This window comes from Magnolia sinica, chromosome 1 (assembly GCF_029962835.1).
Source record: "Magnolia sinica isolate HGM2019 chromosome 1, MsV1, whole genome shotgun sequence".
In the NCBI taxonomy this organism is placed as follows: domain Eukaryota; kingdom Viridiplantae; phylum Streptophyta; class Magnoliopsida; order Magnoliales; family Magnoliaceae; genus Magnolia; species Magnolia sinica.
In genome coordinates, this window is record NC_080573.1 from 84,244,001 (window position 1) to 84,316,089 (window position 72,089).

The 72,089-nt window shown below is 40.5% G+C and overlaps 1 non-coding gene across 1 annotated transcript; it reads right to left on the reverse strand.

Annotated features, from left to right (window-relative positions):
• Positions 1-39,681: 39,681 nt before the first annotated feature.
• On the reverse strand, positions 39,682-39,788 carry LOC131221956 (small nucleolar RNA R71). The gene has a single exon (XR_009159688.1). It is a non-coding gene; the product is annotated as a small nucleolar RNA R71 (small nucleolar RNA).
• Between the last annotated feature and the right edge of the window lie 32,301 nt (positions 39,789-72,089).

Genomic DNA, 72,089 nt, shown 5'->3' on the forward strand with positions numbered 1-72,089 from the left:
GACGGTTCATGACCGTCCTTAATTAGGATGGTCCATGACCGTCCTTTTTTCGTCAGTAAAAATGACGGTTTTCTACCGTCCTTTAAGTAATACGACACGTCAAAATTTGACGGCCCTTGCGACGGTCCATAACCGTCCTTTTTGGTCATTTGAGACGGTTTTGGACCGTCCTTTTTTCGCAGTTTTGGCGTAGTGAATCCATCCAAACATAAACTACATTCATCCAAACATAAACTACATCCATCCAAACACAATCTTATCCACATTACATTCATCTACACATAAATACATATAAGTTTAACATCATAAATAAAAAAAAAGAAAAAAATTAGTAACAATTTTCTTTTTGTCTCTTTCATCTAATAAAAAAATATTCAACCAACAAAACATTATAATTCAGAATCATGAAGAATTGCATAAACTTCTTCCAAAAAAGTGAGCACATTTTAAAAATAAAATTGATCATCAAAATAAAACTAATGCAAGCAAATAATGAAAAAAAGTGTTTCAATTCAAGTTAAGAAAAGCAACAACAAAAATTAAAGCTTTGTAAAAAGGGGCATGTGTTAAAAGGGATACATTCTTATTTGTTGCCATGTGATTGGGCTACATTATTACAGCAATCGGGTTCGGGTTTGAGATCAGGTTTAGGTTTGAGTTTTCAAGTTTAGGTTTAGGTTTAGGTTAGGGAGTTAAGATTAGGATTAGGTGTAGGTCTAGGTTTAGCGATTTGAGAATGCATTTAGGTTTTAGGTTATAGGTTTAGGTTTAGGTTTAGGTTTTAGGTTTAGGTTAAGGTTAGGTTATAGGTTATAAGTTTAGGTTATAGGTTTTGGTTTAGGTTTAAGTTAAAGTTTAGGTTTAGGTTATAGGTTTAGGTTAAGGTTTAGGTTTAGGTTTTAGGTTATAGTATATAGGTTATACCTTTAGAGAATTGAGAATAAGTTAAGGTTTAGGTTTAGGAAATCGGGTTTGGGATCGGGTTTAGGTTTGGGTTTTCAAGTTTAGATTAGGGAGTTGAGATTAGGATTAGGTGTAGGTTTAGGTTTAAGGATTTGAGAATACATTTCGATTTTAGGTTTAGGTTTAGGTTTTAGGCTTAGGTTTAGGTTTAGGTTTTAGGCTTAGGTTTAGGTTATAGGTTTAGGTTTAAGTTATAAGAGTAGGTTATAGGTTTAGGTTTAGGTTAGGTTAGAGGTTAAGGTTTAGGGAATTGAGAATAGGTTAAGGTTTAGGTTTAGGAAATCGGGTTCGGGTTTGGGATCGGGTTTAGGCTTGGGTTTTCAAGTTTAAGTTTAGGTTTAGGTTAGGCAGTTGAGATTAGGATTAGGTGCAGGTTTAGGTTTAGGGATTTGAGAATACATTTAGGTTTTAGGTTTAGGTTTAGGTTTTAGGTTATAGGTTAAGGTTTAGGTTTTAGGATTAGGTTAAGGTTAGGTTATAGGTTATAGGCTAAGGTTTTAGGTTAAGGTTATAGGTTTAGGTTTAGGTTTAAGTTAAGGTTTAGGTTTAGGTTTAGGTTAAGGTTTAAGTTTAGGTTATAAGCTATAGGTTTAAGGAATTGAGAATAGGTTAAGGTTTAGGTTTAGGAAATCGGATTCGGGTTCGGGATCAGGTTTAGGTTTGGGTTTTTAAGTTTAGGTTTAGGTTTAGGTTAGGGAGTTGAGATTAAGATTAGGTGTAGGTTTAGGTTTAGGGGTTTGAGAATACATTTAGGTTTTAGGTTTATGTTTAGTTTAAGGTTTAGGTTATAAGTTATAGGTTTAGGGAAGAATAGGTTAAGTTTTAGGTTTAGGAAATCGGGTTCAGGTTCAGGATCTGGTTTATGTTTGGGTTTTCAAGTTTAGGTTTACGTTTAGGTTAGGGAGTTGAGATTAGGATTAGGTGTAGGTTTAGGTTTAGGGATTTGAGAATACATTTAGGTTTTAGGTTTAGGTTTAGGTTTTAGGTTTTAGGTTAAGGTTTACGTTTTAGGTTTAGGTTAAGGTTAGGTTATAGGTTATAAGTTTAGGTTATAGGTTATAGGTTAAGGTTATAAGTCATAGGTTTTGGTTTAGGTTAAGGTTTTAGGTTTAGGTTTAGGTTTAGGTTAAGGTTTAGGTTTAGATTATAAGCTATAGGTTTAGGGAATTCAGAATAGGTTAAGGTTTAGGTTTAGAAAATCGGGTTCGGGTTCGAGATCCGGTTTATGTTTGGGTTTTAAGTTATAGGTTTAGGTTATAGGTTATAAGTGTAGGTTTAGGTTTAGGTTTTAGGTTTAGGTTATAGGTTTATGTTATAGGTTATAAGTGTAGGTTTAGGTTTAGGTTTAGGTTTTAAGTTTAGGTTATAGGTTTAGGTTTAGGCTATAGGTTTTGGGATTTGAGAATAGGTGTAGGTTAAGGTTAGAAGTTTAGGTTAAGGTTACAAGTATAGGTTTAGGTTATATGTTATAGGTTATGGGTTTAGGTTTAGGTTATAAGTATAGGTTTTGGGATTTGAGAATAGGTTCAGGTTAAGGTTAGAAGTTTAGGTTAAGGTTATAAGTATAGGTTTAGGTTATAAGTATAGGTTATAAGTTTAGGTTTAGGTTAATGTTGTAGGTTATAGGTTTAGGTTACAAGTTTATGTTAATGTTGTAGGTTATAGGTTTAGGTTTATGTTTAGGTTTAGGGATTTGAGAATACATTTAGGTTTTAGGTTTAGGTTAAGGTTATAGGTTTAGGTTATAGGTTTAGGTTTAAGTTATAAGTTATAGCTTTAGGGAATTGAGAATAGTTTAAGGTTTAGGTTTAGGAAATCGGGTTCAGGTTCGAGTTCGAGATCGGGTTTAGGTTTGGGTCTAGGTTTTAGGTTTTAGGTTTTAGGTTTAGGTTATAGTTTAAGGTTTAGGTTTAGGTTTAGGTTAAGGTTATAGGTTTAGGTTTGGGTTTAGGTTATAGGTCATAGGTTTAGGGATTTGAGAATAGGTTTAGGTTATAGGTTTAGGTTTAGGTTTAAGTTATAGGTTTATGTTATATGTTAAGGTTAAGGTTATAGGTTTAGGTTTAGGTTAAGGTTATAGGTTTAGGTTTAGGTTAGGTTATAGGTTTTTGGTTAAGGTTTAGGTTATAGTTATAGGTTTTGGGATTTGAGAATAGGTTTAGGTTATAAGTATAGGTTTAGGTTAGGTTATAGGTTAAGGTTTAGGGAATTGAATTTAGGTTATAGGTTCAGGTTATAGGTTATAGGTTATAGGTTTAGGTTAAGGTTTTGGTTATAGGTTTTAGGATTTGAGAATAGGTTTAGGTTATAAGTATAAGTTTAGGTTAGGTTGTAGGTTAAAGTTTAGGGAATTGAGTTTAGGTTATAGGTTTAGGTTATAAGTTTAGGTTGTAGTTATAGGTTTTGGGATTTGAGAATAGGTTTAGGTTATAGGTTAAGGGTGTGATCCCTGCAAATACAGATATAAATACGGCCTGCTCCAATTGGCTAGGCCCTTCCAATGCTGTCCATAGGAAATGGACAACTTCATCATGGTCAAAACAGCGGTTCCCACCTTCCACGGAACCCGGCTCAACATTTAGATAGCTCTGACGCACATCCGGGTCTGCTCATTTATATAAAATGGATTATCAAGATCATTTAAATAAGATCAGGTCCAATTAACAATCTGACCTGGAAGATTCTGTTAGTATTGTTGACGGCACCTCCAACCTTGTTTAAATCCAGGTTACAATCTGTAGCCACTGATGTTATTTGTCTTTCTGTGAATTTATCATCCACTAGTTTCTGCAAATGAAAATAAGAGGATTGATCTTAACAGTATGGTCGTCATGTACATGGACAGAAAATGCTTGCAATGAATGTTTATGAGTACTAGGTGGCCTATTAATGAAAACAATGTCTACGTCCATAATACGCCTGTTTATGAGTACTAGGTGGCCTATTAATAAAAGAGCATTGCCTTTGGAATTCACGACTAACCTGGAACTGCCACCTGGAAACATCAAAACTATTCATCCCAAACATCTCTTTTCAGCATGTCATGAAGGAAGCTAATAGATTAGCAGATGGGCTAGCCCGCTCGGGCAACAAAAACCAGCTGGGTAAGGATTTTGTCCGTCTCTAGGACCTCCTGATGAAGATCAGAGGTGAAGTCTTTCTACACAAAGCATGCCTTGGTACTGTTAGAGAACCTTAATAAGGTTAACTAATTTCTTTCATATGATAGGCCCACCTAATGAGTGGATGGGCTGATTTTTGTACAAGGCTATTTTCAGGGTCGAGCTAATCTATTGGAAGGCTTGGATGTTACATGAACATGATAGGTTGAAAGTAGCTTAGTGGACAACGAATTATGGTCTAATTGATTGGACTTAAAACCTTCTTAGAGAAAATAAATGAATAAATAAATAAATAAAACTATAACATATTGATCACCACCAAACTTCATGACAAATTTGAAATTCCAAACACTTCAAATGGTATTCTTAAGAAGAATAATTAAATAGAATAAAGAAAGAAAAACAGAACTTACAGTAGTCGCAGACTCGCCAACTTCTCCAGTTCAAGTGGGAGTGAATTAATGAAGTTATTGTAGCTTATATTCCTGAAAATAAATGACTAATTATATTTAATTATTTATCAATAGCTCACCATTGTTATTATGGTTTGTCCTACCTAATAAGTGTATAGACTGATTTTTGTACAGGTCTATCCTCATGATGGAACCAACCTATTAAAAGGTTGGATGTCATGCAAATATATAGGTTGCAAGTATTTCATTGGGTGGATAGTAATGATGGTACAAGTGGCTGAACTTAAAAACTTCTCAAAAAGAAAAATATAAAATATAAAACCAGCACATATTAATTACTGCCAAATTCGGTGGCAAATTCGAAATTCCAAACACAACCTATGGCATTTTTTAAAAAAAGGTTAAGTTATTAAAATAAATAAATAATAAAGCCTATGACATTTTTGAAGAAGAATAACTAATTAGATTTGAAAAAAAAAAAAAAAAAACTTATAGTTGTTGCAGACTTTCTAAATTCCCCAGTTGAGGTGAGAGCGAACTAATGAAATTATTGAAGCTTATATCCCTAAAAAGAAATAAATAATTATACTTTGATATTCATCAATAGTCAAACATTGTTGTAATGGTATAGCCCACCTAATAAGAGGTTGGGGCTGATTCTTGTACAAGGGTATCCTCATGGCGAAGCCAACCAATTAGAAGGGTTGGTATCATCACAAACATGATAGGTTGGCAATAATTCAAGGGATGGATAATAACTTATGGTCCAACAAGTTTTGAACTTAAAACCTTCTAAAATAGATAAATAAATAAAACTATCCCATGTTAACCACTAACAAATTGGGTGGCAAATTCATAATTCCGAACACATCATATGGTATTTCTAAAGAAGAATACTTTAATAAATTTTTTAAAAATAAAAATAACTAGAACTTACAGTTGTTGCAGACTTGACAAATTCCCCACCTGTGGTGGGAGCCAATTAACAAAGTTATTGTGGCTTATATCCCTGAAAATAAATAAATAATTATATTTTGTTATTTATTAATGAATAAACATTGTAGCTAGTCTGACCCACCTAATGAGTAGATGGGACTAATTTTTTTGCAAGACTATCCTCATGGTGGACCCAACCTATTGGAAGGTTGGATGTCGCACAAACATGCTCAGTTGGAAGTAACTCACTAGGTGGAAAGTGAATAATGGTTCAACTAGTTGGACTAGAAACCTTGTTGAAAATAATAATTTTTAAAAAAAAATACCACATATTAATCACTGCCAAATACGGTGGCAAATTTGAAATTCCAAATACATCACAATTGGGTCAGCTATTTGGACGGTTTGGATTGTCATAAAACTATGACATGTGTACAACGGAAGAGTCAAGCAGAGCCTAAGATTCTATCACTATTTTTCCTACATAAATATATATTAAAGAAAAAAACCCAGATAAAAAATCTCACAATAAAAAACCAAAATTAGAATAAAAATCCAAATAAAAAATATTTAGAAAAGAAAATATCAAATAAAAAAGATAAAAAAAAAAGATTAAAAGAGAAAATTAAAGAGAACCCATTTCAGATAAGGAAATAAATGAAAAATCCATCATCTAAATTTAACTAAATAATAGAAATCAAGACAGCCCATCAATGAAAACAAGAGGTTTGTACTGAAAGCGTTGTTGATATTAAAAATAGTCAGTTGTAGTTAGGGTTCAAATTATCATTTGAACACCATACAATTTTTTTTTACAACACATTACCAATACCAGCATAATTCAATTCTATCCACTGTAAATCTCATGTTCTTGATAGCCTACACTTGAAGTTTGAGCAGTAACAGTAACAGTAGCAGTAACAACTCCACCAAAGATTTTCGAGTAATGCCCTTCTCTACATGTGCTATACCATAGGAATATAAATGAGAGGAATATAAATCTCAGGTGGACCATACCATAGAAAAACAATAGTGATTCGATATCCACCAGGCCGGGTGTACAAAATCCCCAATTTCAAAACCCCTAAATTCAAAATGTGATTAGGGTACCATAATCCCCAAATTCAAAGTGGGATTTGGGTACCCAAATCCCCAATTTTAAAAGCACCAAATTCGATTTGGGATTAGGGTATCAAAATTCCCAAATTCAAAATGGGATTAGGGACCACCTTCAAAATGGGTTAGGGTCTTTACCTTTCAAGCTTTGAGGAAGAGAACGAGTTCTTGTTTGAGTTGGAGCCCCGATCACGAGTCCATGCTGAAAATAGGGTTCCCGAGCTCTGAGGAGAGAGAGAGAGAGAGAGAGAGAGAGAGAGAGAGACAGAGACAGAGAGAGACAGAGACAGAGAGGCTGAGCGCGTGAGGGAGATCGAGAGAGGGTGAGGGAGATGGAGAGGCTGAGTGCGAGAGAGAGAGATGGAGAGAGAGATTGAGAGATGGGTTTTCACGGGGAGGTTTGCTGCGAGCGGGAGAAAAGGGCGGGCGGGTTTTTGATGGAAGGGCGGCCCATTGAATGAGTGTCAAAATTTCAACCGATTTGCAGAAAAATTCAATTTGCGTCAGCTGTGGGGCCCCTGGTCGATGTTGGCTTGGAAATCCAGTCCATCCATTGAATGCGTGTCGAAATTTCAACCGAATATGGATGGTTTTGGTTTTGTGTGGACGCGGCCCATTGAGTTTTTTAGACTGTCGTCCGAATTGCGTTTGAAGGGCTGAAAACCAATCTTCGCGATCTTGTACAATTCTGCCACCTAGGCATGGGTTGTTGCCGCCCCATGGGACACATGGATGTCCAGATCATGAAAAGTGATGATGGGTGGGGCCCACTGTCAAAACCCAGTAGTAAGCACGTCCATCACTGGACGTTTTTCGCCGAAAGGTAACAATTTGGATGCTTTCTTCAAAAAATAGGTGGGGCCCACTTCTAATGATATTCTCGGGGATCTACTTCATTCATCATTTTCTCAGTAATGTGTAAGCCCATGGGTCAAAGTATGAAGTAGATCTGAACTCTATGTGGGCCACACTATCCACCTGTGATGAGGCACTACCCACCGTTGAAGCAACCCTCTGTTATCCTTTACGTGCATGCATATGGAATTTTGTTTATTTACAAATTTGCCACTCTCCCTTTTAGAATAGTCTATCATTCGTTCCTCCCTACTGCACCGTCCAAAAGAAGTGAAATTTGACGAATATTCACTGTTTTTCGTGCTCTTTTCATCGGATCAGTTTGGTTCCCGATAGCCCAAGGATGTCCAAGATGCTTTCTTAATGGTTATTGTTTGATCTTGCCCATCGGGTCACTTATACACTCATCCAAGGGATGAATTTTGACATGTACGGGTAATTTATGGTCCTCAGGCCATATATGCAATTTCGAGCCAAACGGATGGTGGGAACCTTATGATCTTATGTACTGGATGACTTTCAGGCCTCTTTAACATGAACGGCTTGATTTCCTAGGATATCTGACGTGTAAATCCTTCGATCTTGGTCCCCTGGGGTCTGTCCCTTGCCTTTGGTGTCATCAGAGTGTTAAATACATGCTTTAAGCATCAATTTCAATCCTACGCTTGTGAATACACCTTGCATCACAAACACGATTAAATAGGGCATTAAACAGTATCATGTTTGTAAAAACAAGTAATAACTGGGGTTTAATATGCAATATTCGACCCTCAACAGGGGGCCATATAAAGTTTTGGATCAATTTGATATTTTTTCCCTTCATCTAGGCCTATATGACCTAATCAACAGATTGGATGTCAAATAAAAAGTACAATAGGCATTATGAGGGTTTTAATGGTGGATATCCAATCACTATTGGTTTCATGTGGTGTGTTCCACCTGAGATTTATATCCCTCACATTTTTGGCATCAAGCCCTAATATGATTTGTAAAAATGGATGGACGGCATGGATGAAACACATACATCATGGTGGGACCCATAGAGCACCGGCCAACATCCACCAAGTTTTGTGGGCCCCACTATGATGTATTTGTTATATCCACTCCGTCCATCCATTTTGAGATATCATTTGACGTCATAAGCCAAAGAATGAGGTAGATAAACATCTGTAGTGGACCCCACCACAGAAATCTTAGGTACACCACACCACATGAAATCAATATTAATTGGATATCCATCATTAAAATCCTCCTAAGGCTTACTGTACTATTTATTTGACATCCAATATGTTGATTAGGTCATACAGGGCCAGATGAAGGGAAAAAATAAAAATCAGCTTGATCCAAAACTTTTATGGCCCCAAAATGCTATGACATCCAATATTGTACTATTTATATTTTTTTAGATGTCTTCACATAGTTTTAGATGGTAATCAACACCTAAGTTTCGTATACGGATGATTTTTGAGATATCTCATAAGCTAAAGGGGAGACATCAAATGTACAGTGTTGATGTTCGACACACATCATGATGGGCCCATTTTACATGTCTAGTCCATTCACTCTATTTTACTAATCATTACCCTCAATTTGACTAGTTACTCGCCTCGATCGTACTACATATGAGAAAGATATTGGGCAAACAAGATTGATCAACAATTTGAGTGAATTTTGATTTAAACATCTGAAGTTATTTACTCTTCATGTTCAGACTGATCAGATTGTCCAAAAACATTTAAAGGTTGTTCATAATATCAAAAATATATAAATGAATAGAAAACACAAACATCAACTGGATCCAAAACTTCTATGGCCTCCAAGATATTTAAAATGGTAGAGGTTCAATCACACTATTTCCTGTGGTGTGGTTCACTTGAGCTTTGGATATGCTTCCTTTTGTTCTTTAGACCTCAAATTATCTGTTAACATGGATGAATGGAGTGGATAAAATAAATAAATAACGGTGAACCCCACAGAGTTTACTCTAGTAAAGGTAACGAGTAACTCACTTAAATGTAGTAGAGAAAGGTTTCCTTAAAACATTCATAATCATATATTGGGCCTGCCTAAATGTGATTCACATATCCAATCCACTCATTATGTGTGTCCTACTTGGATGAGGGGTCAAACCAAGTTTCAACCGCATCTAAAACTCATGTGGGCCCCACCAAGTGCTTTTATATTTTTTAGGATGTCTTCACATAGTTTTAAATGGTATAGCCCACTTGAGATTTGTTTACCGATGATTTTTGAGATATCTCATAACCTAAAGGGGATACATCAAATCCACGGTGTTGATGTTTGACACACATCATGATAAGGCCCACAAAACTTACTAACATCAATTCTTAGGTTCTCACGAGGTCAGTAAGTTAGGTCACAATTTTAACCAGAATATTTGGCCCATTTTACATGTTTGGTCCATTCACTCTATTTTACTGATCAATACTCTCAATTTGACTAGTTACTCGCCTCAATCAGGCTACATATGAGAAAGATATTGGGCATACAAGATTGATCAACAATTTTAGAGAAATTTGATTTAAACATCTAAAGTTATTTACTCTTCAATTTGAACTGATTAGATTGTCCAAAAACGATTAAAGGTTCAATTAGTGGATGTGCCTAATAATTTAGTAATTTTATTTTTCACAAATAAATTTAATATTTGTTTTTCAAAATGTATATTTTTTTTTTTACTCTTTTAACTAAATATCATTTTTATTATAAAATATTTCAAAAATATTTAAAATACAAATTTTGGATTTTTATTTTCAAAATCTCAAAAAATTTCTCATATTTTAATTTTTTCTCAAAACTTTCAAAATGCCGATTTTTTTCTTCAAAAGCATTATTTTGTTCTCAAAATTTTTCTTAAACATAGTTAAAATTTCTAAACTTTTCAATATTCTTTTTCATGTGATATTACAAATCATTTAAATATTAACTTTTAATTATATAAAAAAAAATTTCATTCATATGATATAAAAACTATATATATATATATATATATATATATATATATATATATATATATATATATATATATATATATATACACATTTTTACCGACAAAAATTTTAAAAAATTAAAACATTTTTACATTATTACCCGGCCCAAAAATGGGTTAGAGAAACATAGGGGCGGCAAGGATATACAACACATCATCAAAATCTCACTTTTGTTATCTAACTTTTCAATTTTTCTTATCAAAATACAAAAATTATTTTTCTTTTTTAAAATATATATATTTTTTACAATTTGTCAATTTTTTTCACAATCTTGTTTAATTTTTTAAATTTTCTTTTTCAAAATATCATTTTTTAAATCTCACTTTTGTTATATAACTTTTTAATTTTTCTTGTCAAAATACAAAATCTAGTTTTCTTTTTTAAAAAATATATTTTTTTACAATTTGTCAATTTTTTTCACAATTTTGTCTAATTTTTTAAATTTTCTTTTTCAAAATATCATTTTTTTTATCGAAATCTTTTTTTTTTCAAAATTATCAACATTATTCAAAGTTCTTAATTTTATTTTTTTTCAAAATCTAGATTTTTATAAAATCGCAGTTTTTTTTTCAAAATTTAAATTTTTCTTAAACATTATTAATTATTTTTCTAAGCTTCTCAACTTTTTTTTTTTTTTCGAAATTCATAATTTTTTTGAGCTTCTTAATTTTTAACCTAAGCATTTTAGAGACCGACAAAGACTGTCTCTATTAGAGACGGTTTAGGACTGTCTTTATTAGAGACTGTCAAAGACCGTCTCTATTAGGACGGTTTGACAGTCTCCAATAAAGACGGTCTTTGACAGAGCTATAAGACGACTAAGGACCGTCTCTAATAGAGACGGTCTTTGACAGTCTCAGATTACAAGTAAAAGATGATCAATGACCATCTCTAATGCAAACGGCCAATAACCATCTTAGATGACTGCATATAAGATGGTCAAAGACCGTCTCAGATGACTGCATATAAGACGGTTAAAGACCGTCTTAAATGATTTGTGGACGCTCAATATTTTAAGACTATTAAGGACGGTCAAGAGCCATTTAAAATTTTAGAGACGGTTTACGGCCGTCTTTAAACCAACCAAAGAATTTTAGAAACGGTCCACAACCATCTCAAAATCCGTCCTTTTTTTTCATTTTTCACGTAGTGTATTAGATTTTAGCATTAACATAAAGGATGGACGAATCCTCCCTCCACAGGTCACTTAGTTTTTGTTTTTAAAACTCATGAGTGAATACATGATGAAACTCCTAAATTCTGGGCCATAAAACAACCGCCCATAATCTCTTTATCAATCTCGGCATGAGTTCATTAGCATTCAGTTCGAATGGAGCCGCTTTTGGACACGGATTGGCTACTGACAGGTTGAGTACCGAGACTGCTAGTGAAGTAACATCACCAAGTTCTGTGGGCCCCACCATGATGTATATTTTGTATCCAAGCCGTCTATCCATCTGGAGAGATCATTTTAAGGTAAGATCCAAAGAATGAGTCACATCCAAAGCTCCAGTGGACCCCACCACATGTGTTTTCCCTTATTTAATTCCTTTGTTAACTTTTGAATAGGTTGAATTTAAAAAAACATCATGGTGGGCCTCGAGAAGGTTTCAACAGTGCACATCAATCTTCCCGTTGTTTTCTGTGGTGGGGTTCACTAAAGCTTTGGATCCGCTTCATTGTTTAGATCATGCCTTAAATTGATATCTCCAAATGGATGGACGTGGTGGATACAACACATACATCGTAGTGAGGTCCACAGAACTTTGTGACGTCACTTCACGAGCCAGTCTCACTAATCCACCTAGTATGTTCTGTATCCACGTAATCCATCTATTTGGAGAGATTATTTTAGGGCAAGATCCAAAAAAAATGAGTTAAATCCAAAGCTCCAGTGGACCCAGCACAGAAAACAGTGGGGAAAGTGACGCCCACCATTAAAAACTTAAAAAGGCCACAAAAGTTTTTAGATGAAGCTGATATTTGTGTTTTCCCTTCTTTGATGTCTTTTTAACTTTTGAACAGGTTGGATTTCAAATAAACATTATGGTAAGCATTAGGATAGTTTCAACGGTGGCAATCACTCTCCCCACTGTTTTATGTGCTGGGTCCACTATAGCTTTTTATCTGTCTCATTCTTTGGTTGATGCCTTAAAATGATATCTCAAAATGGAAGGAGGGTGTGGATACAACACATACATCAGGCCCCACAGAACTTGGTGACGTCCTACTCAACTTGCCAGCAGGCTACTCAATCTATTAGTAGCTAATCCGCGTCCGGTGTGACCGCGTATAAATTTTGAGACTTACCGCCGCTTGGACAAGGATTTCCTGCGAAAGTCTTTCGAAGTTCCTACACGGGAAACCTATGTGGGGCCCACTATTATATTTTTGATAAATCTACCTTGTTCATCCATTTTTTAGATCATTTTAGCACTTGAGACCAAAATTGAGAAGGATCCAAGAATAAAGTGGGCCGCACCAAATGAAAAGGTGGGTAGGGAAATTCATACCGTTGAAACCTCCCTAGGGACAATAGTGATGTTTACATGCCATCTATACCATTCATAATGTCATTACTACTAAGATGAACTGAAAACGAAAAAATATTATCCTGATTTAAAACTTCTTTAGCCCCATGAATATTTCAACTGTGGACGTTCAATTCTCATGTTTTTGGCCCACTTGAGTATTGGATCCGGATTATTTTTGGCCCCATGTCCTAAAATGATCTCAAAAAATGTATGGATGGTATGAATTTCTCACAAACATCACGGTGGGCCGCACCTATATTTCCAGCACAGGATGCGAAAGGCTTTCGCAGGAAATTCGTGTCCCCGAAGCTTTTGTTGGTGGGGACGCGGATTGCATACTACCCCCACCTGTCCCTAGCTCCGAACGGGCATTTCTGTGGGTGGGCCCACTATGATGTAGCCGCATGCATCTATCCCTTTTCTCAGTTTATTTTAAAGCATCGAAAGAAAAATGAAGCAGATCCAATGGTCAAATGGACCACACCATAGATGACTCTTGCATTTAATGCAACTGACATTTAATGCTCTATGCATTTTAATGTAATCAAGTTTATTATTTGGTGTGGTCTACTTAAGCGTTGGATCTGCCTCATTTTGTGCTCTCGCCTTAAAATAATCTGAGAAAAGGGATTGATGGCTTGGATGTACAGATACATCACAGTGGGCCCGCCCACAGAACTGCCCATTCGAAGCTAGGGATGGGCAGGTGTAGCACGCAATTGGCCATAAATCGAGGAAGCGGATTGGCTGGTGCAGGAATGTGTTGTTTGAAGATGAGTGTTGTACGGACGGTTCAAAGGATATCAAAGTTACATGGCCCCAAAAAGGATGTATTTATTCTATCCACACCATTCACCAATATTTCAATATCATTTTATACCATGAGCAAAAAATTAAATCATATCCGGAGCTTAATTGGACCACACTACAGATATCAGTTGGGAAAATGATTTTCACAATTAAAACATTCGTAGGCCCACTATAACATTTATTTTCCATCCAATCTATTCATAAGGTTAAAAGGACATGGATGAAAAGGAAAAACAAATTTCATATTGATCCAAAACTTCTGTGACTCCGGAAGGGTTTTAGTGGTAGATGTTCAATCCTTTACTGCTTTTTGTAGTGTAATCCACTTGATCATTGGATCTATCTTATTTTTCCTCTCAAGCCTTATGATGAGCTCTTCAAATAGATGGACAATTTGGATATAAAACATACCTCAAGATGGGACCACATAACCTGTAGATGTCAATACGCCGGCTATATACCTAGTGTGTGGTAGACGAGCAAATAGGCTTCCATAAATCCATGGTTAAGAAGAAAAGTACAGTACAAGTTGGGGGTTCCACCGAAGCGGATTGGCTTGTACGCGGCACCAGCTATATAACTTTAATATTGAAGTATTATATCCAAACCATCCAGTCATTTGGCGAGCTCATCCTAATGCTTGAACCGAAAAATAAAATAAATCTAAAGATCATTTGAACCACACTGCAAAACACAGGGGATTGAGCGTCTACCATTGAAACCCTCCTAGGTTCACAAAATTTTCGGATCAATATGAAATTTGCTCTCTCTTAGTCCATAAATATATTTATGATCCTATTAACACATTGCATGGAACATAAACGTTATGGTAAGCCTATGAATTTTTTAATGGTGAAAATCATTATCTATTTTTAGTATGGCCCATTTGAGATTAGATATGATTTATTTTTATATTTTTGTCTAATTCTCTAAAATGATCTAAAAAAATAGATGAACGGTGTGGATATAATAAATACATCAATGTGGGGCCTATGTAACTTTGATCTCCTTTAAACCGTTCGTACAACTCCGAGCTCGGAGAGCGTCCGCGCTCGTCTTCTGATGACACGTATCTACACCGGCTATATAGCTGGTGTGTGGTACACCAGAAAATCCGCTTCGGGTTCGACACCAGCTGTAAAGAGTCCGGACATAGATTGCGTCCTGCCCCGGCCTCTCTTTAGCCGAAGGGGTAATTTAGTCGGCGGGGCCATCGTGACGATGTATCTGTTTATCTACACCGTTCATCTAATGGTTCGGATCATTTCAAGGTACATGCAAAATAAAAATAAAAATGAAGCAAATCGAACGTTAAATTGGACAGATGACTTCTTGCCTTCAATGTAACTTGCATTTAATACTCCATGTATTTAATGCAAACGAAGCTTATTATTCAGGGAGGTACACTTGAGCGTTACATCTGCCTATTTTTGTGCATATACTTTAAATTACATGAGAGAAGGAATGGACAGCTAGAATAAGCAGATACATCACGGTGGTTCCGCCCATAGAACTGCCCGTTCGTGGCTTAGAGACGGGCGGGGGTAGGACGCAATCGGCGTCCACAAAGTCCAAAGAAGGGCGGCCATGATCTTCCAGTCGAGGAGATTTCTAAGGCATGGCGCATCTATTATGTGAGGCAACAGACGGACGATGAACCCCACTTCTAAGAACCAGATAGCAGAGTAATCCAAACCAAGTGGCCCTGTTTCTCAGTTATCTAGATTGTTCTGCATGGTATCCAATGAATATAGTCCATCAAAATCTTTCGGTCCGCAATTTTCCATCCGCTCACTGTTTGTCTTTCATTGAATGTAGCCTGTGACTACATTCACCGTATTGTCCATCCATTTACAGACCACAAATGGCGAGGGCTCGGTTGTCCAATCTTGGCATTTTATTTTATTTTTTTTGATAATCCCCATCCACAGAGGGACCCATCAGATGAACAGTCTGGATCACAAGGGCGCAGATTAGGTGAGGTCAGGTTACAGCTTGCTGGATGATGCCCCTGACGGTAGGACACACCTTGATGTATGTTGTATATCCACACCGTACATCCTTTATTACAGATCATTTTAGTGCATGAGTCCAAAAACGAAACAGATCCAAATAGGTGGGCCACACCATAGAAACAGTTGTCATTGACCATTAAAAACTTTTTTTGAGCCAAAATAGTTTTGGATCAAACTGATATCTGTCTCTTGCCTTCTTCGTGTGACATTATCAACATGTTGGATGGAAAATAAACATTACGGCGGGCCCACCTTGCACGTATATTGCAGAGGATCCGGATTCGTTTGGAAGTGTTGATCTACAGTGAAAACTCGAATGGCCTAAGGATTGTGCTAATCCAACCATTACGCGTGCCTCAATGTGAACCTGGAGGTTTTTGAACGGTTGTGAATTGGTTTTTAAGGTGTGGCCATCTAATGGTTGGTTAGGCCCATCATTAACGTGGGGCCCAATCTATAGGTTGGATGAAATGAACACAACTTGACAGTCCACACAGGTATAAGTAGGTGAATAAGTGAACAGGGCATTCATCCGAAAACCTCTAAATTCACAAGGTGGTGGGACATCTAACGATCAAGATGAGGCGACGATCTACATCCATCCAAACCAATTTTAAGTATTCACAGCCATGTACTCAATCAAAGACATCTACATCCATTGAAACCGTTTTAAGTTATGTGCCCAACTGTAGGCTCGATGAATTTAAGGTCCCATCCGTAAAAATCTTCCTTTCTAACTTGGACGTTTAAAATTTTTTCCATCTGACCGTCCATTTTCTCTCAACCAATCCGACAGTTATAATTATTGATTCAGTATGGGTTTTTTGGTTACGTCCCATCTACACAGTGAAATAACTGCGGACAGATTGGATTGAGGTACATGCATACCAATCATACATTATCTGTGTTCGTGTGTATAAGTTAGAGTACACTGCCACCATGTTAAATAACTGGAAAAAAAAAACTCAAATACTCTATAGTATGATGGATGATACGCATGCACATGGACATTACTTATAATAATGCACATAGAAATTATTAAAATGGTTCCCAGATAAAATGCATCATGGATAAAATTTTAAGATTATTGACATTTCGTGGAAGTTTTAATAATGAAAAAATAAATAAATAATCCAATGGTCCTCTTTTCACAATCAAGCATCCATGAATTAGGGTCTAAGATTGTGCAACCAGTACATCCTTGGTTGGTTTCCACAATGAACTCAGCCCAACTGAAGGCATCCCACTTAATATTTTGAGAGTTTATGCTGATAAATGCCGTATATAGCATGAGTATCAAATGATAACTCAGGTTGACAAGTACACCAATGTGGCAGGATTTGATTGGGTCATATTCTACTGTCATAGATGATTCAATGCAAAGCATGTTGAAGTTGTATTCAGAGATGATTCAATGCGGCAACCTAACACCATCACCATGGGGCAAGATTTGATTAGGATACAAGCCTCAGCTGAAAGATGAGCCTATACAAAGTGTTTGAAAGCTGTCCTTTATATTCTTAGCTACACCTGCCTATAACAGTGTTGTATGGCCCAATTGAATAATATCACATCCTAACACAGCTAGGTCATGTTGGGCTCACCACACAATCTGCACATGTGGCACCTGCCACTAGGAGTATCACCGTGGATGTGTATTAGTTAGTCAGGGCACACTAACATTAACATGGTACGGAATGATTGGTGGAGCCATATATTTCCAGAGATGAGAGCCCAGTGACTACTTAGTAGAAAACCTTAGAAGGGCATGTACCCATTTTTGGCAACATATGGCCCCACCAATCACATCTTACACCGTAGCCACACAAAACGCTAAAGGTGGTGTGGGCCTGACCACCTAATTCGCGTCCTATCTCTGTGTCAGGATGTGGACTAGGTTTTGTAAGGTTTACCAAGATGTATATGTGTTAGCCACTCGTTCAGTCATTTTGTAAGTTCATCCTAATTAAGGCATGAATAAAAATATGAAGTTAATATAAAGTATCACCGAAAACACTGTAGATTGCATGCCCGACTTGAGAATTTTCTTGGATTAGACAAGCTTTGATCAAGCTAGTATATTTATGTTCCCTTCATCCAAGTCACATGAACTTATAAACAAGCCAATGGCACATGAACTTGTAAACAAGTCAATGGCAAATATACATCATGGGGGATCCTAGAAAGTTTTCAACCGTGGGTGTTATACAGGGGCGCCTCAACATTTTTGGGGGCTTTAGGCAAGTCATAAAAATGAGGCTTTTTAATTTTAAAAATTAAAAAATAATAATAATAAATTCAAAATTAAACTATAAATTTGTTTCTTACTTTTTTAGATGCAAAATTACTAATTAAATTTTTGTATTCAAGTTAGAAAAATAAAGTTATAATTTAATTAGACATTAGTGTGTCACCGTACCATTAGAAAAATGAAGTTAGAATTTAATTTAGAAAAATAACGTTAAAATTTAATATTCTGAGAACTTAATTAACAATAAAGTAGGTAGTTGTGGTCCTAGGTTTTTTAAGAAGAATTTATTGAGAATGATGTTATTATTTTGAAAAGAGACGATAGAGTTAGATTGCTATTATTAATAGTGCTAGTTTTTAGGATTTGTTTTTTATTTTCAATTTCAAATTTGTAAACTAATTTTTAGATGTTTCATTTTGTAGGCCTTTCAATAAGTTTTATTTTAAAAATTCAGGTGTTTTTTTTCTTAATTTTAATTTTGCTATAATATAGGACCTTCATAATTAAGAAATTTTAATTTGGTTATAATATAGGGCCTTCATAATTAGGTGGCTTTAGGCGATTGCCTCTCTTGCCTACCCATTAGAGCCACCCCTGGTGTCATCTTCTTGTAATTTTTCGTGGTGCGGTTTACTTGGGCTTTAACTCCGACTTATATTTGGCCTCACTCCTTCAAAAGACAAGCAATAAATATGAACAATATGAATAAAGCCCAACTTGAGCATGTGGGACCGGTATGGATATTGTCGTGGTGGTGGTCCCACCCACCATCTATCCATTTTGAAAAATCATTATAGATGATGAGCCTAAAAATCCGTTTTAAGTGAGGAGCTCATAAATAAGGCAAACTGTATTCTTATATGGACCACATTACAAATTTTATTTTTTGGGGTTAGCTTGTTATTACACACCCCATTCTCAATGCCCACGGTACCAAGACCTCGGTGTTGAGACAAGGGTATCTTCACTCAATCTACCACTTGAGCTGCGGAACATGTATATATAGACCACATTACATAAAAGAATGGAGATTGAACGCTTATGACTAAAATTCCCGTGGCTACAACAGTTTTAGATAAGCTGGTATTTATGTCTTCCTTTAGTCTTAGTCCACGTGACCCTGTGAATAAGTGATGGCAAATAAACATCAGCGTTCAAATCTTAGAAAGGTTTCGACTGCTAGAGTTATTGTCACCACTGCTGCTTCCTGTGGTGTGCTCCGGTCAAGCCTTTCAAGTGCCTCCTTTATAGGTACATTCCGAAAATGATCTTTCAACATGGACGGACGGCGTGGATAAAACACACATCAAGCAGTGGTGGGTGATTGAACGTTTATCATTGAAACCTTCTTTTCGCGTCTTGATGCAAGGCCGTGTGACCTCGTGAACCTATTAGACGGAAAATAAATGTTATGGTGGGCCCTACAACTGTAACATTATCCCCCTGCTATTCGTGGTGTGGTCCACTCAAACTTTGGATATGACTAATTTTTGAGATCATCTTCTAAAATGATCTTCTAGATGAACAGCGTGGATATAATAAATACATCATCGGGTCCCATGTAACTTTGATCTTATTTGAACCGTTCGTACAACTGGGAGTTTCAGGAGCGTCAGCGCTCATCTTCGCATGACACGTACCAACATCAGCCAGGCCGGGTAGTACGGGCACATCAGCCAATCCGCTTCCCGAAAGGACCGTCCCTATCCAGCTAGGTCGTGGGGGGGTTAATACCCAATCCACGCCCCTCGAGGAGAGATGGAAGGTGTGATTCCCAACGCACATTCTTATAGTGGAACGTTTGTAAGAGATCTGGACCATCCATCAGGTGGGGTAAGAAATCAGAAATCAAAAGGTGCTTGCCAAAAAGATGAGCCGAGCACGCTTATTAGACGGGCCACAATTATTCAAGAAAAAACTAGCGGTCGAACAAGATGGACGATCGTAAGTACGAAACCGAAACGTGTGGCCCACTTGGTGAGTGGACATATTTACTTTTCTGCGGGGAATATTCAAGAAGGTCCCTTCGGGATGAGCGATCAGGATAAATCAAATATGTGGCAGGCCAGGCTGGTACGTGTGGTCCCGGTGCGCCGATTAGGTACCACCCCCGCCTGTTGGAGCTTGGAACAGGCGGGGACGCGGATTGGCTACTCCCCCTGCCACCGGCCAATGGCTGATGGTCGGTGCTCTGTGGGCCCAACATGATTTATATATTTCATCCATTCCGTCCATCTATTTTTCCAAATCATTTTATGACATGAGACCAAAACTGAGATATATATCAATATAAATTGGACCACATTATCCGAAACAGTGTTGAATGAGCATCGACCATTAAAAACCTTTTGAAGGCCACAAAAGTTTTGTATCAAGCGTATATTTGCTTTTTCGCTTCATCTGTGCCTGTATGACCTATTTAACAGATTGGATGTCAAATAAACAGTACAGTGGGCCTTAGGAGGATTTTAATGGTGGATATCCAATCACTATTGTTTTCCTGTGGTGTGGTCCACGGAGATTTATATCCCTCTCAATTTTGGTATCATGGCCTAAAAGGATCTTTAAAAATGGATGAATGGAATGGATGAAACACATACATCATGGTGGGGCCCATAGAGCACCGACCACAGCCACGGGCCTGATGGCAGGGGGAGTAGCCAATCCGTTCCCAACAGGCGGAGGCTCCTAGGGCCACTGAGGGGCCACCTTGATGCATGAATTCTATCACACCGTTCATCTATCTTTCCATGTAATTTCAGACTGAAATTCAAAAATAGCTAAAATCAAATGCTCATATGGACCACCCGGTGGGATTAAATCTTGAAAATTCTTCCCGACTACGTAAGTTTTGCATCAAGATGATATATATATATATATATATATATATATATATATATATATATATATATATATATATATATGACCGTATCAACAAGCTACACGGTGGAGCCTAAAAAGGTTTCAACGGTGGCCGTCTTTATCACTGCTTGCTGTGCTGTGGTATACTTGAGTCTTAGATCTACCTTATTTTTGGTTCAGTACTCTAAAATGAAATAGAAAAATGGATGAACGGTGTGGATAAAAGTCTTACATCACGGTGGTCCCTCAGAGGCTTGCCTCGGAGCCTCCGACTGTCCCGAGCTCCGAACAGGCGGGGTATTACCTAATCCGCGCCCGTGGTCCGGATAGCCTCAGGTTACGTGAACACGAGAGCAGAGGTACAAGGACCAGAAACGGCGTGCCGACCGTCAAGATCTGCATAAAGATGCGGTTTCCCGTCTGTCGGTATGGGAAATCGGCTCTCTTTTGTTTTCTACCGTTTCGGCTCTTGTGCCTCCCGATACGACACGGCACGTCGCGGCGCTCGAGTCTGCCAAATATCTCCGCTAGTTGTCATTTTTTAAAATCTCTAAGGATTTTAAAATGTCGCCATTTTATTACGATAAAATAGCTATATTAACTCTAAATTACTAAAAGCATTTAGGAATAATTTAAAATAAATATACTTGTTTTTAGTGAGATTTTCCAGATATTATCCTAAAAATTACTCAAAATTTAAGAAACTCTCAGGAAATTGCACTATGTACGCATCGTTACTTTTCCAGGGAAATAAAAGTACCGTCCGGCTAGAATGTCAGCAATATCTCATCCTCGTGAGAATTACCGGCAGAGAAATACTCTGATATGTGATAGATGATACGCGGGCAATTAGGTTACTCAGAGATTGCATGTGGGGGTATAAATTGTTGATGCAAAAAAATCTTATGCATCCCTCTGCAGACCTATCACCTGCACAAGGGGAAACAAATGAGACCCTGGCTAGAGCCGGGGACCCTCCGATGCCAAAGTCAGGACCAGGATTACTCAAAAAGGGTCTCAGGAATAATATTTTTGCATACATTTCATCTCGGAGGTCTCCTGTATTTATAGGAAGGGGAGAATCCCATCGTGCCAGGATTCTCTTCCTGATATCTTGGAGATTCGTGTCAATCCGTTTCTAAACTCTAGCCGATCCCGAGATCTTCGGGATCGGGGATCAATTTACTAGATTTTCTACAAGGTATTTCACTTGATACCATTTCTACCCTGCTCGGATCGGTCCAAGCCAAATCTACTGATGAGTGAGTCTCAGCCTGCTATAAAGGGTATGACTACTTGCCTACTGTCGGATGAGATGACACTGATTCGTAATCAGTGTACTTTCTTTAATGCGATAGCCGACTCTATAACTGACCTAAAGATGGGTCGGTTTTATGATCGGTCGGGTGGCTTCTGAGTGTTGGGCCTTAGTCGGCCTTTTCGGATGTTGCTGTCTCATTTTCCAAGTCAACTTTATGCATCTCGTATGCTTTGCCTTATGGCTCTGGACTTTGTAAGTCTCAGTCAGGATTTACTTCCTACAACCCGAGTCAAGTCTCTCCTTTAGGCGTTTGGTCTACTTACCTCGGTCGGGCTTGTTGCCTCAGAATCCCGGGCGGTGTCAGTAGAGTTGGTCCATTCCATAGCCGAGTCTCTGAACTTATTCTATTTTTTTCCTAACAAAGGTAAAATTCAATATTCAGCTTCTTCTATGGCCCCAAAAAGTTTTCAATAGTAGACATCTAATTCCTACGGTTTCTTATGGTGTGGCCAATGTTTTAAAACACTAACCAGACTCTGATTTGGATGCAGGATATGCTGAGGCTTTCATGACGGTGCCGGACTTCTTCGACGAGGAGGAGGAGTTCTCCTACGTTTAGCAATCAGGTGGGTCTAGGTAGACCTAGATTTGCGATCGCAGGGTTTACATGGACACTAGATTAGTTAAACATTTTATATTGTGACATTTTGTATATTTTGAAACAACCTACGCATATATTCAGCTCAGCTACATGATCATACTCTAGAGGTTATTAAATACGTACCTATACTTATATATTAAATTCAGTCTTCCGCTTACCCAATTATATTGACTTTGGAGTATGATATGCTGATTTAGTGTAATCCCATGCTGATTTAGTGTAATCCCACTCATGTTTAATGCACTAATATGGGCAATATTTAAACATCATTATCTATGTTGCATAAGTGATGCGTTGGAACTCGGGAGTTGAGCTATGCTCGACCCCTGATTTTTGGGGCGTTACAAGCATTCTATCTTTACAGGTCCCTCTCGCGGAGGGGCATCATTGGCGATTGCCCTTGGCAGGCCCAATTCTCCTGGGGAGGAAACAGAGGAAGAGGACGAAGAGACCGACGGAGTCAATGAGTCGGTCCCTACCAGGAGATCGACAACTGCAGCTGAGTTGGCGGCCGAGGGAGGGGAGGCTGAAGATGAGCAGAGGGGTCCCATTCTGTAACGCCCTGAAAATCGGGGGTCGAGCAGGAGCCCAACTCCTGAGTTCTAACACATCACTTATACAACATAGAAAATGATGATTAAATGTTGTCTGTATTAGTGCCTTAAACATGAGTGAGATTATACAAAACAACATATCATACTTCAGAGACAGTTAAATTTCGCAAGCAGAAGACTATGATAATTATATAAAACGTATAAACTGTTGTAAGTCTCCATAGTGTGAACATATTACCTGGTTAAATACACATACATGTATACTCCCAAAATGGACAAAATGAATATATATGGATGCTCCAAAATGTAAAATGACAAGTCTAATAGCATCTAGACAGCATCATTGCAATCCCGTCGATCAGAACACGGTCTACATAGACCCGCCTGATAGCTGTATATAGGAGAACTCCTCATCATCGTAAAAGACCGGCTCTACCTCAAAAGCATCGCCATCATCTGCATCTATAATAGGATTTGGTTGGTGTTTAAAACACTGTCCCAGAACGTGGGAGTGAGTGATCAATTCAGTGGAGTCATAAAGCAAAGGTTAACATGCTATCAATTCAATCAAGCAATAATAATAAAGAAATACAACACTCATGTCCTAAATACTCTTGTTAATGTAAGGATGATTCACGTCCCAAACCCGAAAATCAGATTCACAGAAATTCCGATCGTCGAATTCGGTGCTGACAGCCTCCGTAGTACCCCATTCTCAACTCTTAGCGTCCATACGCCAGATTCCAATTCTGGGATTCTACAAGAAGAATTTTTTTATTTTTATTTTTATTTTTATACATTTAACTCGCAATAAGCATAACCACAAGATTACCCAATTCACAAAGGCAACATCATCATCACATATTCACTAATATAACCATTTGAGTACAATGCTGAAAAAGGAAATACATAAATCGAAAATCAAGCTCCAGAGGCCCAAATGTCCGTAATTCGCGAATAAAATGCAATTATCGGTGGAATAAGCCATAAGTTGAAGGGTTGGGTAATGTGTAAGGTAATCCAAGGTATTCCAATACAAGGGAATTTCATCCAAACCCGTAATCCTAAATTTGGAAGTCGGAATAAGTGAAAACTCCAAGATCTAAATTATCTCGGAAACAAAAATCCGGCTTATCGGGAAAAGGAAACAACGTAATAAACCTTGAAACCAACCCGAAATGGAAAGTTGAATAATTGAAATGCAATAATATATGCAAACCCGGGTCATAAAATCCAAATATCAAATTAAGTTCAATTTGGGATAATTCCTTAGGGGTTCCTATTCACCGACTTAAACCCCTATAAAGCGCACAACCCGGGTAAGTGGGAATTATAATTGCCAATATCGGGGAATTCCCAAGCCGGTAAATTAAATAGACTTACCCCCTATGGGGTAATCACAAACCCTTCCCAAACCCGCCCAACCTAAAGGGGTATCGGCCCTCAATGGTAAATTCCTCGGTCTCAGGTTGGGCGTCTCCCGGCCACGGGGGTTTAAAATTTTCACCCACCAACTATGGGGTAATGAAGAACCAAATATTTTGGAATCCCCTTTCCAAATCCACATATCGGGAAGCAGGCCAATTCCTGGGATAATCATAAGGGTCTATTCATACCCAGGTCACCCTAATCCACGCAAACCGGGTAAGTGGAAGAATTAACCTCCGCCTTTATCGGGACCCATTTTCCATGGTCAAATTAACATAGCAATATCCAAATCACACCCTTCCCAATAACCAAAAATGGGAGAGCCGGGGCCATTATTCATGGTTAGTTGGGTCCCCCAACTTTAAATTTTCAAAACATCGCCCATCAAACCAAAATTTTGGAACCCATTTCCCCAGGAATGGTGGTCCCCATGGCCTCACAAACTAAGGGAAAACATACAACCACCATGGGTCCCTCCAATAGCGTTAATAAAACCCCGAAGGGGGCCTTTAACATGGGCCTAAATACATACAATGGGCTCCATCTCAAACCAAATGCATACAATGGGCCTTATCAGAGACCTCAATATTATAATTGGTTAAAAACTCGAATAACACAACAATGGGCCCAACTTACCCCGGAAGGTTCCCATATCACCTAAGGAAACTTAAACAATGGGCCCTCCAATTAAAATCCCCACGGAAGGGCCTTTCAATTGGGCCAACTCACACAATGGGATCATCCGATTAAATGATCCAAATGGTCACACAATCATATTCATAATTCAAAAATGGCAAATTTACTCCAAATGGGCCTAACTACGGACAATCCCGGGATAATCAAAATCGGTCGTTAAAATCGGCCCGACAATCGGAATCGGTCGTAATCAAAATTGGAAATCGGTCACGACAATCGGAAGTAATCGGTCCCAACAATCGGATCGATCGATAATCAAAATGAGCAAATCGGTCACGTAATTGAATTGGTTCGGATAATCAAAATTGGTAAATCAGTCACGTCAATCGGGATCGGTAATCGGTCACGACAACCGGGATCGATCGATAATCAAAATCGACAAATCGGTCACGACATTCGGATCGATCGATAATCAGAATCGACAAATCAGTTACGGCAATCGGAGTCGGTAATCGGTTACGACAATCGGATAGATCGATAATTAGAATCGGCAAATCGGTCACGACAATTGAATCGGTCAATAATCAAAATCGACAAATCGGTCACGTCAATCGGGATCGGTAATCGGTCATGACAATCGGGATCGATCGATAATCAAAATCGACAATCGGTCACAACATTCGGATCGATCGATAATCAGAATCGGTAAATCGATCATGGCAATCGGAGTCGGTAATCGGTCACGACAATCGGGATCGATCGATAATCAGAATCGGCAAATCGGTCACAACAATCGGAGTCTGTAATCGGTCACGACAATCGTGATCGATCGATAATCAGAGTCGGTAAATTGGTCATGACAATCGGGATCGGCCAAATAAAGCATAAGGGAAGGTCATAATGTGGACATTAAACCATTATTGCCCAACAATGTGACCATTTAACCGACAGTGCCCCCAAGGAATGACCCACATAAGGGATTCATACACAACTTAACGGGCCATACATACATCGCACTGGGCCTCAACTATGGGCCTTGAATACATCACAATGGGCCTTGCCAAATGGGCCGGAAATATATCACAATGGGCCTCGTATACATCAAGTGGGCTGCATCAATGGGCCGCACCAACGGGCTTCATAAACCTCAAGTGGGCCGTATTAATGGGCCGCACCAATGGGCCTCATAAACATCAAGTGGGCTGCATTAATGGACCTAATTACATCATATTGGGTGGGCCCTGCACGGCCAGCAAGGGGGCTTCCACCTTCCAAATAGGCCCACCAAATAAATAGCATGGATGCATAACACCTATATCCTAGTGTCCCACGAGGCTGGGTACGGTGCAGCTGAAATAGATAGACGGCGTGGCTAAAATACATGCATCAAGGTGGGCCATATGTCCATCAAAATGGACAGACGGTGGGGATATACCCATACATCATGGTGGTCCTCACTGCACTATCCAGAATGGATGGTGTGGAGACACAATACATACATCAAGGTGGGTCCCACCAGCACATGGTGGGGTCCACGTCCAATGGATGGACGGTCTGAATATACACATGCCTCATGATTGGCCCACAGAACTTGCTGATGGAATACAGATGGATGGCGTGGATAGAAAGTACATCAGAGGTGGGTCCCACAAAAACTTGCTGACGTCCAAGGGGCAGCAGCTATACAGCAGGTGTGTATGGTCAGGCCACCATCCAGATGGACGGCCTGGATGGACAGCGTGAATAAAGCACATACATCACAGGGATTCCACCGTCCTGGCTCATGGATGGTGTGAATATAAAATACATGTAATCAAGGTGGGACCCACGTTCCGGGATAGACCATGTGGATATAATAAATACATCAAGGTGTGGCCCACCGTCCACTGCTGGACGGTGCAGATACACCAGGTACATCAAGGTGTGGCCCATCAGAGCTTACTGACTTCAATCATACCAGCTGCATGCTGGTGTGAGGTACGGCAGCCAACCTGCTTCCAATCAACAGGCGGGTCCCACGTGGGGGCCAGTAGCGTGGATAAAACACTTAGATCACGGTGGATCCCACGTCCTCAGATGGACGGTGGGATACAACACGTGCAGAATGGTGGGTCCTCACCTTGGATGGACGGTGTGGATAAGACCCATATGTCATGTGTGGTGGGTCCCACATAGATTGCTGACGTGTAAGGTACACTAGTCAATCCGTTCAGCCAGATGAGTCCCACTACGCGGCCCACCGGCTATACATATTCCATCCAAACCGTTCGTCAGGTGGGTCCCACACACGTGGCCCACCTGCAATGCATTATACTGTATAATATAATATCATATATTATATAATCAAATATAATATAATATAATATTTTATATATATACACACACACACACACATTATACCTAAAAGGAGGGAGTGGCTGCCACCGTCCAGATTCACGGTGCAGATCACCTCTGATAAAGGTGGGTCCCACGGCTGTTAACGCAGTAGGTGAAGTACATATATCACGGTGGGTCCCACGTGGGGCCTACCATATAATATTATGTATATTATTATATTAATATTTACTATATATATTATAATACTAATATTTATTAATGTTAGGCCGGCAAGTGTCCAGCGTGCTAGATGCAAACCATGTGAGATCCCACTGTCTTTGATGGACGGTGAGGGCAGAATTCATACATCAGATAAGGTGGGGCCCACAAACCGACGGCCACCAGCCAATTCGTTGCTCAAGTGGGTCACACGTGGGCTAAATGGCTAATGATATACACAATACACTATTAGCCACCTCCAGTAGGGATCAAAACCAAGACCTCAGTGTTGATACGAGGTATCTTTCACTTAGCCTACCACTTGAGCTATGGACCAGGGTAGCCAGCGGGTGGGATTCCCACCGCCCCAATGGTGGATGGTGAGGGTCATCACGTGCAATATGGCGGGTCACACCATCCGCGGAGTAGGTATAACACATATTGGTGGGGCCACCATCATAAGGGAGAGAGAGAAAAATGTAAAGGGGAGGGACCCCGCCACTATTGGACCCTCCCAATACAATGCATACATCAAGTGGGTCCCACAACAAGTAGGCCATAAAAAAAATTGAAATCAACGGCGGATCACCTACCTTTGATCTTCTTGGACTCCTCCTTCCAATGATGCAATTTAGAGCTTCAAGGGGTGGATTTTAACAGTTGAGATCGGCTTTGAAGGGTCGGATTGAGTGGTAGGGAGTGGGCTACACAAAGCTTCTCTCATGGAGCCCTCTTACTTGGACGTTGGATGCTCCCTTGGTGCTTGGGAAGGAGTGAGAAAAAAAATGAGAGAGAGAAAATGGGTTGTTGTAAGGGAGATGGGATGGAGGGTATGGTTTCTTTTGACTTTTGGTAAAAGGGGATGGTTAGGCATGGGTATTGTTGACTTGGTGAAGAAAGGGGTATGGGTGAGTGATGGCTTGTGATGGAATGTACTTGATTTGTACATTGATTGATTGATGTGACGTGTCGTAGAGATTCTCTCAAAATTCGTAACGCGTGGCGTTTTCCTCGAACTGAACACGGGCCCATATCTCCTGGCTTGGGTCTTGCCTCGGGGCGCAAGATGCGGCATTGGAACCGCAGCGACGGCGCGGTCGCAATGATACAAGTTTCGAGTTGAGCCGACTCTGATATGCAGGACTCGACTTAGAATCACGCGCAAACATCGAATACAGGTTGAAGGTCGCTGAAATTTAACTGGGAGGACCGCAGAAGCCAACAGAACGATACGGTCTAGCATACGGGCCTTACAGATGATATGTGATAATGATGTATGCTCTCACCTGCACTCCCTCTTGCAACAACATCTCACGATTGCGGCATGCAACACTCCCGCTGTGCTCAACTCAAACGCCAAAGGCACATGTAATGCGGTGCATGTGCGTGATTAACCAAGTTCTTAATTAGAAATATTCATACAACAGGATTGGGAAGCTAAGGCACCTCCCTTTATATCATATACCCAAACATTGATCCATCTAGGGTCGTCAATCCTAGTAGTCACATACGATAGGCAGTTTTCAGGTTGCTACGGAGCGGCTCGTCACCACAGTGCAGGCCTGGTTTATATTCGAGGTCACTACGGAAAGGCTAGTCACCTTAGCGTATTCCCAGTGTATAATCGTGGTCATTATGGGCCCGCCACCTGATCGTAGGCCGACAGCTCGACTACAGTGTCCCATACACCACCATATTCGCCTCATAAGTTTGGGTTGCTCACTGGTCACTACGGGGAGGCTCGTCACCCTAGCGTAGGCCGACAGTTCGACCACGGTGTCCCATACACCGCCATGTCCAGCTCATGAGTCTTATCGGATCGAGGTATCAAGGTTAAACATGATCTTCACTGGTAAGTTAGTACCTTAGATTCAAGCAGTAGCGTCCATACATAGTGAACATATAATGGGTCAATCGGGTTACTTGACAAGCTCGATTAGTACGAGTGTACATTGAGTTAATCGACATGGAGTGCATAAGCACTTCATGTAGCCTAACCACTGTCAGCAAATCTACGTACGACTCGGATTCTCCAAATACATCTGATGTGGGGGAACGACCTCGAACACTAACTCGGGAATCTTTACCAATCGCCTGGACTATGTAGCAGACCCAAACATACTTAAACATAACAGGAAAGCATATGTGATAGGCATATTAGCAATAAACAATTAATTCAAACAAGGGAACCACTTGAGCATTTTTATAAAGTACAAATAAACATGCTTTCACACCTATACATTTCATACGTAAATCACATCAAATAATCTAAGCTACATGAATGGATTTATACACATAGCTAAGGTAGTTTGAGAATCTTATCTCCATACCCATATAAAATACAATTTACCAAATATTTACTCATTCAGACATTTTTACAAACACTTAGGCTACACACTACAACATATATGACGTATGTTGGTCATAACATGTATTAGGGCAAATCTTTTCACCAAGGAGTTGTCACCTATACAACAATCATATATCCACGATAGATAATCAAAGAAAGCACGAGTCTAAATTTCATACTCATTCAAACATTTCAACAAACACATGGAATGCATTATAAATCAACATAGTCTATATATAAGCATATGTACGGAAAACCTTGTATCTAAGCACATGTGATAGCAATCAAGCCAGTCATAAATCATTACTGACATTAAAAGCCTTGAAAACCATAACCTAAATATTTATAGTCCGCACCTTTCCCAGATAAACGAGTATCAAACTCAGTTTGTATGCCAAGTCTTTCTCTACGGCACGACGACCACCTATAGCATGAAATAGGTTAGCTATTTCATCACTTACACTATTTGAAACCCCAAAACAGATTAGGGTTAGGTTTTCTTACATAAGAACAGAATCAGAATCACCGGAATAATGATATAGAAGTGGTAGTTAAGCACGTGGAGTGGCGGAATTGAATCTCAGGAACAAACGCTAACTCTCTCTCTCACTTTCTGTGACGCCCTGAAATTCGGGGGTCGAGCATAACTCAGCTCCCGAGTTCGAAAACATCACTTATGCAACATATTGAATGATGGATGTATGTTGTCTGTATTAGTGCATAAAACATGGAATAGATTAAGCCAAATAGCAAATATAATTCAGGGATAAGTGAAGAATGCAAGCAGAAGACTTAATGAAATATATGTGTACATGTGCACATCCCTGAAATATATATACATACCAGGTCAAATTGCAAGTGTTGCTATCAAAATTACAAGTATTAAATTACATCATTTAATCCCAAAAGAAATCCCAACATCCCGCGCATCAGAACAAGGCTCACTAGAACCCGTCTGAAAACTGCATGAAGGAAAATGCAGCCTCATCATCCTCGATCTCCGGCTCTGCCTCAAAGGTTGCATCAACATCTGCAACATCAGCAACTAAGACAGAGTCTGGTGGGTGTTTAACACCGCCCTAGAACGTGGGAGTGAGTGATCAACTCAGTGGAACAATAAAGCACAGGTTAATATGTTATCAATTCAATCAAGCAGTAATGATAAAGCAGAGCAATCAAACATGTCCTAAGTACTCTTGTTAATGTAAGGATGTATGAAGAATGATGCGTGCCCTCACGCGTACACCCTCAGCGTCTTCATCTTACGTTACGCATGACATCGCCTCAAAGTGCGCCACGTCTACAAAGCACATGCAAATGCGATGCATGAACATGATTACCAAGTTGTTATTAGTCCTTTTCATACAGCAGGATTGGGAAGCTAAGGTACCTTCCTCATATCACCATCCAAACAGTGATCCATTCTAGGGTCGTCAGTCCTAGACAATCTCATACGATCATATGATTGTAGGTCGTTGCAAAGGGCTCGTCATTAATCAATGCACGCCTATCACACCTTCATTACTACACTAAGGCTCGTCACCTCAATGTGGTATCTAGGCATGCTCGAGGTCACTACAAAGGGCTCATCACCAATCAATGTAGGCCAATAACATGAATATAGTGTCCCATACCACCATAATCGGTTCACGAGTTTGGTTGCTCACTGGTCACTACAGGGAGGCTCGTCACCCCAGCGTAGGCCGACAGCTTAACCACGATGTCCCATACCACCATGTCCAGCTCATGAGTCTTAGTGGATCAAGGTACCATGGTTAATAGGATTTCATTGGTAAGTTCAGTACCCTAGATTCAAACAGTAGCATCCATACATGGTGAACATACATCGGACAATCGGGTTACTTGACGAACTCGACTAGCACGAGCGCACGTTAGGTTGAACGACATAGAGTACACAAACACTCCGCGTGGCCAAACCACTGCCGACAACTCTAATACGGCTCGAGTTCATCTAATCACGTCCTACGTGGCGAAAGCAACCTCAGCCACGAACTTAAGGCCGATTACCGATTTCCTAGACTATTCATAGTCCCACACATTCCACTATAACAGATATTGATATCAACAATTTAGAATAGTAATGGAACAACAACTCAAATCATATGGTATGTAAGCATCTGAAGAATATCAACTTAATATGGATTTAAGCATAAGTAAGACTTGAAATTAAACCACAAGGAATATGACTTGCATGAAGGAAATCATACACACTAGTGGGAGAGTTGAGAATCGCTTCTCAACGCCCTACTAGGTTGATATATCACACTTTAGATCATTCAGACATTTCTACAAACACTTAGAATACATGTTCAACATACATGACGTATGTTGAAATACACACCTTTGGGCAATTCCTTTTACCAAGGAGTTGTCACACATACAATTAGCACAAGTATACGATAAATAATCATGGCAAACACAGATACATATTTTATACATATACGGTACTTTATACATACACGTAGAATACACAAATCTCAATGTAACACTTGCATATCAGGAACGCAAAATAAATATAACATTTGGCATGTGAAATTTCATCCATAGCAAGAATAAACCATTCACTGGCATTGAAAGCCTTGAAAACCATAACCTATACAATTAAAGTCCGTACCTTAAACCAGAAAAGAACACCGAACTGATTTCAGACGATATGTCTTCGTCAACGGCGGCAGGATAACCTAAAGCAAGAATAGAAATGAGCTACAACAATACAAAGACTATTCTAAGCTCTAACACAGATTAGGGTTAGGTTAACTTACCTAAAGATGAACTCAGAATCGCCGGAATAACGATTCAAAAGTGAAGGTTTAAGGATGAAAAAGAACTGGAAAGAATCTAAGATGATTCACCAACTTCTCTCTCACTTTCTCTCTCTTTTCCTCTCTCTTTCTTAGCTAGGGTTAGGAAATTCGTATGGAAAAGAGAGCTAGGTTTTTAAGGTCTATAAATAGGCCTAACATTGATGGAAATAACCCCAAGGCCAAGGTATACTTAGGATATAACCAAAATAAGCCTCTCTCGATCCAACGGAACACTTCTGGTGGGCCTATTACCACGAAAGGTCGGACTTAAGCTCACTGACCATGGATATAGGTCAGGCTGAGTTTTCGTACCGATCAGATCTTCAGATCAGCCGTGGCGGACCACACTCAATTCAACGGTCACCGAATCTCGATCAGGTCCACAAGCATAAGGACATGCCTGGGCTACCTTCCCTGATCCGAGGGTGAAATTGGGTCAGAATCCAACGGTCAGATTACTTAAAATCATCGCGTAAGCGACACGTCTCAGATTTCATAAAATCTTAATTAATTTTCAACCGTTCTCACACTCTTCACTCCGAACTCAATCAAATCGACCTAGAACATCATCTGGACTTGATTTTTGAGGTGATGGTCAAGTCCAACATGGTGACCGCAATAGCCTAAGATCATCGCTATCGGACTTTCGACGCGCGGTCCAGGTCCGATCCAGAACTTCCAAAAATTCCCAAGAGCAACTGGCTTTAGCAATGGATCCCAGATTTCAGAGTAACCTAGCGCCAACTATTCTACAAATTTTGAGTCATGCAGATCAAATTTAAAGTGATTGATGCAAATTTCACAAGCAATCTAGTTTAGCGCTAATTACCCCAAAAAGCTTTTAAGGAAAATAAAGGTAGTACTCGGGTCTTGGCACAAAATTTTCAGGGTCATTACACTTTCTCTCTCTTTCCTTCTCTTTTCTCTGTTCTCTCTCTCTTAGGGTTTTCCAAATTCGTATGGAATGAGAGAGAGGGCCTAAGGGCCTTATATAGGCCTAGAACTGATGGGAATGGCCCCAGGGCCATGATATACTTGGGTTATAGCCAAATAGTGGCCGTTTCGGTCCAACGGAGCTGTTCTGGAGGCCCCTTTTCAATATGCAGTCAGACTTAAGCTCCGTGACATTGGATCTAGGTCAGGCTAAGTTTTCAATCCGATCAGATTTATGGATCGACCGTGGCGGACCAATTTCAGTTCAGCAGCCATCGTCGCTCGATTAGGGCCACGAGTACATGGACTTATGCTGGGAAATTTCCCTGATATGAGAGTGTATTTGGGTAAGATTCTAACAGTCTGAAAGCTTAAATTTGGCCTGCAAGAGAACAACCCAATTCACTTAAATTTGAGTTCATTTCCCAAAGGTATTCGCGTTTCTCTCACACTTCGCTCCGGGCTCAAGTCGTGCGCTTCTTGATACTATCTGGATTTGATTTCTGAGATGGTTCTCAAGTCCAGTAAGGCGGTCCTAACAGTATGGTTTTGTAGAAATCAGACTTTCGATGCGCGGTCCAGGTTCGAAACGGAGTTTCGGTGTACTCCCGAGAGTAACCGGGTTTAGGGATTGATCCTAAATTTCAGGGTAATGTAGCGTTAATGATTCTATAAGTTTTGGGTCCTGCAGTTCTTATTTAAAGTGGTTCAAGCTAATTTAATAGCTAATCTAGTTTAACACTTAGTTAATTTCATCTAATTTCTAAAGGAATTTGGTCCTTAGAGATTTCTGCCTAAGGTGGTACTCGAGTTTTTGTACGAATTTTTTCGAGACGTTACAATCTACCCCCCTTAAAGAAAAATTTTATCCTCAAAATTAGTACCTTTTTATACTCCTCGAGAATCTGAGGGTAATTCTTTCGGACCTTGGCTTCTGTTTTCCAAGTAACCTCCTCCTCAGTATGGTGCGTCCACAATACCTTCACAAGTGGAATCACCTTACTGCGCAACACCTGCTCCTTCCTATCCAGAATACACGTCGGTCGCAGAACATAAGTAGCATCTTCACTCAACTGCACCTGCTCCCATTTGATAATTTGGGAAGGGTCAGGAAAGTATTTTTTTTAACATAGACACATGAAATACGTTGTGCACGCTTATGAGTGGTGTGGGCAAAGCTAGGCGGTACGCTACCACCCCCACTCATTCCAGTATATGGAATAGGCCAATAAATCTCAGCGTGAACTTCCCCTTCTTGTCAAACCAAAGAACTCCCTTCATTGGAAAAACTTTCAGGAATACATGGTCCCTGACCTCGAACTCTAGTGGTCACCGCCTCGTATCGGCGTAACTCTTCTATCTGCTCTGCGCTGCAAGAAGTCGACGCTTAATAATGTCGATCTTCTCTGAGGTCGCCAGTACTAACTCGGGGCCAACTAAACTTCTCTCGCCAACCTCTGCCCAGCATTGCGGTGCTCTACACGGACGCCCATACAGTACCTCATAGGGGGCCATACCAATACTCGCATGGAAGCTATTGTTATAGGCAAACTCTGCATAAGGAAGACAATCATTCCAACTGTCCTTGAAATCTAGTACATAAGCTCGCAGCATATCTTCCAACACCTGATTCACCCATTTCGTCTGCTCGTCAGTCTGTGGGTGGAACGCAGTACTGAACTTTAACTTCACACCCATTGCTTCCTGGATACGGGTCCAGAAGATAGATGTGAATCATATGTCTCGGTCCTACACGATCTCCATAGGAACTCCATGCAGACGCACTATCTCCCTGATGTACAATTTGGCCAAGTCATCTGCCGAGTTCAAAACTCTAATAGGGAGGAAATGGGCCGATTTCATCAACCAGTCCACAATCACCCAAATGGAATCATGACCCTTCCTCGTCTTTGGTAGCTTAGAGATGAAATCCATAGAGATGAAGTCCCATTTTTATTCTACTATGGGCATGAGCTGAAGTAATCCACGAGGTCGGTGATGCCCTGCCTTGACCTGCTGGTATGTGAGACAACGAGACACATAATCTTCTATGTAGACCTTCATGTTGTGCCACCAGTACGACCTCTTCATATCTCGATACATCTTCGTACTGCTAGGATGCATCGCCATCCTCGAATTGTGAGCGGCTTCGAGAACTTCCTTTCTCAAGTCATGAAGATTTGGCACGCAAAGGCGGCCTCGATAACGTAGACCCCCATCTGAACTAACTCTCCATTCGGAGTCTTCTTCATCACTAGCTCACCTCCTCATCTTCACTAATCGTTTATCCTCCCCCTGAGCCACTATGATTCGGTCATCAATAAGTGGCTGTGCACAAACATGAGCGACGCTCTCGAACGACTCATCAATAGTAAGCTTCAGCTCGAAGTCTCGCATAAATTCCACCATGTTCCACTCGCCTATCATCAGCGGAGCCGCAAAGGCTATAGCCTTCTTGCGGCTCAACGCGTCTGTCACAAGGTTAGCCTTGCCAGGATGGTATAAGACCTCGAACTTGAAGTCCTTCGAGGTTTCCATCCATCGCCGCTGCTTCATATTCAGTCCCTCTGCGTGAATATTTACTTGAGGCTCTTGTGGTTGCAAAAGAGCTCAAACTCCTCTCCATAGAGGTAATGTCTCCAGAGCTTTAATGCAAAGATGACGGCCGCTAACTCTAGGTCGTGCATAGGGTAGTTTTCCTCGTGTTTCCTCAACTGTCGCGATGTATATGCAATAACTTTGTCCTTCTGCATCAGAACACAACCCAAACCCACTCGAGAGGCGTCGGCGTATATAGTATACTTGACCCCTTGCTCTGGTAATACTAGCACAGGGGCGGACGTCAACTTGTCTTTCAGCTCCTGAAAAGTTGCTTCTGCTTTCTCATTCCAGGTGAACTTAAGATCTTTCCGAGTCAGCTGAGACAACGGTCTGGCTATCTTGGAAAAATCTCAAATGAATCGTCGGTAGTAACCTGCTAGGCCCAGAAAACTCCTCACCTCAGTAACTAAACTGAGCTGCTCCCAGTCCTGAACTGCGGCTACCTTAGCAAGGTCCACAGCTATCCCTTCCTTGGACACCACATGTCCCAGGAACATTTAATTTTCTCTTTACAGTGCATAAGTCCTTGAGATATTGATCAGGGTCAAATATTGCATATCAGACCCCAGTAATTGCCTAAATTTACGTACATGATAAGGTTTAATGCCATATTTTAATCGTGTTTTTATTACAGGATGAAATCAGGAGTGTGTACTGAAAGATGATGTTAAGAACATGGATTTGGCGCTCCAAAATTACCAGAGCACGGGATGGACTCCAGAAAACCAATAGTGAAGATTTTACACACCCGGGATTGAGGAAAGCAAGGCAAAGGGGCTTGAAAAGGGTCCAAAATATTTTTCAGAAAATGCCTCTGTGGGGCCCACCGATCACGGCTACGAAAAATTGCACTTCGAGTCCTTCTACGACTCTGCCACCGACCCCAGCCATCCAGTAGCTATAGAAGGGGAGTTTTGGACGTGGGAAAGTCATTCAGAACCAGGGGATTCCAGATCTGGAGCAAGGGAGAGAAGAAAGAGAAGAAAGAGAAGAAAGAAGAGAGAGATCGATTGGTTTGGTGTTTAATTTTTATGAATTTTATTTAATATTTTTTATGGATTTTATGGGTCACTAATCTCTCAGCTAGGGCTGAGATGAAGCCCCTAATTTGATTAGTTCTTGTATTGGTTGATTTACTTTGAATTTCAATTAATTTGTTTCTTTCTTTAAGTGGGCTTTATGGGTTTAAATTCTATACTTCTCCATCTATGAACTTGATTAAAGTATATATATGGATGTTGTTTGGATGCTTATTATAGGTGCTTGTGTCTGATCAACAACAGGTTTCCTATAGAGGAAGAAACAGGATGCTTTAATGAATTGTACATCCCTTATGCCCGACCAAGGATATGGGATATGTCATTCATGGCATTGCTTAAAGGAATTAGACAGTATGCCCGATTAAGGACACAGATTGTGCTTTCTCTATTTAAGTGGTATCAATCTAGATCAAGGTGAATCAACAGACAAAACAAGGGTTAGGATAATTAGGGGTGGATTCGAAAGTCCTAGTGCTCTCTCTCTGATTGAATTTTCTTCCCTGTTCTTAATTAATTATTTTTCATAAAATTGTGCTTAGTAATTCATTCCATTATTTGTTGGATTAGTTAAGGAGAATCATAGATTTGAATTGTGACGACCAGTCCTCGTGGGAACGATCTCGTAATACGTACCGTATCTGCATCTGATTCGTATACTTGCGAGTTTAAAAATCATTTAAATCGTGTTAGTTTAAATAAAACATCAAGTTTTTGGCGCCGTTGCCGGGGAGTGTTTCGGTCCAATTGGATTTAGGATTCTCTCTTATCATAATTCATAGTCTTAGGCTTTTTTACTAACTTTAGGTTAAATTTTTTTAGAAACTAACCTATTTCCTGTTTTGTAGGGACCTGACATAAACTACTAACTTGGTAATCTCTTTCCAAATTTTCTATTTTCTTCTAATATCTATTTTTAAAATTAAGGTTTTATTTTTTATTTTTTTAGGAAGTTTCTATTTCTAGGCTATTTTATTTTATTTATTTTTAGAAATTTCCTATTTTTTAATTCTAGATTCTGATTCTTCTTTCAAGTAACTTTCTATCTTCTAGTTTAGGTTTTATTATTTTTAGAAGAGTCTTTAGGTTTTATTTTTATTTTTAGAAAGTTTCTCTCTTATTTTCTAATTTCCTATTTTTTAGAAATTTTTCCTTTTTAGAAACTAACTTAGCTTTTATTTCTAAGATTACAAACTTTCTTTTTTAGAAATTAACCGTTGCTTAGGATTTTTTTTCTAGCATTATTTTAGTAAATTTAATTTATTTTTGTTTTCTTTTTGTTTACAGGAATTAAGGAAGGAAGCTGCTAACATTGTCTTCAAAAGGAGGAGCTCTCTATTCTTCAGACATCAATCATCTCCTTTCCCGGGTTCTTTCTTCCCATTCTTATTTACATAGTTTTAACTTGTTTTAGAATCTCATAGTTTCTAGGTCTAGTTTTATTTCTCTTAGGTTGCTTCTTTGTTTAATTTTCTTTCTTACATTGCAATAACATAGTTTATGCTAGGACGTAGGTCTCTGAATTTAGAACTAGCACCGTTTGATCCTGAGATTGAAAGAACAATTCGTGAACGATTGAGAAATAATCCTGTTGAAATGGCGAATGAGACTGAAGTTAAAGCTCTCAAAGATTATTCAGCTCCTGTCCAATTTAATGCGCCTTCATGCATAGTGTTGCCAACTACTACGGCAGCACACTTTGACTTAAACCCGGAGTCATACAATTGTTGCCATCCTTTTATGGATTGGACAAGGAGGACCCATATCATCATGTGAAAGAATTCTTAAACATTTGCTCCACCTTTAAGTTCCAAAACTTCTCAGACGATTCGATCCGCCTACGCCTTTGTTTCCTTTTTCTTTGAAGGATAAGGCGAAAGCATGGTTGAATTCTCTAGAAGTTGGATCTATCACTACATGGGACCAATCTAATAAGTTCTTAACCAAGTTCTTCCCCGTTCATAAAACCAATGCCCTCCGTAGAGAAATTACTAACTTCACACAAAAAGAGGGCGAGCACTTTCATGAATGTTGGGAAAGATGGAAGGACTTGCTTCTTAAATGTCCTCACCATGGTTTTGAGAAATGGCAACAAGTTCAATACTTCTATGACGGTCTGACACCACAGAACCGTCGCATGGTTGATGCCACCAGTGGAGGGTCATTCATGACCAAAAGTGATGTCGAAGCGTGGAACTTCTTTGAAACCTTGTGCGAAAATTCCCAGCAATGGGATTATTCAAATAGAGGTGACAGAAGTCCCCAACCACAAAAGAGAGGTGGTATATATGAGATAGGAGTCATACCAGAGCTGAGCGCCAAGCTTGATAACCTGACAAAGAAAGTTGATGCTCTGGTATTAAATAATGGACCACCACAAACAGCTCAAGTCGAGGCATATGCCACATGTTCCAGTCCTGCCCATCCTATGCAGTCTTGTCCATCTGGTGCAGCATTCCCAGAACTTCTCTCTGAACAAGTTCATGCTATGAACACTTTTCAAAAATGGGAATGATCCTTACTCGAACACATACAACCCAGGGTGGGCTAGACATCCAAATTTCTCTTGGGCAAAAGGACCACAACAAGGAGGACCATCTGGAAATCCTCCCATGCAACCGCACCTCCAAGTTGGCAGTCAACAACCTCAACAATTTCCACAATATCAACAACTGCCTACACAATCAAGGAAACCATCTCTTGAGGATACGCTCCATCTTTTCATGCAGAGTTCTCTCCAATTCCAAAAAGACACCCAACAAACCTTACTGGCCAACCAGCAAAGCTTACATGCAAATGCACAATCCATTGCCAAGCTGGAAGTACAAATGGGTCAACTAGCTGCCACATTGAGTGAGAGAGAGAAGGGCAAGTTCCCTAGCCAACCTGAGGCTAATCCAAAGGGACAGTATGAGATTGGCTCTAATTCCAACCAAGGGCAATATCATGAGCAGGCTAAATCGATCACTACCCTTAGGTCAGGCAGATTGATAACAGAATAGAGATGCCTGGGGATGAATCAAATTCTAAAACAGAAGATCAAGATGAAGCAGAGAGCCATACCAATGCATCCGAAGTCCAAAAGCTCTCTGACTCTCCAAGAGCCACGAATGTGCCACCTTATGTGCCCAAAGCACCCTTTCCTCAACGTCTGGCACCAATAAAGAAAAGAAATAACTTTGATGAAATCTTGGATGTGTTTCAAAAAGTGCAAGTCAACATCCCGTTGCTTGACGCTATCAAGCAAGTCCCTGCTTACGCTAAGTTTCTTAAAGATTTATGCACTCAAAAGCGTAAGCAGAATGTTCATAAGAAAGTCTTCCCTGCAGAGCAGCGCAGCTCCATGATTCAACATAACACCCCTCCTAAATTTAGGGATCCAGGAGCTCCCACCATTTCTTGCGGCATAGGAGATCATAAGATCGGGAAGGCATTACTTGATTTAGGGGCGAGTGTCAATTTGTTACCATATTCGGTTTATGAGCAGCTAGGACTTGGTGAGTTGAAACCGACTAAGGTAACATTACAACTAGCCGATAGATCTGTCAAGGTGCCCCGGGGTGTTATTGAAGATGTGTTAATCCAGGTTGATAAATTTTATTTTCCAATGGATTTCATAGTTATAGATACTCAGCCTGTCCAGAATCTTCATAGTCAGATCCCAGTCATTTTGTCGTCCATTTTTGGCCACATCTAATGCTATTATCAATTGCAGGAATGGAGTTATGAAATTGTCCTTTGGTAACATGAATATTAAACTCAATGTTTTTAATGCAGGACAACAACCCTCAGATTTGGATGACATATTTGAAGTGGACATGATCGAGAGCCTTGTGCAGGACTCCTTCCGTACATCTTTTGAAGATCCTCTTGAGACCTGCTTAGCACAATCGGGCATGGATTTTGACATTGATAGTCCCATCCATGAAGTCAATGCATTGCTCGACTCTACTCCTATATTGGAGACTGAAAAATGGAGAGCGAAAGTGGAACCTCTTCATCCCTCTGAGACTCTTCCTGACAGCACAGCTTGTAACTCTGAGAAGACAAAGGCGAGCAGGCTGTAAGGCAGCAATTGAACGGAAGATAGAAAAAATTCAGGGAGTATGCCCCCCTGCATGGATGGATCATGCTGTGGTAATGTCGCATAACATGCAAAGGAAGCGTGATCCTAACATAGAAGAAGTCGTTCGAGCAGAAGTCCTTAAATTATTTGACGACAGTGTCAGTTGCCTTATTTCAGATAGCACAGTTCATGGGAACTCACATCACTTGTCTAGGATCGGTTAATGAAAGTGTTGAGGTAATTTCTTTGGCGGACCCTGGTTATAAAGATTATTTCATTCATGGTCCGTTCTTGTCTGGCTGAAGACGTTAAACTTAGCGCTCATGGGAGGCAACCCAGCCTTTTGCTTTATTGTATTGTTTTTTTATTTCATTCATTTTCATTTTTCTTAGTTAGTTACTTCAATGTTTGTGGGTAACATTAACGCAAACCCTCACGAGACTACAACTCGTCCACTAGGGGTAACCTAGGGGTTTAAAGGCTTGTTGCATGCGCTAAATGCAATCGAGAACTGCGAAAGTGGTATAGGTAGGATCTTCTTTTGTTTTTCTTTTTGTTATTTTTGCTTATGTTGATTTCTCTCTTGTGCTAACTCGCTTTTACGTTGAAATTTTTCACAAATTTTGAGAAAGCTTCTTGATTCTCCATCCAGGTATTATCTTTTCATCACTCCTCTTTTATTCGCGTTGTCCCATGTGCATTTCTTGTTTATTTCTTTTACATTGAGGACAATGTAGATTTTAGGTTGGGGTGGGAGATTAGGGTACCTAATCAGTATTTTCTTAGTCTTGAGTCTTGAGGAAAATTTGTGAAAATTTTAAAATTTTTTTTGAATTTCTATTGAATTCAAAGTGATTTTGAAGGATAGTTGTGATTTTAACATTATAAGATACATGATGTTGGTAACTAATGACTCTTGGATTCGGCCATCTGCTTGATTTCACAGTCAATTTTGAATTGTTAATCCATGATTAGACGTTGTAAACATTGATTGAGTCATGATTTCACAAATCACATCTCGCTTGCACATTAAGTTTTGGTTCGATAACTGAATGATTAACTAGGTAAAAAGAAGAATTAAAAGGCTAAGTCACATAATCTTCACCATAGGTTTGCTCCCTATAGGTGTAGATTTGATTCTCCATAGTTGACTTATAAAAAATGAGGCGATGAGTTTTCACCATAGGTTTGCTCCCTGTAGGTGAGGATTTGATTCCCTTCCTTGGCGTACTGTTCATAAAGAAAATCAAAAAAAATAAATAAATAAATAAAAATAAAAAATAAATTTGAAGGGTTAATCTAAAATGTTGGTGTTGGTTGTCAAGAATTCTGTTGTTAATTACCAATTTTAGCATGAAATTGATTATTGGAACTCTTAATGATTGTAAGCTGAGATTATACTATACACCTGTGGAACTCAATGTTTAGGAATGTTTTAATTAATGGATTAATATGTTGAACTTGATTATGAAGTTTACTGTGAGCTTGATTTCAGGAGAAAATTCTACTTACCATTCATGAATTTTAGAATTTTCACATCTCAGCTATCTGTTCACAAGTCACTTGAGTTTACAGGAATCGTCTTTTATTTCTAAAATTATTTTTCGCATGTTTTGCTTGGGACTAGCAAAATGCTGGTTGGAGGTTGTGATGAGTGTCGAATGTTGCATCTCAGACCCCAGTAATTGCCTGATTTTACGTACATGATAAGGTTTAATGCCATATTTTAATCGTGTTTTTATTACAGGATGAAATCAGGAGTGTGTACTGAAAGATGATGTTAAGAACATGGATTTGGCGCTCCAAAATTACCAGAGCACGGGATGGACTCCAGAAAACCAATAGTGAAGATTTTACACGCCTGGGATTGAGGAAAGCAAGGCAAAGGGGCTCGAAAAGGGTCCAGAATGCAAAATTGTGGGGCCCACCGATCACGGCTGTGAAAAATTGCACTTCGAGTCCTTCTACGACTCTGCCACCGACCCCAGCCATCCAGCAGCTATAGAAGGGGAGTTTTGGACGTGGGAAAGTCATTGAGAACCAGGGGATTCCAGATCTGGAGCAAGGAAGAGAAGAAAGAGAAGAAAGAGAAGAAAGAAGAGAGAGATCGATTGGTTTGGTGTTTAATTTTTATGAATTTTATTTAATATTTTTCATGGATTTTATGGGTCACTAATCTCTCAGAGGGCTGAGATGAAGCCCTAATTTGATTAGCTCTTGTATTGGTTGATTTACTTTGAATTTCAATTAATTTGTTTCTTTCTTTAAGTGGGCTTTATGGGTTTAAATTCTATACTTCTCCATCTATGAACTTGACCAAAGTATATATATGGATGTTGTTTGGATGCTTATTATAGGTGCTTGTGTCTGATCAGGAACAGGTTTCCTATAGAGGAAGAAACAGGATGCTTTAATGAATTGTACATCCCTTATGCCCGACCAAGGATATGGGATATGTCATTCATGGCATTGCTTAAAGGAATTAGACAGTCTGTATGCTCGATTAAGGACACAGATTGTGCTTTCTCTATTTAAGTGGTATCAATCTAGATCAAGGTGAATCAACAGACAAAACAAGGGTTAGGATAATTAGGGGTGGATTCGAAAGTCCTAGTGCTCTCTCTCGATTGAATTTTCTTCCCTGTTCTTAATTAATTATTTTTCATAAAATTGTGCTTAGTAATTCATTCCATTATTTGTTGGATTAGTTAAGGAGAATCATAGATTTGAATTGTGACGACCAGTCCTCGTGGGAACGATCTCGTAATACGTACCGTATCTACATCAGATTCGTATACTTGCGAGTTTAAAAATCATTTAAATCATGTTGGTTTAAATAAAACATCAAGAAACGTAGTCAATTTCTCGTACCATGCCTCGGGAGCTTGTTTTAATCCATAGAGTTCCTTTTTCACGTGATAAACATGATCAGTATGTTTAGGGTCTTCAAAACCCTTGAGTTGTTCTACATATACTTCATCATATCCAAACGGCATCACCAGGAACTCGTGGTGCCCAAAACTAGTCCTGAAAGCTATTTTCTACACGTCCTCATGCCTGACTCGCAACTGGTGGTACCTTGACTACAGATCAACCTTCAAAAAATACTGTGCTCCCCTCAACTGATCGAACAGATCATCAATCCTGAGCAAAGGGTACTTGTTATTCACCATCACTTGGTTCAACTTGCGATAATCAATACACAATCACAGAGATCCATCCTTCTTCTTTATAAATAACACATGTGTTCCCCAAGGAGACGCACTCGGTCGTATGAAGCCCACATCTAACAAATCATCGATCTGTTTCCTTAGCTCCTCCATCTCACATGGAGGCATGCGATAAGTCGAAAGAGATATAGGTGTCACACTAGGCACTAGATCGATGGTAAAATTAATCTCGCACTGAGGGGGTAATCTAGGTATCTTTATGAATGCGTCTGAGAACTCTTGGACTACAGGGGTGTCCTCAAGTGTTGGACCTTTAATGTCCTCTAGTAATGAAGCGTAATAACTAATGCGATAGGGCCAACTGACTTGCACTGGGAATGTAAATGTAACGCCCCGGTTTTCAAGACCCGAGTATGTAATGACCCGGAAAATTTCATGCAAAGACCCGAGTACTACCTCAAATTCTTTAGAAGTTAAATGTGGGTTAACTAGAGCTAAACTTAATTACTTGTGAAATTAGCACCAATCACTTTAAATTTGATCTGCAAGACCCAAAACCTGTAGAATCGTTAGCGCTATGTTACCCTGAAATTTAGGATTCAACGCTAAATCAAGTTGCTCTCGGGAGTACTTGGAAACTTTGTATCAGACCTGGACCGCGCGTCGAAAGTCCAATAGCGATGACCTTATGATCACCTTGTTGGGCTTGACAATCACCTCAAAAATCAAGTCCAGATGATGTCCTGAGACGATTTGCTTTAGTCCGGAATAAAGAGTGTGAGAAACGTGAGAAATTAAATATGAATTTATGAAATCTGAGTTGTGTCGCTTGCACGCCGATTTTAAGAATTCTGACCATTGGATTCTGACCCAAATTCACCCTCGGATCAGGAAAGATGGCCCACACATGTCAAAGTGTCGGTGGACCTGATCGAGTTTCGGTGACCGTTGAATTGAAACTGGTCCGCCACGGCTGATCTATAAATCTGATCGGTACAAAAACTCAGCCTGACCTAGATCCATGGTCAGTGAGCTTAAGTCCGACCGCATGTGGAAAAAGGACCTCCAGAAGTGCTCTGTTGGACCGAAATAGACCCGAATTGGTTATAACCTAAGTATACCTTGGCCCTGGGGCTATTTTCATCAATATTAGGCCTATATAAAGACCTTAAAACCCTCACTCTCAACTCCATACGAATTTTCTAAACCCTAGCAAAGAGAGAGAGAGGGGAAAAGAGAGAGAAAGTGAGAGAGAAGTTGGTGAATCATCTTGATATTCTTTCCAATTAATCGGCGTACCTAATCCATTGTATCTGAATCATTATTCCGGTGATTCTAAGTTCATTCTTGGGTAAGTCAATCAAACCCTAGCCTGTTTTGGAGCTTAGAATAGTCTAAGTGTTGATGTAGCTCATTTCATTCATGCCTTAGGTTATCTAGTCGCCGTTGACGAAGACTTATCGTCTGCATCAGATCTGTTATGCACTTTCTGATTTAAGGTGCGGACTATCTTCATATAGGTTATGGTTTTCAAGGCTTTCAATGTCGGTTAATGGTTTATTATTGTTGTGGGTGAAATTTCACATGCCAAATGCGATGTTTGTAATGCGTTCCTAATATATATGAGCTATATTGAGATTTATGTATTCCTTGTATATATAGAAAGTATCGTATATATATGAAATACGAACATGTGTTTGCCATAATTAATTGTCGTGTATTTGTGCTAGTTGTATGTGTATCAACTCCTTGGCGAAAGGAATTATTTAAATGTGTGTTATCACCAATATATGTCATGTATGTTAGAATATGTAGTCTAAGTGTTTGTAGAAATGTCTGAATGATCAAGTGTGTAATATATTATCCTGTTTGCGGGCATTGAGAAGAGATTCTCAACTATCTTATTGGTGTGTATGATTTCCTACATGCAATTTACATTCTTTATTGTTTAAATTCAGGCACTACTTATGTGTAAATTCATGTTAAGTTGATATTCATCAAATGCTCACATACTGTATGATTAGAATTGTTGATGCATTACTGTTCTGAATTGCGGGTATGAATATCTGTTATACTTGAATGTGTTTGAGACTATGAAATAGTCCAAGGAATCGGTAACAAACCTTGAGTTCGTGGCCAAGGTTGTTTTCGCCACGAAGGACGTGTTTGACGAACCCGAGTCGTATTAGGGTTGTCGGTAGTGGTTTGGCCACATGGAGTGTTTGTGCACTCTATGTCGTTCAAGTCAACGTGTGCTCATGCTAGTCGAGCTCGTCAAGTAACCCGATTGTCCCGGTGCATGTGCACCATGTATGGACGCTATTGTTTGAATCTAGGGTACCAAACTTACCAATGCAATCCCGTTAACCATTGTACCTTGATCCGTTAAGACTCATGAGCCGGGCATGGTGGTATGGGACACCGTGGTCGAGCTATCGGCCTACGTTGGGGCGACGAGCCTCCCCGTAGTGACCAGTGAGCACACCAGACTCGTGAGTCGGTTATGGTGGTATGAGACACTATATTCGCACTGTCAGCTTACATTGATTGGTGACGAGCCCTTTATAGTGACCTCGAGCATACCTTGATACTGCGTTGAGGCGACGAGCCTTAGGGTAGTAACTAAGGTATGACTAGGCATGCATTGATTGGTGACGAGCCCTTTGCAGCGACCTAGAACCATATGATCGGATGAGATTGTCTAGGACTGACGACCCTAGAATGGATCACCGTTTGGGAATTGATATGAGGAAGGTACCTTAGCTTCCCAATCCGGCTGTATGAAAAGGACTAATAACAACTTGGTAATCATGTTCATGCACCGCATTGCATGTGCTTTGGTGTCGTGGAGCACTGCGGGAGGTTGCCATGCGTACCGTAAGATGAAGACGCTGAGAGAGTACAGGCGAGAGCATGCATCATTTCTACATACATCCTTGCATTAATAAGAGTAATTAGGACATGTTTGATTGTATTGCCTTATCATTACTGCCTGATTGATTTGATAATATGTTAACTTTTACTGTATAGTTCCTTGATCACTCACTCCCACATTTTGGGACGGTGTTTTAACACCAACCGGACTCTGTCTTAGATGCAGATAATGATGCGACCCTCAAGGCAGAGCAAGAGTATGAGGATGACGAGGACACGTTTTCTTTTATACAGTTCTCAGGCGGGTTCATGTGAGTCGAGCCCTGAGCTACGGGGATTCTGGGTTTCTTTTGTAATGGATGATTTCAATTTGATACTTATATTTTGAAAAAAAAAACACTTGTAATTATGACCTGGCAGAGCATACATATCACAGAGACTTACACACACACATATATTTCTTTAAGTCTTCCGCTTGCGTCTTTCACCTACCCCTGGATTATGTTTGCAGTTTGACTTAATCTACTCCATGTTTTATGCACTCATACAGACAACATACATCCATCATTGCATATGTTGCATAAGTGATGTTTTGAAACTCGGGAGCTGAGTTATGCTCGACCCCTGAATTTCAGGGCGTTACAGAGTATATGACCCGTGTCCCAGAAACCCGAGTGTTAACTTTAAAGGATGGTCAGATATAATATTTTTTCTTTTATCAGAGTAAGCAAATGAGCTAGTGTGGACAAATTGACATAAAGAAAAATTTCATTATCATTCAAATATGCTCATAATGACTTATACAAACCAATGTCTCCAAAATTAACAAATACAAGAATTACATGATCTAATACATGAGAAATAATAGAAAGCATATAAATATAAGCCACAAGATCACACAGCTCCTCCAAGCATACAGTCAAGCATTCCTGGTGATCGTACCCTGCTCCTTATCAAGTATAAACATGCATATCACTTAAGCCACCAGTACTACCTTTACAGTTTTATATTTAATAGATGAGTGGCCAACTCAGTGCGAATTCCCCTCAAGATTACACACCACTGCATTAGGTAAAAAATAGTATAAAACATCTAGACAACCAAAACAGAGTAAATGTAGTCTTATTAGGTGCATGGATGCATGAATGCAATCATCGACCCAGGTAAACCATCCAGATGGTCGGTGCCCTAAGAAAAACATCCAGACAGGCAATGGGGTCGTCACCCAAGGATGTGACTGGTCATCAGCGCAACACGCGACGTAATCATATGGGCATGAAGAACCAAGTCATCATCATAAATCGAACGACTGGTCATTAGCGCAACACGCGGCGTAATCGTATGGGCATAATGATCCAAGCCGTCGTAGTATGCTATGCGTGCATGATTTGCCAGCTCGTTATTAGTTTAATTGCAATCAGTCATTTTTGAATAAGCTCACGGACACTACGGGGAGCGCAGGGCCTAGCGTAGGTCGACAGCTCAGGCATAGTGTCCCATTACCACTATCCCCGGCTCATGAGGCTACCATCTTAGGATGTTTAATGGAAACCCATCGACTAGTGGCCAATTATATTACAGTATATGGGGCTTACCATTGCATGGTTACATGGTATAAAACATTGAACCCATGTAGGGAAAATACTAGAACAAAGCCACATAGGGTGATATCAAACAAGCCACAAATGACAATTTTCAAAATAGGCCTCATAGGGCGAGTATCAAAACCATGCGATAAAAGACCATCCTTGAAAACCATTGGACACAACAACCCTGGATGGTAGGCCCACATCAATGATCCATTTAGACCACCACTCAATAACCACTAAGTCGAAGGTCCATTTTAATCACAACCAGTCGGGTTACATCCTAAGTATGGGTGTACATTTATAGGTGGGGGTTTCCCACTAATGTACCAGTTTAAAGTCCATAAGCAATACACAAATAATCTACAAGCATGAACAAATATATAGGAAGAACATTAAGCAGGTAATATAGCAATTCAATTTCCACCAGCTAACACATGTGATTATAAGAGCGAGATATCAATTATAATTTTTAATTCAAACTATGACTTAAGCTAATGAGAAGATGGAAAGCTCAAGGGGAAGAATCATCACCTTATAGATCTCCACTAATGTTGCTAGGAAGCACGTGTGCCCTTAGAATCCATCCTACCATGAATTGTAAAATCATATGGTCAGATACAAGTTCTATACGTTCTCTATGGTTAAGACCATAACCTAGGGTTCAGATTAATTTTAGGGTTTTAGTATAGAATTAGAGCTTCATGCTAGACTTCAGTTATAGGTCTTGGATTCTAGGACTTGAATCCTAAATTATTAAGATTATTATTATTTTTATTTTTGTACGATGGGCCAATTAATATTCATGATAGGAGTATTAACCCATCCATATTAATGACGACGGTCCATAAGTTCATATTTAAATGCACTGACATCATCTAATACTTTTATAATTACTGGTAGTCCCTTAAATAATATAATTAATAATAATAGAATATTTACTATATAATAAGGATTAATACTAATAATTATATAAACAAGTATTTCACTAATCCCCATAAGGACAATGATAAATATTTTCAAATGCTAATATTCATAACTATAATGTATCTAGCCATGATAATAGCTACCATGAGCTACCATGAATTTTGAGTTTCTACACTTTGGTCAAACCTAACCCACCATCTATGTTTAAGGTATTGACCTAGAGCTTAGGTTACTTAGATTCAGGACTTTATCCTAGAATTTAGGTCTACGATAAATTTTTATATTTGAGCTTTAGTCGGTGTACCATATAGACTTAATAATTTACAAGATAATCATTATCATTAGTGCTATAATTTATATTAGCTTAACATAGTAATGACAATTGTTATGATGATAGCTAACATTATGATCTATTCTCATAACATCTAAGAGTGGTAAAACAAAACACTAGAAGTTAATAATGATATTATAATTATTATTATTATCCCTTTGCCTATAATAACTATTATTAGCATAAATAATCTACTAATGGCCATCCATATCTACCACTAATAATGTTAACAATGATCTTAACAATGCTAATGGTAATTAAAAGAATCTCAAAATGGAGGAAGACGTGGACTCACCTTAGTCGACTCGGTTTGAGTCGAGTTGACTCAGCTCAAGCACAACCACCAACACCTCTTCTCCTCCCTTTCTTTCTTTCTCCTTTCCACTCAGCTGGGATGTCCAACAATGATCGTGGACAGATTCACCCAACTCAAATCGGCTGGACTTGGTTCTAATCGAGTCAACTCAGCCACTAACCCGAGCTCCCTCTTCCCCTTCTGATTCTCTTTTCTCTTCATTCCTTCTCTGGCCCTATCTTTTCTCACTCTCTTCCCTGCTCTCCTTCTCTGGCCAACTGCCGCAGGACCTGCCCCAAACCTGAACCGAGTCAGCGACTCGGTTCACTGTACAATAGCGTGGTGCAGCCGCACCACTCTCTTTCTCTCACGTTCTCTCCCGCCCTTCCTTTGTTTCCTTCCTTCTCTACTCCCTCTCACCTTCTCCTTCGCTCAGAGAGGTTCGACAACCTCAAGTCTCGACCCAGCAACAACTTGACTGAGTCGGACAGCCGCTCAGTGCAGCCGCACCTCCCTCTGTCTCTTCTCCTCTCTCCTTTGTTTCTGCTTCTCCCTACTTCTTTCTTCTTTCTTTCTTTGCTGCTGTTGGAAGCATCCAACAGCACTAGGAACAGTCTCAAACAGGGCCCCATTTCAGGCCTGAATCGGACCCAGCTCGGGTCGGCTTTAACGAGGGAGATGATCTGCTGTTAATGGCGGATGTCAAACGAGGGTTTCTCCTTCCAATCCACTCCTTTAGGATGGTTCCTATCGATCCTAGGAAGCTTATAGGTAAGGTTTTTCGAAGCTCAGGAGAGATTTGGGCGGTGGGTTCGAAGGTTTGAGGGAAACAGCCGATTTTTGGTTGTGGCTGCGAAAATGGAGGGTGAGCTACTGTTCCCCGATCCATATGCCTCTTATGCTCGCCCTAACCATTTTTAGACCGTCAGATCAACAATAAGTGGCCCTGATCTTCTCTGGCCGAAACTGCCTCCAAATACGGTGGGCAAAACTGAAACCGAACATGGTTTTGTTTGGAAAACCATAAGAAAATGGACGGCTGAGATAACCCTCCAAGGGACGGTTGAGATGGAAGGATGCACGGGCACGCGGATTGCCAAGCTGGCCTGCCAAACAGTTTCCATTTTCGGAAACTAGTGTTTGTAGGGCCTGCCTGCACCAACGTTTGTGTACGTAGGATTTCACGTCTACGTGAGAGGACCACTAGGTTGTGGTCAGGCCCCAGCTGCGCTCAAGATGGACGGTTTGGATCAACCGTGGGAGCTGTGATGAGGGGCCACCGTGCGAAGGAAACGGACGGTGTCCGTCGTTGCCGACACTGAAGGAGAGAGAGAACCTCTCCATTTTTGCAGGAAGTCACGGGTCAGAGGCTCTGACCGAGCATCTCCCACTCTGTACACAGCGAGTGCATATCTCTGCTGTGCACGCGCAATGCTAGGTGGGGCCCATCGTGATGCATGTGAGAAGTCTACTCCGTTCACTTTTCTAGGGAGTTCTACTAAGGGATTTTGGGCCTATGATCAGACTAATCTAAGGTCTAGGTGGGGCCCACAACTCGATTTGGGTCATATTGGTGGATTCTCATCAATCTAATGGTTGAACTGTTCCGAAATTGAACGTCAACGGCTAAAAGGGTCCAAGGGTCCATTTAAGGCTTTCATTAACCAATACTAAAATAATTAAAAACTCATACATATATATATATATAAATATAATTTCTAATGTTACCATGCTACTATTTACATGCTACTAATCACATATTTATTAATATATAATTCCTAATATACAATATCATATTACACATTTGTATGGATTGAAAGTTGTATAATGTCTCATATACCATCTTATTTAAATATCTAATAAATTTTTGTATATATGTTTAATACTACGTTGATATTTATATTTCAATTATACATTGAAAAATTATTATCCACTATGTTTAGTTGATATAATATTACCTTCATAATATTATATATACATTAAATATATAGGTGCGGATTATTTTTCAATGGTCAGATTTAAACTAGGATGAACGTAAGTGCTTACTTAAGTCTGGCTTGTGTTTATGCTAAGTTTAGTTACACGGTAACACCCGAGTACTGGAAAGTACGGGGTGTTACAATCTACCCCCCCTTAAAGAGAATTTCGTCCCCGAAATTCAGTGCTTCTATTATTATTAGGGACGATGATAATATACATTAGGTTCCTACATGTACAAACGTATGCCACTAGGCCCCCGAAACTGAGGCCGTTACAATCTACCCCCCTTGAAGAAGAATCTTGTCCCTGAGATTTTGATGGTGCTCTTTCCAATTTTTATTGGTACAAGTAGCAGGGTTATCCTATTGTTTGTCAACATTTAAAATTTCCCATAGTATCTACAAAGATTACAAGTTTATTTAGGTGGCCACTAATAATATTTTACATCTTTCTCTTTATTTTCTCTTTCTTTTAATGATGGTTTCACTATTGACTAAAGTACATTGCAATTTTCTACTTTCACGCTCGAGCCAACACGAATGGATGGTTGTATTAGGTTTGAGCCCGATACATTAGTCGTCTGCCTGCAGGACAGAGGATTTTGGTATCAATTCACAATCCTGTTAAATCTCGATCTTCTACCTGATCAGGGCATTGAGATCATCAAGATTTGCTAGGACTTAGAATCTGAGTCAAACATGTAAACTTGGTATAAATATATTTCCATCCATTCGTAATCCTGATTATCTGAGACTCATGGGAAATATCATGTAATTTTCTTCCTCCATAACGGATAAGACCATGTGGCCCATTACGCTTCCAATGCGCACTCTGATTCCTAAATTTACTAACCAAAAATTTTATGATTAAAATTTCTACATGGTGTTTGAGTTTGAAATTTCTAAACTCATTTAGGATTTCAAATCTAATTCTAATATTCGCATACTAGGGTTGAAAACTTACCCGAAAACTTCTACACCACTTCTTTAGTTAACTCTTGTGTGCTAAAATTTGTGGAAAATGTTACTTCTAAGTAAAAGATGTATTGAGAGATTCAAACGACAATTGCTAGCCTAATTCCTTAGATTTTAGGAAGTGCTCATGTTCAACCTAGCGTACAATGTGGTGGATAAGGAATTTCCTACGAAGCTTAAATTCGATCCATTTGATTGATTACTACAATGACGTTATCCCTAACCATGAAATCTTAAGAAATTTCATATCCTAAATTTCTAGCAAATCTTCATTTGGAAGTTAAGTATAAAAATGTTCTAGTTTGGTTTTATACATCATAGTGGGCATTTGTACATCCATAATACTTAAGTTTAGTTTCTAATTTCAAATGACTAAACCTAAAATCTCTCAAGGGAACCTACACTTATTTTTACGTCCTATAGTTACCAAAACAATCTTCCAGGGAGCTTAACATTTTGAAGTATCTATATTCTCAAAACTATAATTTTTAGGAACTTTCCATAAGATCAATGACAAAATGTTCTAATGGTCCTAAGTTCATTTCTATGTTCTCCAGTCATTCAAACAACTTTTCTAGGGGCCTAAAATCTTGAATCACTATGTTCTTAATTCCTCCTAATTTCAAATGGATAACTTAATAGTTTCTAAGGATCTCTACATGAGTTTGAAGTCCAAAGGTCTAGTCCTAAAAATTTCAGGGGTCTGAAGTACCTATGTTCTGGTGTTTGTCCTCCTACAATATTTAGGTTTAGTTCCAAGTTTAAGCAACTACCCTGATATTCTATAATGGGGAAGTAAGCCTTGTCTCTAAGTTCAAATGGCTAACCTAGAATGTTAAAGGGACTTAGGTCCAGTCTGAAGTTTCTAAGATTTTCCAACAACTTCCTTAAGGGACCTAAAACATTGAATATCTATATTTTTAAAGGAACCTTAGATCATTTCCAAGTTCTATGATCGTCCAAAACAATCATCTAGGGGCTTAAAATTCTGAGTCCCTATATCCTTAATTTATCCTAGCTACAGGGGAGATTCATATAAGTTCAAATGGTTATTCTAATAATTTCTAAAGGGACCTAAGTTTAATTCTAAGTTCAAATAGTAGTTTTGGTGGTGTACATTATTTTTATTTTTATTTTTATTTTTGGTTCTAAGTTCCAATGTTTAAACATAAAATCTTCAAAGGGACCTAAGTTTAGGTCTCTATATTCACAATGATTCTCATAAGTCTAAGGGAATTTCACCTAAGTTCAAGTTTCTAATTTCAAACATCTTAACTAGAGACACTTGAAGTTTGTATAAGATCATTTCCCAAGCCCAAGTTTGTCCAAACTATGCTCGATACCAACTTGTAACGCCCGGTTTCGGGACCCGAGTATATGACCCATGTCCTAGAAACCCGAGTGTTAACTTTAAAGGATGGTCAAATATAATATTTTTCTTTTATCGAGTAAGCAAATGAGCATAGTATGGACAAATCGAAATAAAGAAAAATTTCATTATCATTCAAATATGCCCATAATGACTTATACAAACCAACGTCTCGAAAATTAACAAATACAAGAATTACATGATCTAATACATGAGAAATAATAAAAGCATATAAATATAAGCTACAAGATCACACAGCTCCTCCAAGCATACATCAAGCATTCCTGGTGATCATACCCTACTCCTTATCAAGTCCGAACATGCATATCACTTAAGCCACCTATACTACCGTACGGTTTTATATTTGATGGATGAGTGACCAACTCATTGTGAATTCCCCTCAAGATTACACACCACCACATTAGGTATGAAATAGTATAAAACATCCACACAACCAAAACGCAGAGTAAATGCGGTCTTATTAGGTGCATGGATGCATGAATGCAATCATCGACCAGGGTAAACCATCTGGACGGTCGGTGCCCCAGGAAAAATATCCAGACAGGCAATGGGGTCATCACCCAAGGATGTGACTGGTCATCAGCGTAACACGCGGCGTAATCATATAGGCATAAAGAACCAAGTCATCATCATAAATCGATCGGCTGGTCATTAGCATAACACGCGGCGTAATCGTATGGGCATAATGATCCAAGCCGTCGTAGTATGCTATGCGTGCATGATTTGTCAGCCCGTTATTAGTCCAATTGCAATCAGCCATTTTTGAATAAGCTCACGGTCACTACGGGGAGCGCAGGGCCCAGCGTAGTCCGACAACTCGGGTATAGTGTCCCATTACCACCATCCCCGGCCCATGAGGCTACCATCTTAGGATGTTTAATGAAATCCCGTCGACTAATGGCCAATCATATTACAGTATATGGGGCTTACCATCGCATGGTTGCACGGTATAAAACATCGAACCCATATAGAGAAAATACCAGAACAAAGCCACATAGGGCGATATTAAACAAGCCACATAGGGTGATATCAAAATAAGCCTCATAGGGCGAGTATCAAAACCATGCGATAAAAGACCATCCTTGAAAACCATTGGACACAACAACCCTGGATGGTAGGCCCACATCAATGATTCATTTAGACCACCACTCAATAACCACTAAGTTAAAGGTCCATTTTAATCACAACCAGTCAGGTTACATCCCAAGTATGGGTGTACATTTATAGGTGGGGGTTTCCCACTAATGTACCAGTTTAAAGTCTATAAGCAATACACAAATAATCCACAAGCATGAACAAATATACAGGATGAACATTAAGTAGGCAATATAGCGATTCAATTTCCACCAGCTAACACATGTTATAAGAGAGAGATATAAATTATAATTTTTAATAAAAACTATAACTTAAGCTAATGAGAAGATGGAAAGCTCAAGGGGAAGAATCATCACCTTATACTTTGAATCGCCTACTAGTGCTGCTAGAGAATGCATGTTTCCTTAGAATCCCATCCTACCATGAATTGTAAAATCATATGGTCAGATACAAGTTCTATACGTTCTCTATGGTTAAGACCATAACCTAGGGTTCGGATTACTTTTAGGGTTTTAGTATAGAATTAGAGCTTCATGCTAGACTTCAGTTATAGGTCTTGGATTCTAGGACTTGAATCCTAAATTATTAATATTATTAATATTTTTATTTTTATATGATGGGCCAATTAATATTCATGATAGGAGTATTAACCCATCCATATTAATGATGATTGTCCATAAGTTCATATTTAAACGCACTGACATCATCTAATACTTTTATCATTACTGGTAGTCCCTTAAATAATATAAGTAATAATAATAGAATATTTACTATATAATAAGGATTAATACTAATAATTATATGAACAAGTATTTCACTAATCCCCATAAGGACAATGATAAATATTTTCAAATGCTAATATTCATAACTATAATGAATCTAGCCATGATAATAGCTACCATGAGCTACCATGAATTTTGAGTTTCTACACTTTGGTCAAACCTAACCCACCATCTATGTTTAAGGTATTGACCTAGAGCTTAGGTTACTTAGATCCAGGACTTTATCCTAGAATTTAGGTCTACGATAAATTTTTAGATTTGAGCTTTAGTCGGTGTACCAAATAGACTTAATAATTTACAAGATAATCATTATCATTAGTGCTATAATTTATATTAGCTTAACATAGTATGACAATTGTTATGATGATAGCTAACATTATGATCTATTCTCATAACATTTAAGAGTGGTAAAACAAAACACTAGAAGTTAATAATGATATTATAATAATTATTATTATCCCTTTGCCTATAATAACTATTATTAGCATAAATAATCTACTAATGGCCATCCATATCTACCACTAATAATCTTAACAATGATCTTAACAATGCTAATGGTAATCAAAAGAATCTCAAAATGGAGGAAGACGTGGACTCACCTTAGTCGACTCGGTTCGAGTCGAGTTGACTCAGCTCAAGCACAACCACCAACACCTCTTCTCCTCTCTTTCTTTCTTTCTCCTTTCCACTCTGCTGGGATATCCAGCAATGAGCCTGGATAGATTCACCCAACTCAAATCGGCTGGACTCGGTTCCAACCGAGTCAACTCAGCCACTAACCTGAGCTCCCTCTTCCCCTTCTGATTCTCTTTTCTCTACACTCCTCTTGCCCTATCTTTTATCACTCGCTTCCCTGCTTTCCTTCTCTGGCCAGTTGCAGCAGGACCTGCCCCAAACCTGAATCGAGTCAGCGACTCGGTTTGCTGTACAGCAGCATTGTGCAGCCGCACCACTCTCTTTCTCTCACGTTCTCTCCCGCCCTTCCTTTCTTTCCTTCCTTCTCTACTCCCTCTCACCTTCTCCTTCGCTCAGAGAGGTCCGACAACCTCAAGTATCGCCAGCAACAACCTGACTGAGTCGGACAGCCGCTTGGTGCAGCCGCACCTCCCTCTGTCTCTTCTCCTCTCTCCTTTGTTTCTGCTTCTTTCTTCTTTCTTTCTTTGTTGCTACTGGAAGCATCCAGCAGCACTAGGAACAGTCTCAAACAGGGCCCCATTTTAGGCCTAAATCGGACCCAGCTCGGGTCGGCTTCAACGAGGGAGATGATCCGCTGTTAATGGCGGATGTCAAACGAGGGTTTCTCCTTCCAATCCACTCCTTTAGGAAGGTTCGTATCGATCCTAGGAAGCTTATGGGCAAGGGTTTTCGAAGCTCAGGAGAGATTTGGGCGGTGGGTTCGAATGTTTGAGGGAAACAGCCGGTTTTTTGTTGTGGCTGTGAAAATGGAGGGTGAGCTACTGTTCCTCGATCCTCACGCCCTTTTATGCTCGCCCTAATTCTTCTTGAACCCTCGGATCAACAACAAGTGGCCCGGATCTTCTCTGGCCGAAACCGCCTCCAAATACGGTGGGCAAAACTGAAACCGAACATGGTTTTGTTCGAAAAACCATAAGAAAATAGACGGCTGAGATAGCCCTCTAAGGGACGGTTAAGATGGAAAGATGCACGGGCATGAGGATTGCCAAGCTGGCCTGCCAAAACAGTTTCCATTTTCAGAAACTAGTGTTTGTAGGGCCTGCCTGCACCAACGTTTGTGTACGTACGATTTCACGTCTACGTGAGAGGACCACTAGGTTTTGGTCAGGCCCCAGCTGCGCTCAATATGGACGGTTTGGATCAACCGTGGGAGCTGTGATGATGGGCCATAGTGTGAAGGAAACGAACGGTGTCCATTGTTGCCGACACTGAAGGAAGGAGAGGAAATTTCTCCTTTTAGAGAAGCACGGGTCAGAGGCTTTAACCGAGCATCTCCCCCTCAGTAAACGGCAAGTGCACATCTCTGCTGTACACTCGCGATGCGAGGTGTGGCCCATCGTGATGCATGTGAGAAGTCTACTCCGTTCACTTTTCTAGGGAGTTCTACTAAGGGATTTTGGGCCTATGATCAGACTAATCTAAGGTCTAGGTGGGGCCCACAACTTGATTTGGGTCATATTGGTGGATTCTCGTCAATCTAATGGTCGGATTGTTCCGAAATTGAACGTCAACGACTAAAAGGCTCCAAGGGTCCATTTAAGGCTTTCATTAACCAATACTAATATTAATATGTATGTACTTGTAATTAAAATAATCAAAAACTCATACATATATATATATATATATATTTATATTAACATGCTACTAATCACATATTTATTAATATATAATTCCTAATATACAATATCATATTACACATATGTATGGATTGAAAGTTGTATAATGTCTCATATACCATCTTATTTAAATATCTAATAAATTTTTGTGTATATGTTTAATACTACGTTGATATTTATATTTTAATTATACATTGAAAAATTATTATTCACTATGTTTAGTTGATATAATATTACTTTTATAATATTATATATACATTACATATATAGGTGCGGACTATTTTTCAGTGGTCAGATTTAAACTAGGATGAACGTAAGTGCTTACTTAGGTCTGGCTTGAATTTATGCTAAGTTTGGTTATACGGTAACACCCGAGTACTGGAAAGTATGGGGTGTTATAGTAAAGGTCGTGCCCTCTGGTCCATGGGCTGTCACCACTCTAGTATCGCGGTTGATCTCTGCCTTCACCTCTGTGAGCCAATCCATACCAAGAATGACGTCAAAATGGTGCAATGGAAAGACAATCAAGTCAATGCGCACTGTTCTGCTCCCTAAGTCTATTGAATAACTCTTACACATCCTGGTACCGTCTGAGAAAGTCCCTATGGCAGTAAGGATTCTCACCCCAACTATAGAACTAGTTTTCAACCCCAGTCGCTTAACTACTATGCATGATATTATTGAGATAGTGGACATGGTGTCCACTAATAAGAAGACTAGTGTACTGTGAATATGCGCAGTGACTTCAAAAGCCAGTGGTACTGCGGTTGCTGTCTCGGATGCCTCAACTGCAAGTGAGTGCACACAAGCCTGCTGAGAACGGTTCGGCTGCGGTACCATGGGCCATTGAGGCTGCCTAAATCGAGGTGCAGGCGACCGAAAAGATGGATGTGGTGGTGCTGACCGCAGGGGTAGAGCCGAGAGAGGTGGTGGCATCTGACAGTTGATCCTCTGAGAGGGCGTAAAGCTATTGTCCCTTATCCTGGTGAAACAGTATGTGTCAGCATGGCCCGACCTCTGGCAGTAGGTGCACCATATATCAGGTCGCCTTGGCTATGTTGGTGGAGCCGTAAGCCTAGGAGGTGAGTCAGTACGGCTTGCTCGGCAACTCAGGTCATGGCCTAAGAAGCATAGGAATGCGAGTGCAGAACAATCTATCCCCATCCTGATCAGCTCGTAGAGACATGCCCACTAACTCAGCATAGGTAGATATGCTAGCGCAACATATCTTTGAGCATATCTCGGGTCGCAGGCCCTCATAAAACCGCCGCATCCGCATCAGCTGATCAGCCGATATCATCGGAGCATACCTAACCAACTCCGTGAATCTGTTCTCGTATTCTGCCACTATCATCCCTCCCTAACGGAGGTGAAGAAACTCACTCTCCTTCTCATGCTGATAAGTGAGGGGAAAATACTTCTCATGGAAGCGGGTCTCAAAGGCCTCCCATGTCCACATGTAGCCGACAGTAATAGTCCGCAGGACACTCTCCTACCACAAACTGGCTTCCTTCTCGAACATAAAGGTGACCAACTCCACCTGCTTTGCTTCAGCGTAGTGTAGCGGCTTTAACATCTTCGAGATGCGGTAAAGCCAATACTCAGCCTCCCCGGGTCAATGAGTACCCTCGAAAGTAGGAGGCCACAAGCACTGGAATCGCTCGAATGTGCATCTGGAACTCGCGTTCCCCGCAAGGTGCACAGGTGGAGCCACACCCATACTCTGGGCAAAGACCCCTACGATGGTAGCCAGAAACTGTTGTTGCTACTGTATCTACTGCTGCTGCATCAACAATATCATCTGCTCCAGCCTATCAGGAGGCGGAGCAGACTGTGGTATGTGAGGCATCGAGGTAGATGCACGGTTCTGCTTAGGAACTGATGGTGCAACAGGTGTCAGCCTATTAGTGGGGCCAGTGGCCGGCTGAGAATCTGGTATAGTGTTGTGAGTCGGGCCCAAACTGGGGCCTGTCTGGCTATCGCGTAGGGGAGGTGCCCCATCAATCAAATCGCCAAGTGTGAGACGTGCCGTGCTCCTTGTGGCCTTAGCTGGCATTCCCTAAATACAACATAGGGTGCAACTCGTGACATTTAGCATACAACACTCAATTCTCCGAGCATTCTTCACAGTCCATAACGAAAGGAGTCACATGCATTTCATTTAACAAAATTTGTCACAATACACGAGACATAGTTTTACATGAATCATGACAAGAAACGTATGTGAACTATTCTAAGTAGGGTTCCATACACTAAAGCTACAAACCAACCTGCTACATTACTAAGCCTATCAAGGCTATACATAGAAACAAGAAAAATAAACAACAAAACAAACCAAAAGACAACTACATGTATGTCTAGTTGTCCGAATCAGATGACAGTGGTGGAGCACCCTTGTCCTATAGACAACATAAGATAGCCCTCAAGGTACGAGACACTTTACAGAATTTCCGCTTTGCAAAGGCCTGATGCTCCTCAACCTTGGCTCGAGTCTGTGTGACCTCCTGTCACAGGGCGGCTTGACCCTCCCCGATCTGAGCCAAACGGGCTTCTAAAGCAGCCTGATCACCAGAGTGCTCCTGTGTAGTAGGAGGAGAGCCCTCATCAGTGTCTTGGGCCTCCTCTTCCTCTTCCTGCTCTCCTTCCTCCCTTATCTTATCTCTGCCTTCTTCATCACTCTCTTCTTCTTCGCTTTCCGTCTCATCCTCACTCTCGTCAAGTTGGGCCTGACGCTATCGTGGCCTAATCTTCATGTTGTTGAGAGTGGCGTCATTGATGAAATGGATCGGCATAGGAAGTTCTGCGCCAAGTCTGTAAGTAAATTCACGTGCAAGCTTGCATATAAGTCGGCCGAAGGGGAGCGAAACAGATATCCTAGAAGAGTGCGCAGTCTGCACTATTTGTAGCAGTACATGCGTAAGCACACATAGCTTCTCTCCCTACCCAGCTCGATACAGAAAGTCTACCATTAGGTGTGTGCACTCGCTGCGATTGCTCCACCTGGGGTACACGTTGTATGTGAAGATGTGGTGGAGCAGGCGAAAGTCATCGGTCATATTGGATGCCAGGAGGCTATTATTTGGATTCTAGTAGGCCAGTTGGCCACAAAGGAATCGTGTGCGGTGATTCCTTTCACGCGCACTCCTAAGACTCTTCTCACTAGCACGGACTTCGCCAAGCGGCATCCCCATGAGTCGGGCCATTAAGCCAACATCAACCGTGGCCTCTTGCCTTCCCATGGGAATTTTGAACTACAAAGGCTCTAGCATTGGCTCCCATATATGAGCGTAGAAGGCTCGGACAGTGCTCGCGTGGAACTTGCCCTCAAATATGGGACCCCACCCGGTATCCACCAGGCGGTCCATCACCAGATATTCCCCAAAGAGCTTCTCATCCACATGTGCTTCAAAAAGGACTCTACAGCCCTGAAATCTTCAATGGGACAGATCCACCAGTAGAGATCTCTCGAGGGGAGCCTGGGGATCGAGGTCCCGCTTTGTCCTTATGTCTCGATCGGTGTTCGTACCTGCGACGACACTTCTCGGCCTCCTTGAACGAGTAGGGCGGCTAGGCCCGACCTCGTCCATGGAAGCTCTCTTCTTCCCCATGAGAAAAAGAAGTGTGGAGATGGAGAAAATAGCCGTTACAAGCTCGAAAAGAGCCATGGGAGCCAAATAATCTTAGAAGGAAGGTGAATTGGGAAAGATTTTTTTTTTTGAATATGAGATACAAAGCTATGGACTTTGAGTTAAAATGTGTAATGACAAGTGAAAATGGGAGTAGTAGGAGATAGGATTTGGTGGAGGATGATGGAAAAGAAGTACGTGGTGAAGGAAGTGAAGAAAATTGAAGAATGGAAGGGAATTTGAGAGGAAAATGTGAGGTTTTGAGGGATTAGGAGAGCTTGGAACATGGTGGGGGCAAAGAAATGAAGCAAATGGGATGAAATAAAGGGGTCCCATGTGATTTTGTGGGCCCCACAGCCTTGCACAAGTGCCAGCCTAACCAGCCCGGTGCGGCCCGACAGGCCCGAACTGTCCGGGTGGCGAGGCCTCGCCGATCCGGCGATGCCATCCCCGGTCCCTGCACCTCCGGGCGAGGGGTCTCCCCATGGGTGATGACATCCCCCCGGGGTGCTAGAAATGTGTGGGATCCACTTCGATCCCCCTGATTTGCACTATGTGGGCCCACGACTCCTTTTGAGTCACTTCGGGTCTCGACTCGCGTATATTCCTGATTTTCAGGTTTGTTGCATCTGGAATGGGTTGGAGTCTCATCTAAACCCGCCAATCAATGGTCTAGGAATGATCTGGGGTCACCACGCATGATCACAGACACATATGGGCCCCGATTTCGACGGTTAGTTTCATTTATGAATGATCAGTTTCGTTGACAGGTGAAACTTGGAAATCCTAGGACTGTTCCTACGTTCATCGCACCCTCCTAAGTCAAAGTACATTAGTGTGCATCATGAGACCATAATCCAGGTCCCGTTTAATCCAAATCATGCTCTGATACCAACTTGTAACGCCCTGAAAATCGAGAGTCGAGCAAGAGCCCAACTCTCGAGTTCCAACACATCACTTATGCAACATAGAAAATGATGATTAAATTTTGTCTGTATTAGTGCCTTAAACATGAGTGGGATTATACCAAACAACATATCATACTTCAGAGACAGTTAAATTTTACAAGCGAAAGACTGTGATAATTATATAAAATGTATAAACTGTCGTAAGTCTCCAAAATGTGAACATGTTACTAGGTTAAATATATCTATACATGTATACTCCCAAAATGGACAAAATGAATATACATGGGTGCTCTAAAATGTAAAATGACAAGCGTAATGGCATCTAGACAGCATCCCTGTAACCCCGTCGATCAGAACACGGTCTACATAAACCTGCTTGATAGCTGCATATAGGAGAACTCCTCCTCATCATCGTAAAAGACCGGCTCTGCCTCGAAAGCATCACCATCATCTACATCTACCATAGGGTCTGGTTGATGTTTAAAACACCATCCCAGAACGTGGGAGTGAGTGATCAACTTAGTGGAGCCATTAAAGCAAAGGTTAACATGTTATCAATTCAGTCAAGCAATAATGATAATGCAGTACAACACTCATATTCTAAATACTCTTGTTAATGCAAGGATGATATGCGATAATGATGTATGCCCTCGCCTGCATTCCCTCTTGTGACAACATCTCACGATCGCGGCATGCAACACTCCCGCTATGCTTAACTCCAACGCCAAAGGCATGCAATGCGGTGCATGTGCGTGATTAACCAAGTTCTTAATTAGGCATATTCATACAACAGGATTGGGAAGCTAAGATACCTCCCTTTATATCATATACCCAAACATTGATCCATCTAAGGTCGTCAATCCTAGTAGTCAATACGATAGGCAGTTTCCAAGTTGCTACGGAGCATCTCGTCACCTCAGCGTAGGCATGGTTTATACTCGACGTAACTATGGAAAGGCTCGTCACCTTAGCGTAGTCTCAGTGTATACTCGTGGTCACTACAGGCACGTCACCTGATCGCAGGCCGACATCTCGAATACAGTGTCTCATACACTACCATATTCAGCTCATGAGTTTGGGTTGCTCACTGGTTACTCCGGGGAGGCTCGTCACCCTAACGTAGGCAGACAGCTCCACCACGGTGTCCCATACACCATTATGTCCGGCTTATGAGTCTTATCGGATTGAGGTACCAAGGTTAAACGGGATCTTCACTGGTAGGTTGGTAGCTTAGATTCAAGTAGTAGCGTCCATACATGGTGAACATATAATGGGTCAATCGGGTTACTTGACAAGCTTGGTTAGTACAAGTATACGTCGAGTTAATCGACATAGAGTGTGTAAGCACTCCGTGTGGCCTAACCACTGTCAGTAAATCTACATACGACTCGAATTCCCCGAACACATCTGATGTGGAGGAACGACCTCGACCACTAACTTGAGAATCTTTGCCGATCGCCTGGACTATGTAGCAGTCCCAAACATACTTAAGCATAACAGGAAAGCATATGTGATAGGCATATCTGCAATAAACAATTAATTCAAATAAGGGAACCACTTGAGCATTTTTATGAAGTACAAATAAACATGCTTTCACACCTATACATTTTATACGTAAATCACATCAAATAATCTAAGCTACATGAATGAATTTATACACATAGCTAAGGTAGTTTGAGAATCTTATCTCAATACCTATATAAAATACAATTTACCAAATATTTACTCATTTAGACATTTTTACAAACACTTAGGCTACACACTACAACATGTATTACGTATGTTGGTCATAACATGTATTAGGGCAAATCCTTTCACCAAGAAGTTGTCACCTATACAACAATCATATATCAACGACGGATAATCATAGCAAGTATGAGTCCAAATTCCATACTCATTCAAACATTTCAACAAACACATGGAATGCGTTATAAATCAACATAGTCTACATATAAGCATATGTACGGAAAACCTCATATCTAAGCACATGTGATAGCAATCAAGCTAGTCATAAATCATTACTGACATTGAAAGCTTTGAAAACCATAACCTAAACATTTATAGTCCACACCTTTCGCCAATAAACGAGTATCGAACTCAGTTTGTATGATAAGTCTTTGTCTACGGCACGACGACCACCTATAACATGAAATAGGTTAACTATTTCATCACTTACACTATTTGAAACCCTATAATAGATTAGGATTAGGTTTTCTTACCTAAGAACGGAATCAGAATTGCCAGAATAACGATATAGAAGTGGTAGTTAAGCACGTGGAGTGGCGGGATTGAATCCTAGGAACAAACGCCAACTCTCTCTCTCACTTTCTCTCTCTTTCCTTCTCTTTTCTCTCTTCTCTCTCTTAGGGTTTTCCAAATTCGTATGGAATGAGAGAGAGAGGGTTAAGGGGCTTGTATAGGCCCAAAACTGATGGGAATGGCCCCAGTGCCATGGTATACTTGGGTTATAGCCAAATAGTGGCCGTTTCGGTCCAATGGAGCTGTTCTGGAGGCCTCTTTTCTACATGCGGTCGGACTTAAGCTCCTTGACATTGGATCTAGGTCAGGCAAAGTTTTCAGTCTGATCAGATTTATGGATCAACCGTGGCGGACCAGTTTCACTTCAACGGCCATCGTCTCTCGATCAGAGCCACGAGTACATGGACCTGTGCTGGGGAATTTCCCTGATCCAATGGTGTATTTGGGTCAGATTCTGACGGTCTAAAAGCTTAAATGTAGCCTGCAAGTGAATGGCCCAATTCACTTAAATCTGAGTTCATTTTCCAAAGGTATTCGCGTTTCTCACACACTTCGCTCTGGGCTCAAGTCATGCACTTCTGGATACTATCTGGATTTGATTTCTGAGATGGTTGTCAAGTCCACTAAGGTGGTCCTAACTGTATGGTTTTGTAAAAATTGGACTTTCGACGCGTGGTCCATGTTCGATACGGAGTTTCGGTGTGCTCTCGAGAGTAACTGGGTTTAGGGATTGATCCTAGATTTCAAGATAATGTACCGTTAACAATTCTACAAGTTTTGGGTCTTTCAGTTTGTATTTAAAGTAGTTCAAGATAATTTCATAGCTAATCTAGTTTACCACTTAGTTAATTTCGTCTAATTTCTAAATGAATTTGGTCCTTAGAGATTTTTGCCTAAGGTGGTACTCAAGTCTTTGTACGAATTTTTTCGAGACGTTACACATTCCCTCAGTTTTAACTAAGGTAGATCTGGACAGGATCAGGGCCGGGTACCATGTCTCGGACTCGGTCATCATTCACCTCCCCCTTCCAAGTGAGTTACCCGACCGTCCTACTACTGGGATGGTCGCTATTTTCCAAGTCACTTTGCAGTGCGGCTTGGGTCTGCCCATTCAGGGGATTGCTCAGGATCTGCTTTCCTGACTCTGGATAGCGCCTGGGCAGATAGTTCTAAATGGTTGGAGGAACTTGTTCCAATGCTTGGTGTTGTGGGCTGAGATGGAGCAGCCCCCATTGATTATTGACTAGTTTCTTTATCTGTTCTAAGTATGGCCGAACCCGTAGCAGCCCGGTTGGTACTTTTTATATGCTTGGCGGAATAAGGGCGGTCCTTTGATAACCGAGCCTCCAACCTCCAATAAGTATTGAAGAGATAGATTGTTCTAGGCGTGTGGCCGATGGGAGACTACCAAGCCAGGGCTCATTGAATCTCGTGTTCCTCGGGTGTTCTCCCAAGCAGGTGACTCGGCATCTGCTCTTTTCTCTACCTTCTCACACTATTACATTTTAAAGTCTGACTGAATATGTTTTATAGATATCCCCAAGCGAAGGCCGAAACTCGGAGTCGGCGCTTTAGCTTGGATTAAAGATTTAAAGGTGCTAAGTCTGGAGCAGCGGTCTTGGAAGAGACTTCTTCAACCGGAGTGTCTTTTTTATTCGAGTTTGGACTCGACTTTGACAGGTACTTTCTGGCTGTCCTGTTGCATTCCTTTTGAATTTTATTTAATTCGACTTACTTTTGATGTAGAGATGGCTAAGGCCCGACCTTTCCTCTGTCCGCCTTCCAAGATGAAGGCCCCTCTGAGGTTAGAGCCTCGGCCTCTAAAGAAGCCGAAGACAGTCTCAAAGGCTAAGGGGCAAGCCGCCACGACCATCTCGACCGTGATAGTCCTCGACACAGAAGAAGGGGTGGTAGTGGCGGACGCGGTGGCTCCCAAGTCCCAGGTAGCTCCTGAGCTAGGACCCATTGTAGAGTAGATTCTAGAGCAGAGGGAGGAGCAGAGGAGGGGAGTCTTCAGGAGGGGAGACGACTTAACAGGAGATGTCGGCCTTCCAATGAGATGTGAAGGACATGGTCCCCTGGGCGATTTCCCATGGGAGCGAAAAGGACTTTGCTACCCTCTTTGAAGCTCCCTCGAGGCAGACTCTCTCTCATATGGCGATGATGCTTCTCAAGATAAGAACTGAACTTTGCATTTGTTCTGTCGATTTCTTCAAACTTGATCTGACCTTACATTTTTCTCTTGTAGTTCACCCCTTGTGCGCTTAGTGTTGTCTCGGATTTGGCCGATGCTCAGAAATGAGCAGGGGAGGCGGAAGCACAACTCGCTGCTGCCATGACTCGGCTCAACATAATGACTAGTGACTTAGGGCTTGCTAGGAAGGCCGCTGAGGAAGTTAAAGCCGAGAGTGCTCGTTTGGCCTTGCAATTGCAAGCTCTTGCTTCTTCCAAAGAGAAGTTGTCTCCGCTTAAGACCGAGACTAAGGCTGTCATCGAGCAAGCCAAAGTCCAGGCCGAAAAGGCCTTTCTCGAGTCCCGAGAGTATTTGGAGGAGCCAGACCGCTTGTATCAGGATGATTACATTAAGTGTATAAACCTGATGAAGCAATCCTTCCCTGACCTTGATCTCTCAGGATTTGATGAAGGTGGCTCTGGGTTTGAAGGTCTGGAGGCCGAGGCAGCTGGGTTTGCCGACGTGGCGGCTAATTTCGAGGTTGCTTCCGAGGCTGCTCTTGTGGTGGCGCTAGATGTTGGTCCGAGCGGCGACAGTAGGTGAAGCCGAGTGTCACACCCTAAACTTGAAAACTAGGCTTATAAAATTTTCGATTGCCGAATCCGGCGCTGACAACCTCCTTAGTACCCCATTCTCGGCTCCCGGTACTTATACACTATGTTCCGATCCTGGGATGTTACAAGGAGGATTTCTAACATGATTTTGATTCGTAATGAGCATAACCATAAGCATAACCCATGAATAATAACCATAAGAACACCATCACAAAATCCACTCTGATCAAAAACTTTGAGTATAATGCGTATGAAGGGAAATACAAGATAATGATAATAACAGAAACTCCTGAAGCTCGACTCGACGCTCCTCCTTTGACTAAGCTACGACTGCTTCCTGGCGTCACCTGCACGCATCAATCGTGCATAAACATATAGAAAGCTTAGTGGGTGGTATAAGTGTGTGCACAATATGAGCCTGCTTAGAATGCAATATTAGAGTAATATGGAATCATGTACATGATGAAATCAGTTGTACTAAGGCTATGCGGTGCAAAATATGAATGTTATCGGCCATATCAAGGTCATGTGATGTGAGATGCAACTCAAGCATACCAAACCTCATCTAAATCCACATATTAATGCAGCTCATAACTAGAGCATCAAATATCAGTACAGTTCTCAGTCTGGATAATTATCAGGGTTTAGTACACTCCAAATGACACTGCCCTTTTCCTAGGTGTGTAATCCAAGTGAGCGTAAGAAATGTCATTATCCGCCTAGCTAATAGTCTTTCAATACCTATCCGGCATGTCGATAGAAGACCCATTCACGAGCTGGTCAAACTCAACCTAACAGTGCCCCCTATGTTCGAGCGAGTAAGGCCACACCCCTTTCCAACCAACCACGATATAGTGGGAGACGCGGCCGCCTAGTATTCAGCCTTCGTGCGCTCATGTATCCACTCGGTTTTGACGTTGGAGTCATCCTCTGGTACCATCAGGTTTAGGGATTTTCACCTAAGGACATTTATAGCGCCCCGATGCTAGAAACAGTATTTGCAGTATCTAATCTGGCCACCCACGATGTGTCTGTTGAGGTTATGGCCCTGATGTCGTTAGGGCATACAATAATCACAATCACACAAATGTAAAGTGCATGAGTCGCGCAATCCAATCATGCATCAATCCTGTGCATACCGTGCGCTTATGTGGGATGACTCTGCTTATCAAGGAGTCCCATAAACTACCTGCACTATGGCGTATGCAATGACCAATCACATTAAATAACAAACATACATATGATGCATATGGGCATGTATCATAATGCTATGCTGTCACGAACTCATAAACGACAACAGTAGCCGGTATCGGCAATCGGCACTAACAATCGGCATTGATAATCAACCTCGATGCAAGGCGGGGTCCATCGATGGACGATCGATGATGGATCAATTAAAATCATTGGGGCTGAAGAGTTTGGGTTAACCCATGAAAGAATGAGGAGGAAGGGCCTAACAAGGCCTAAGGGAAGGTCACAATGTGGATGTCCAACCATCATTGCCCATCAATGTGGACCTTTAACCAACATTGCTCCCAAGGAATGACGCTCATAGGGTCAATCATATAATGGGTCCACGGTCTCATATAAGGGTCTAATACACATCATTATAAGCCTTGCTTATGGGGCATATACGCATCACATTGGGCCTCACTCATGGGCCAATATATATAACATCGGGTGGTATCAAATGGGTCAGATCAAATGGGCCTAATTAATGGGCCGAGTCAAATGGGCTGATTCAAATGGGTCGAATCGAATGGGCTGAATTAATGGAATGAATTAAATGAGCTGAATCAATGGGTCAATTCAAATGGGCTGAATCGAATGGGCTGATTCAAAAAGGCTGAATCAAATGGGCCGAATCAATGGGCCGAATTAAATGGGCTAAGTCAAATGGGCTGATTCAAATGGGCCAAATCGAATGGGCTGAATCAAATGGGCTGAATCAAATGGACCGAATCAATAGGCCAAGTCAAATGGGCTGATTCAAATGGGTGAATCGAATGAGCCGATTCAAATGGGCCAAAACAATGGGCCGAGCTGAATGGGCTAATCAAATGGGCCGACTCCAATACACCATTCATCCATTATAGAACATTATTTAAAAAAATGAATCATATTCAAAAGATCAACTGGACCATACCACAAATGGCAGTGGTGATAATGATTCACGCTGTTAAAAATTTAGAGGGGCACCATAGCATTTATTTTCCATCCAGACTGTTCATAAGGTCACAAGGACCTAAACAGTGAAGAAAAACAAATATCATATTAGTTCAAAACTTTTGTAAGCCGAAAGGGGTTTTAATGGTAGGCATTCAATTCCACTATATGGCAGTGTGGGCCACTTGATACTCTATCTATCTTATTTTTAGTTTCAAGCCTTAGACGAGTTGCCAAATGAGTGGACGGTTCATATGCAACATGTACATCAGAGGGGCCCACAGAACTAGCTGCCGAGATGCTACAGCTGTTGTAAGACCTGTATCGTAGTCTGTACTATTCCATCGACTCCTACAATCCTTCCCATCGAATTTCGACAATCCACGACTTATAATCGACGTTTGCACACGACCTTGAGTCGTATCTTGTATATTTGAGTCAGCTTAATCCGAGACTTGTACCATTGCGACCGCACCGTCGCCACGGTTCCAACGCCGCGTCTTGCATACTAATCTGATACCCTGGCAGGGAGATGTTGGCCGGTGTTTATTTCGAAGAAAACGCCTCGCGTTTGTAATCCCAAGAGAATCTCTACATCATGTCCCATCAATCAATCAATCAATCACCTCATGTCAAGTATAAGGCAACTCATGCTTTCTTTCTCCACAAGTCAAGCAAACCCCAAAAGTCAATAAGTCTCTCACCTCACATCCATCACTCACCTCATATCCATCACCCATCACTCTCTCTCCCTTATAACCCTCTCTCTTTCATTTCACAAACACATTTCTAAGCAATAAAAAAAATACACGTCTAAGCTCTTCCAAGGTGAGAAAGTGCATGTGATTGGCC